The 70,517-nt window shown below is 42.4% G+C and overlaps 4 protein-coding genes across 8 annotated transcripts; 1 reads left to right on the top strand and 3 right to left on the bottom strand.

Annotated features, from left to right (window-relative positions):
* The first annotated feature begins 22,770 nt into the window (after window positions 1-22,770).
* On the top strand, window positions 22,771-26,672 carry LOC105043986 (probable WRKY transcription factor 14). The gene is made up of 3 exons (XM_010921745.4): window positions 22,771-23,476; window positions 24,257-24,397; window positions 25,355-26,672. The coding sequence occupies exons 1-3, from the start codon at window positions 22,917-22,919 to the stop codon at window positions 25,911-25,913; spliced, it is 1,260 nt and encodes a 419-aa protein (XP_010920047.2). The 5' UTR covers window positions 22,771-22,916; the 3' UTR covers window positions 25,914-26,672.
* Window positions 26,673-31,670: 4,998 nt separating this feature from the next.
* On the bottom strand, window positions 31,671-39,737 carry LOC105043987 (ruBisCO large subunit-binding protein subunit beta, chloroplastic). 5 transcript variants are annotated; one of them, XM_073255490.1, is made up of 16 exons: window positions 39,552-39,596; window positions 36,962-37,036; window positions 36,545-36,796; window positions 36,304-36,429; window positions 35,430-35,567; window positions 35,234-35,329; window positions 34,743-34,985; window positions 34,417-34,651; window positions 34,102-34,271; window positions 33,941-34,018; window positions 33,784-33,855; window positions 33,586-33,690; window positions 33,273-33,365; window positions 33,082-33,174; window positions 32,121-32,244; window positions 31,836-31,997 (listed from the first exon to the last, which is right to left on the bottom strand). In XM_073255490.1, the coding sequence occupies exons 3-16, from the start codon at window positions 36,791-36,793 to the stop codon at window positions 31,984-31,986; spliced, it is 1,836 nt and encodes a 611-aa protein (XP_073111591.1). In that variant the 5' UTR covers window positions 36,794-36,796; window positions 36,962-37,036; window positions 39,552-39,596; the 3' UTR covers window positions 31,836-31,983. The 5 variants fall into 5 exon arrangements, with proteins under 5 accessions (XP_073111590.1, XP_073111591.1, XP_010920050.2 ...); XM_073255489.1 differs by lacking the exon at window positions 36,962-37,036 and having other exon boundaries at window positions 31,671-31,997; window positions 39,552-39,737; XM_010921748.4 differs by lacking the exon at window positions 36,962-37,036 and having other exon boundaries at window positions 36,545-36,776; window positions 39,552-39,690.
* A 6,248-nt stretch (window positions 39,738-45,985) lies between these two features.
* LOC140857115 (ER lumen protein-retaining receptor-like) lies at window positions 45,986-52,892 on the bottom strand. The gene is made up of 6 exons (XM_073255486.1): window positions 52,690-52,892; window positions 51,882-52,147; window positions 50,119-50,234; window positions 48,710-48,783; window positions 46,348-46,411; window positions 45,986-46,263 (listed from the first exon to the last, which is right to left on the bottom strand). The coding sequence occupies exons 1-6, from the start codon at window positions 52,778-52,780 to the stop codon at window positions 46,227-46,229; spliced, it is 648 nt and encodes a 215-aa protein (XP_073111587.1). The 5' UTR covers window positions 52,781-52,892; the 3' UTR covers window positions 45,986-46,226.
* A 1,696-nt stretch (window positions 52,893-54,588) lies between these two features.
* On the bottom strand, window positions 54,589-60,194 carry LOC105043989 (uncharacterized). Its single transcript, XM_010921751.4, has 4 exons — window positions 59,810-60,194; window positions 59,293-59,390; window positions 59,093-59,177; window positions 54,589-55,024 (listed from the first exon to the last, which is right to left on the bottom strand). Exons 1-4 carry the CDS (start codon window positions 60,014-60,016, stop codon window positions 54,935-54,937), a joined length of 480 nt encoding a protein of 159 aa, XP_010920053.2. The 5' UTR covers window positions 60,017-60,194; the 3' UTR covers window positions 54,589-54,934.
* Window positions 60,195-70,517: the final 10,323 nt, after the last annotated feature.

The following is a 70,517-nucleotide window of genomic DNA, read 5'->3' as shown; positions in this document are numbered from 1 at the left end:
AGTTGTCCCCTCGAATCCTGCGCACGACGCCCCCGGATATTTTGGCATTAAATGTGCGCGTGCTGGAGTCTTTTCGAATCGGGGCGATACGAAGGGACCCTTCGAAATTTCCCGCCGGTACACTGGCCCAGGTACGGCGCATAATGGCTCTGCCGACCCGTCAGCCACTTTTAGCCGCCCGCCGGGGGAGTGGGACACGTGTCGGGTGCGGGCTGGCCTGGGGGGATTCGCGATCATTATGGCGCCGGATCCCAGGGTCTATTTAAACCCGTCCTTCCACCTTTAGGGGCCCTATTCCGTTCCAGAGTTCTATCAGTGTCTGCCTTCCCTTCGAGAGCCCTGTTTCAGTTGGTATCTTCTCGGGCCGTAGGCGCCCTTCCAATCGTCCCTGTCTTCGTCCCTCTGCATCCCTCAAGCGATCTAGGTTAGTTCCAGCACCTTCATCTTTCTTCCCGCCACTTAGGGACCTCTTCTTTGCCATTATTTTTTTTTGTATTCCTCCGAGTTAGTTTCCGTGACCTCTCGCCCCTAATCCTGTCCGTCTTCTTCGGGATCTTTAGAGCCCTCATTCGAAGTTATTCGAAATGTCGTCCGGCTCTTCTGCTCCTGCAGTTCCGGGAGTTTTTCCGCCTCAAACCCCAGGTCCCTTGCTCTGTAGACGAACCTGCGTCTGGGGCTGGGCTCCGCCGATTTTTTGCCCGGACCATTCCATGTTCCCTGACTCCGGAGGAACTCCTTCTGATAAGGGTTCAGTATGGAGTTCTTTCGGAGTACGATCTGGAGCTGCTGGCCCCTCTGATCGGGCTAGCACTCCCCGCCCGATCGTTTTTGCCTGTATCAGGAGGCGTTCCGTGCCAGACTCCGGCTTCCGCTTCCATCCTTTGTTGTCGCCCTCTTCCGCTTCTTAGACATCTCCTTGGCTTCTGTGGCCCCGAATTCTTTTAGGTTTTTGATAGGATTTCTCTCCCTTTGCCACGTAGTCGAGGTCCAACCGTCCCTCTCCCTGTTTAGGCACTTCTATACTTTCAAGCGCCATCCTTCGACGAAGGACTGGTGGTACTTCTCCCCCAGTTCGGCAAGAAGGGGTTGCTGAAAAGTGCCCCTTCTTCAATCCACAATTGGAAGAAAAATACCTCTTCGTCCACTGCCCGACCCTGAGGCTGGGCCTGCCCCCTTGGGGCTCTCTGAGGGATTCTGTCCGTCGGGCCCCAGCCTGGGGAGGATGACCTCCAGGCTGCCGGAAGCTCCTTGCCTATTCCGCTCTTCCCTTCCCAATCTTCTGAGGGAGCAATTTCTGTTCAACATTGGCCTGAGCCCCCAGATCCTGCGAGTATTTCATCTTTTCCTTTATCTTCTTTTTTCCTGCCTTTCTTCTTTTTCTTTCTCTTTTTTACCTCCTCTTCTTCTCTCTCTTTTTCTCCTCTCTTTCTTCTTTTCTTCTCTTTCTCTCTTCTTTTTTTTTCTTTTTTTTTTTTCGATTTCTGACTCCTGATTGATTGGTTTGCCTCTTTTCTTCTCTTTTATTTTATTATTATTTTTTTTTAAGGAATGGACGCCGAAGCAGCGCGGATGCTTGCCAGGGGCCTCAGGGCCCACAAAAGAAAGGGTGTCGCGACCTCCGGATCGACGAAGAGGGCCAGGGCGGAGGAGTCGAGCTTGGCCGCACCCACCCAGGCGGCTCCAGTGATCGACATTCCCTCAGATGCGAGGCAACGGCTCCCCGGACCTCCTCGAGGAGTCCGCCGACTGGGGCCCCTGTTTCGGGGGTCCGCTCCGCGGAGGCGCCCGTAGCCGAGAGGGGGAAGAGAAGGAAGTCGGTGGCCCGCAGGGTGAGTAGCCGTCGAACTGCTGCTGACGAGTCCCTCTGCTCCGAAGAGGGGCCGGAGAATCCCTTCAATGACAGGGACTTGATCAGGCGGTTGATCGACGGCTGCATTCTGCCCGACGTCGTCGAAAGGATCGACCGCACCGATCCTGAGCAGCGGGCCTGGGACTCTTTGGGGTCCTTCCTTGAGGTAAGCAAATCTTCATTTACCTGGCTATTCGGCCCTTGTTCTGATCCCCTAGCCGCCCTTGCAGATTGGGCACCAGCTCCTCGCCAATATCGAGGCATTGAACCGTGCGAGGAGGGACATCGTCCAGGTGGAGGAGCGCTGTCGGGCCGAGGTTGCTCGCCTCCAAGAAAAGACGGCCGAAGTAGTCGCCCTCCAAGAGGCCTGGAAAGAGAGAAACAAGCCCGGGAGGAGGAGAGGCAGACCTTGGAGGAGTCGGCGAGAAAGGCGGAGGCCGAGGCCGCCAACTTGGCTGAGCAGATTCCGGTCCTGGTCTCGGAGGCCAGAGTCCTTGCGGTAGAGGAATTCAAGACCTCCGCGGAGATGAGGGACCTGAACATCCAATTCGGCCAGGAGGCGTTCATCAAGGGGTTCGAGCTCTGCCAAGAGAAGGTGGCCAAAAATTTTCGGAGCTCGACCTCAGCTTCCTAGGCGAGGAGTCCGAAGACGAGGCCGGTCCCTCGCCAGCCACCACTGCTATCGCAGCCCCCTTGCCGGGGACGCCGAGTTCTCCAACCCCGCCCCTGAGGTCTGAGACCTCCGACCTTGTATTTTTATTTCATCGCAATTTTTCTTTTCCTTCTTTTTTTTTTATCTTCAAGAATTATCCAATCAATAAAGTTAATTTCTTGTCGCGGATGGCTTCTCCTCCCTCCCCTTCTTCTCTCTGCTTTTCTTCCTGCGATGAGTCGTGCTTTGACGCTTTTGCCTTCCGATGGCAGTGTCCTGCAGAAGCACTTCCCCTGCCCCTGGGGATCCCGCTGAAGTCGACGATCCAGCGGCTGAAGAAGGAAGTCCTTCACTTGACAAAGAAGTCAAAGAAGATGGAAGGCGAGCTTCGCAGATTGAGAGAAGGTCATTCTGAAGCCACCGCGGAGGCCACCCACTTTCGAAATCTCCACGTGAAGGGGATCATGGAGTATAGCCGGAGGAAGGCGATTTCGCGAAGGAGCTCGCGGAATGCAAGAAGAGCGCCAGCGACCGAATTTGGGCTCAGGCGCCAAGATTAGCGCCCTCAAGGTGGAACTGTCGGCCGCGATGGGGAAGATCGGCCAGCTGGGAGGAAGTTCATCCCGGCTCTTGGCTCGGGCCGACGGCGACCAACAGTGGTCGAAGAAGGTCTCCGACCTTCAGCGGCAGCTTCAGGACGCCGAGGTGAGCCACGACGTGCATCGGGCCAGCTGGCGCAGGCAGGTGGAGGAATATAAAGGGAGACTCAGGGCGGCGACCGACGAAGTCGCCCGTCTCCAAAGGCAGCTGGCTAACAGGGCTCAGCTTACTTCCCCGAGATTCTGATGAGCTCCAGTCCCTAAGAGGAACCGTCGAAGGGATTTCTGTCCCCTCGGGGAAAAGACAGCCGAGCTGCAACAACTGAAGATCCAACTGGCATACGAGCAGCGGGCCGTCGCGGACGCGAGGCGAATCCGAGGTCTTGAGGAAGAGGCATCGAGAGGCGGAGGCGAGAGCCAGCGACTTCGTCGGCGCTCCAGGATGCACTGCAGAGAAGGGGGAGCTAGAAGAAGAAATTGAGAATCTAAGCAGTCCTGGATGAGGGGTGGAGCAGATAACTCTAGGTCGGAGGGAGCAGAGCCTCCTTAGAGCTCTTTTCGTCCTTCTGTCTTTTCATGTATATACTTCCCTTTTTGTTGTTTTGTCCCGCTTTTGTCGTTTTGCTTTTCTTTCCTTGGCCTTCCGGGCTTTGTAGTGTGTATTTCGGAAATGGAATGAAAAGGGTGTTTTGTGTTACCTCGCCGCGCATTGTATTAAATTATCGTCCGTCGAACTTTTCTTGTCGTTCGACTTGTCTGATGTTGACGTCGTTGGGAGGCGCCCAGTCGTCGATGCGTTAGCTTGCCTTCCTCGTCGTACATGGCCGCAAGCTCGAGCTTGGCGGTCCGGACTCCGCATTACTTCGGGGACGTCGCTATCTTCTTGACCTGTGTCGGGAGTCTTCTTAGAGGCCGGGGTGTTTGGTAGGAACCCCCCATCTTTGTTGGGACGAGGTTCTTTAGGTCTTTGGTGCGGTTCGATCCTTCATCTGTTTTCATCGTAGTTCGTCACCCTTCCTTTTTAATTTTCCTCCTCTTCTCAGAGTGAGGGCCCTCCCCTCGCTTTTTACGGGGTTGCATAGGAGCGTGAGGTGCCGCTGAGGGGCTTTTTTCCTTCATCCGATCTTGTTGGGCAGCCGGGTTTCGTCATCACTAGGACGAGGTTCTCCTCCCGTTCCCGACATGGCCGTGGGGGCGCGTTAGGGCGCTGTAAGGCCTCTCCCCCCATCCGGTCTAAAAGAACCGGCCTTTGACTTTGCTCATGTCAGGACGAGGTCCTCCTCCTGTTCCTGACATGGCTGTGGGGGCACATTAGGGCGCTGTAAGGCCTCTCCCCCATCCGGTCTAAAAGAATCGGGCCTTTGACTTTGCTCATGTCAGGACGAGGTCCTCCTCCTGTTCCTGACATGGCTGTGGGGGCACATTAGGGCGCTGTAAGGCCTCTCCCCCCATCCGATCTAAAAGAACCGGGCCTTTGACTTTGCTCATGTCAGGACGAGGTCCTCCTCCTGTTCCTGACATGGCTGTGGGGGCACATTAGATGCTGTAAGCCTCTCCCCCCATCCGGTCTAAAAGAATCGGGCCTTTGACTTTGCTATGTCAGGACGAGGTCCTCCTCCTGTTCCTGACATGGCTGTGGGGGCACATTAGGGCACTGTAAGGCCTCTCCCCCCATCCGGTCTAAAAGAACCGGGCCTTTGACTTTGCTCACGTCAGGACGAGGTCTTCTCCTGTTCCTGACATGGCTGTGGGGCACATTAGGGCGCTGTAAGGCCTCTCTCTCCATTCCTAACATAACTTTGTTTTAGGCGTTTGAAGGGGTTATATCCAGTCGTGACAAATCCATGCCAAATGGGAAGAGCACATCAAGTAGAAAGGAATTTAGATTCAAGGTGAAATCGTAAGTGTACATTTACAGGTTTTTCGAGTTCCACGGTTGCGGGAGGTCTGCTCCTCCTTGAGGCCCTCCGGTGATGGAGTCGATGGTCCCGATGGGAGGCCGGTCCCCGGGTTGCTCCTCCCTTCTTGGTGGTTCAGGTTGCGGAAGGGTCCTTGGCCGATCTCCTCTACCCTCAGGCCTGCATCGGATGAACCTGTCGAGTCGACCTCGTCGGATGAGCTCCTCGATCTCGTCCCGGAGCTGGATGCATTCCTCCGTGTCGTGGCCGTGGTCGCGGTGGTAGAGACAGAACTTGTTGGGGTTGCGCTTCCGGGGTCGTGCGCATCCTCTCCGGCCTAGGGAGCTGCTCCCTGACCTCCATCAGTACCTGGGCTTTCGAGACGTTGAGTGGGGCGTAGCTACGAATCTCTCCGGTGGAGAACCCCGCGAACCCTGCGATCCGGACTTCTCTGCCTGCGCACCCAGGGTGGAGTATGGGCATGCTTGTGCCCAGGAGGGATCGAGAACGCGGCCGGGCTTCTCTTGGCCTTTTTTCGATTGCGGGCTTACTCGGGTCTCCCGCCTACCGCTCCCTCGCTGTCTCTTCATCCTTCATTTTGAAGGCTTCTTCCGCTCGGGCGTATCCTTCAGCCCGAGCCAACAAATCAGCAAAATCTCTGAGGTACTTCTTCTCCAGGGAGAACAAAAGGTCATTCTTCTGAAGGCCACCCTTCAGAGCGGCCATTGCGACTGATTGGTCCAAGTTCCGGACCTCCAGCACCGCGACGTTGAAACGATTGATGTAGGCCCGAATGGACTCCCCTTCCCTCTGCTTGATATTGATGAGGGACTCCGAACCCTTCCGGGGGCGTCGGCTGCTGACAAAATGGGCCACAAATTGGTGGCTCATTTGATCGAAGGAAAAGATGGTACCCGGTTTCAAAGCCGAGTACCAGTTCCTCGCCGCTCCCTTCAAGGTGGATGGGAAAGCCCGGCATAGAATGGCGTCGGAAGCATCGTGAAGCAGCATCATCGTCCGAAAGGCCTCCAGATGATCAACCGGGTCCGAAGTCCCGTCGTAGCTTTCGAACTGGGGGAGCTTGAAGTTTGGCGGGATCGGTTCCTGCATGATCATTTGAGAGAAGGGAGGGTCAGTACAAATATCCTCACCATAAGCGGGGGGAGCATGGCGGAGTTCTTCGATCCGTCGGTTCATCTCCTGGAGCCTTCGGTCCAGGAAATCCTCCCGACTTCAGTCTCGAGGGTCCTCTGGCAGAATGGGGGCAGGGATCTTTTAGGGGTGGAGTCGTGGTCCGATTGAGGGCTCTCCACCCTCAGGTTCGTTTTTCCAGGAAGGACGGGGCGGCGGCCCAGGTGGCCCGCCCTGCCGTCGGATTCTGGTGTTCCGGGGACACCCTTTCCAGGCGTACTGATGCCTGCGGCTGCTGCTGCTGCATAGCCTGCACAGCTTCTGTGAGGCCTCTGACCTGCTGCGCCAGCAGGTCAAACTGCTCCGCGCCGACCGCGCCGCGGAGGAGGAGGAGGAGGTTGAGAAACAGGAGGGGAGGCCGGAGCCTGAGATCTGGCCGCGGAGGCCGTGGACCGTCGCGTGGACGCCTTGCGGGGAGGCATCAAGTAAGGATCCCTGGGGGAAACAAGGAGTGGGTGCCGGAGGAGACGATCGGAGGCGGCTCCGTTGAGCGCTCCTTTAAGAACAAGGGTACTGCGAAGGTTCAAGCCCTTCCTCTAGCGCCAATCCTGTTGGTGCAAAAATCCGCTTGCGCGGAGAAGCTGGAGTCGAGGGAGTCGCGGTCGCCGTCGGGACCTGCAAAGGAAGTCTAAACCGGAGGTGGGGTTGCTCCGGCAAGACCCTCCGACGCTCAAGTCAGTTCTCTCCTCAACAAGAATGGAGTGCTCGAACGAAGAATTTAACAGAGTTTTTAGATAAAAATGAGAGCTTATGGAATAACGTATCTGGGATCCCCTTTTTATAGGCAGAGGGTTCAACAGACTGATAGCGACGTTCATAACCGTCTCTAGTGGGCCGCCCACCGTCAGGAGGAATTTGTTGCGAGGAGTAGTGGAGTAGACCCGTGGCCCTCACTGCAGCGCGCCACGTGGAGTCTGCCGCAGGGAGTGGAGCGGCGTCCGTTGTCGGACTTGCCAGCGGATGGAGGAATCGCGCAGTATCCGTTACAGAAGGTGGAGCAGGATCGTGGCCGTCATAGCGGTCTGTCAGGGAATGATGGAGCTGCGCGGAATCCATCGCAGGAAGTGGAGCAGGATCGTGGTGGTTGCTGTGTTGCGCCAGAAAGTGCGGATTCGTCGGCTGAAGTTCGGCAGCGGTCGGAGCTGGTGACGGAGCCTGGCTTCCGTAGGAGCCCGGGCGGAGTCCTCCTTGTGATCGAAATCGTGGGCGGAGCCCGGCTCCCGTAGGAGTCCGGACGGAGTCCGGACGGAGTCCTCTCGGAGTTGAAGCCGTGGGCGGAGCCCGGCTCCCGTAGGAGTCCGGGCGGAGTCCCCTGCAATTAAAGTCAGGTGCGAAGTCCGGCTCCCGTAGGAGTCCAGACGAAGCTTACCGGCAGTTGAAGTTGGCGATGGAGTCCGGCTCCCGTAGGAGTCCGGGCGGAGTCCTCCTTGCGGTTGAAGTTGTGGGCGGAGCCCGGCTCCCGTAGGAGTCCGGGCAGAGTCCCCTGCAATTAAAGTCAGGTGCGAAGTCCGGTTCCCGTAGGAGGCGGAGCTCGGCTCCCGTAGGAGTCCGGGCAGAGTCCCTGCAATTACAGTCAGGTGCGAAGTCCGGCTCCCGTAGGAGTCCGGACGGATCTTACCGGCAGTTGAAGTTGGCGACGGAGCCCGGCTCCCATAGGAGTTCGGGTGGAGTCCTCCTTGCGGTTGAAGTTGTGGGCCGAGCCCGGCTCCCATAGGAGTCCGGGCGGAGTCCCTTGCAATTAAAGTCAGGTGCGAAGTCCGGCTCCCGTAGGAGTCTGGACGGATCTTACCGGCTGTTGAAGTTGGCGACGGAGCCCGGCTCCCGTAGGAGTCCGGGCGGAGTCCTCCTTGCGGTTGAAGTTGTGGGTGGAACCCGGCTCCCGTAGGAGTCCGGGTGGAGTCCTCTCGGAGTTGAAGCCGTGGGCGGAGCCCGGCTCCCGTAGGAGTCCGGGCGGAGTCCCCTGCAATTAAAGTCAGGTGCGAAGTCCGGCTCCCGTAAGAGTCCGGACGGATCTTACCAGCAGTTGAAGTTGGCGACGGAGCCCGGCTCCCGTAGGAGTCCGGACGGAGTCCTCCTTGCGGTTGAAGTTGTGGGCGGAGCCCGGCTCCCGTAGGAGTCCGGGCGGAGTCCTCTCGGAGTTGAAGCCATGGGCGGAGCCCGGCTCCTGTAGGAGTCCGGGCGGAGTCTCCTGCAATTAAAGTCAGGTGCGAAGTCCGGCTCCCGTAGGAGTCCGGACGGATCTTACCGGCAGTTGAAGTTGGCGACGGAGCCCGGCTCCCGTAGGAGTCCGGGCGGAGTCCTCCTTGCGGTTGAAGTTGGGGCGGAGCCCGGCTCCCGTAGGAGTCCGGGCAGAGTCTTCTCGGAGTTGAAGCCGTGGGCGGAGCCCGGCTCCCATAGGAGTCCGGGCGGAGTCCCCTGCAATTAAAGTCAGGTGCGAAGTCCGGCTCCCGTAGGAGTCCGGACGGATCTTACCGGCAGTTGAAGTTGGCGACGGGGCCCGGCTCCCGTGGGAGTCCGGGCGGAGTCCTCTTTGCGGTTGAAGTTGTGGGCGGAGCCCGGCTCCCGTAGGAGTCCAGGCGGAGTCCTCTCAGAGTTGAAGCCGTGGGCGGAGCCCGGCTCCCGTAGGAGTCCGGGCGGAGTCCTCTCGGAGTTGAAGTCATGGGCGGAGCCCGGCTCCCGTAGGAGTCCGGGCGGAGTCCCCTGCAATTAATGTCAGGTGCGAAGTCCGGCTCCCGTAGGAGTCCGGACGGATCTTTCCGGCAGTTGAAGTTGGCGACGGAGCTCAGCTCCCGTAGGAGTCAAGGCGGAGTCCTCCTTGCGGTTGAAGTTGTGGGCGGAGCCCGGCTCCCGTAGGAGTCCGGGCGGAGTCCTCTCGGAGTTGAAGCCGTGGGCGGAGCCCGGCTCCCGTAGGAGTCCGGGCGGAGTCCCCTGCAATTAAAGTCAGGTGCGAAGTCCGGCTCCCGTAGGAGTCCAGACGGATCTTACCGGCAGTTGAAGTTGGCGATGGAGCCCGGCTCCCGTAGGAGTCCGGGTGGAGTCCTCCTTGCGGTTGAAGTTGGGGGCGGAGCTCGGCTCCCGTAGGAGTCCGGGCGGAGTCCTCTTGGAGTTGAAGCCGTGGGCGGAGCCCGGCTCCCGTAGGAGTCCGGGCGGAGTCCCCTGCAATTAAAGTCAGGTGCGAAGTCCGGCTCCCGTAGGAGTCCGGACGGATCTTACCGGCAGTTGAAGTTGGCGACGGAGCCCGGCTCCCGTAGGAGTCCGGGCGGAGTCCTCCTTGAGGTTGAAGTTGTGGGCGGAACCCGGCTCCCGTAGGAGTCCGGGCGGAGTCCTCTCGGAGTTGAAGCCATGGGCGGAGCCCGGCTCCTGTAGGAGTCCGGGCGGAGTCCCCTGCAATTAAAGTCAGGTGCGAAGTCCGGCTCCCGTAGGAATTCGGACGGATCTTACCGGCAGTTGAAGTTGGCGACGGAGTCTGGCTCCCGTAGGAGTCCGACCGGAGTCCTCCTTGCGGTTGAAGTTGGGGGCGGAGCCCGGCTCCCGTAGGAGTCCGGGCGGAGTCCTCTCGGAGTTGAAGCCGTGGGCGGAGCCCGGCTCCCGTAGGAGTCCGGACGGAGTCCCCTGTAATTAAAGTCAGGTGCAAAGTCCGGCTCCCGTAGGAGTCCGGACGGATCTTACCGGCAGTTGAAGTTGGCGACGGAGCTCGGCTCCCGTAGGAGTTCCGTCGGAGTCCTCCTTGCGGTTGAAGTTGTGGGCGGAGCCCGGCTCCCGTAGGAGTCCGGGCGGAGTCCCCTGCAATTAAAGTCAGGTGCGAAGTCCGGCTCCCGTAGGAGTCCGGACGGATCTTACCGGCAGTTGCAGTTGGCGACGGAATCCGGCTCCCGTAGGAGTCCGAGCGGAGTCCTCCTTGCAGTTGAAGTTGTGGGCGGAGCCCGGCTCCCGTAGGAGTCCGGATGGAGTCCACAAGGGTTAATCCTGCTGAGAACTTCGGCTGTGGGTATTTTATACCCAACAGATCAATTCACTATCTAGTTTGGACAGTTTAAAAATTTTAATTAATTCTATAGATAATTACAGCAATCAAACAATATGCAGAAGATTCAAAAAAAATTTCGGACAGTATTTTTCTTTAGTTCTCCTCGCATATCTTCAGTCATATGGGGAGACTAAGAAAAAGTACTGTTAAAATTTTTTTCGGTTCCTATTATATATTGTTTGATTACTGTAATTATCTATAGAATTAATACGATTTCTGAATGTGATAGAACCTATCTTTATCTATTAGTTGATGATAGGATGCATTTATTATATAAGTCATTTTATTAAAATAATTATTAATATTAAATATTTTGATTTTGATATTGTTATAGAATTTTTTGAGAAAATAGCCAGTGCTCGGGTTTGTCCACTATTGTATTATGATGGCATAATAAAAAAATAATGAAGATGACGTGCATTATAGTCAGCCTGTAAGTCGGATGGTTAGGCTATCTTCATCATTATCACGTCAAAAATTATTGGATCATCTATATAGTGATATTCCTATAGATAGAAAAAAATATGAAATCAAATTGAAGTGGAGATCTTCTAATTTATCGAAACAGTTAATGTAGAATAAATATATCTTAGTTCTAATTGATGATGATAAAAATATTCAAGAAATATTAATATTTTTTTTAAAATTTTTAAAATATCGATATATTGAATTATATATTAAAAAAAGATATACTCTCTATTGAAAATACTACTCAAATGATGGTATCGAGGTTTGGATACTTTAATAGGCTTTTAACCTAAGAGGGCAATACTCCTGGACCTTCTTCGTCTTTTGTAAGTCCAATGGTGTAAATCGTTGCCATGTAGAATAGCATGCTAATACTATTTGCCCTAGTTGTCCCATTATTTAAAATCCTATAGTGACTTCTCCTATGATGATTTCTTCTATGGTGACTTTTGCAATGGTGAAAGTAACAGTAAGTGCGGGATACGACACTCAAATGAAAGAAGATGATTAGGTCGGCACTGAAATAAATTTTGATAACCGAGATTTTGAGTCAGATGAGAATGAGGCTGAAGAAGAATGGCTTGATGAAGACAGTAACAATGATGAAGATAAAGATGGTGATGAAGATGATCAATCCAATATTATAGAAGAACTTAAATCTCATTTGCATGAAGATGATAATGTAGGAGAATTTGAATCTCATTTGTATAGCCTCCATAATTTTTTAGCAACTTAAATTTAGATCATAGTGGTGGTGTTAGTGCTGGTCGAAGATTGAACTCTGACTATCAGTTTTGAAACTCCTCGATGACTGAATTATCTATAGGTCTGATGTTTCAGAGTAAAGATTAGCTAAAAATAGTTATTGATCTTTATCACATTCGAAAGTATCATATATACAATATAGTTCAATCACATTCAAAGTTGTAGTCCATCCAATATGCATCATCAGATACTAAACAAGAATATAAATAGAGGCTTCATATTGCAATTTTAAAAAAGTATGGATATTTTTAGATCACAAAATATGAGGGTTCTCACACTTGTTTATTTACGAAATTGAGTCGAGACCACAAATATATCAGTGGAAGGATGATTGGTACACTAATCCGATATTTGGTTGAGAAAGATCTAAATATTAAAGTTGAAGCTATTGTGACAGCCGTTAATAAGTAATTTCATTACACAATATCATACAGAAAAGCATGATATAGAACACAGAAGGCATTTGTTGATATTTATGGAGAATGAGAGCTATTTTATACAAAATTACTCTATTATACGGCTGTACTCCAAAATGCAAACCCAGTACTATTGTTTCATGAGATTTCTTTCTAACTAAAAATTTTGATGTGCGGGTTTTAAATTATATTTTTTGGACTTTTCAACCATCCATCTAGGGTTGGAGGCACTACCGTCTTGTGATCAGTATTGATGGCATACACTTATATGGGAAGTTTAAAGATAAAATGCTAATTGTAATAGGAGTTGATGTAGAGAATAAGATTTATCCTTTAGCATATGCAATTGTGGATGAAAAGATGACTACTAGTTGGAGTTGATTTTTTTTTTCTAGCTTAGGACACATAGCACACAAGATAGAAATAAAATATATCTAATTTTTGACAGATATCCAAGTATATTAAATGTTATTGTAGATGAGTCTATTGGATGGAGTTCGGCACGTGCCTATCACCGATACTGCTTAAGATATATTTGCAGCAATTTCAATACTTACTTTGAAAATATACCATTCAAAAAAGCAGTACGGCAAGCAGGGAGCACTCATTTTATCTTATTACTGTCTTGCTTGAGAGATGGTGTCCAGAGACACATACGTTTTATCTTCCATTCGATGAGGTGACCATCATATTACAAGATGTTGGTGTCCTCATCGGATTATCAGTTGATGGTGAGAAGTTATGGGAGCTGGTCCCACTTTTATCATTCTAAAGTGGTAGGCTATGTACTACCAATTACTAGGATTTCAGTTCGAGACACAGTGCTTTGATCATTCATGATTGAGGATGGAGTGTCTGGATGATCATTATCGATATTTGCATATTGAAAATGATGCACTAGAGGAGATGGTGCGATAATATATCAGAGGCTACGTACTGCGATTACTAGAGGATATCTTTTTGCTTGATACTTCATCTAACAAAATAAAGTTGATGTTTTTAGCATTATTAGAGGATTTAGATTTAACTCGTATGCTTAGTTGGGGCAGTGCAGTATTTGTTTGTCTGTATAGAACTATGTGTCGGGGTTCTATGACAGACGAGTCAGAGATTGGTGGTTATCTTGTATTATTGCAGGTATATGATATATAAATTTTAATTTTTTATATTCTATTGTAGCTCTGATTGGGCATATCATATATAATTTTTTTGGAATAGACAGATTTGGACATGGAAGAGTGTTGAAAATTGTGTCCCAAAGTCAATCATCAGTCTATTAATGGTTGAGCTTATTATTGTAATTGTATATGAATTATTAAATTAATAAATATTATTTGATTTTTTATCACTGTGTACATCTTATTTTGAATTCCTGTTATGTGATGAAGTCCTTAGGGCTATTTGATTCGATATAAGAGGATATATCGTTTAGTCCTTAAACCTTAAGTTTACGACTAAATGATATACTATTATTAGGACAATAACTATATCAAGTATAGATCGATGTGTGCCATGTACATTGATGGTCCTCTTAACCAATGAGTGTGGAGACACAGGCATGGCATGCAAGTGAGATATAGGAGTACATCTCACTGAACGTGATCAACTGCTGAGCACTCTGCTGTCAAGAGTAGCTCATAAAGGATATGAATATAAGTGTCTCTCTGACCTGAGATCACCACGGTGATTTGTAAGTAACTCACCGTGCTTTGATGTCAGACTATTTGAATTTCTAATTCAGTGATGAAAGATTTCTAGGCACAGTCAAGTACTTGAGAAGTCGGTGTGTGAGTCAAGATAGAATTGATCCCTCCGAATAAGTAGGAGTTAATATATCAGTGTATTTTGATTCAATAAAATCTTGACCGGAGTAATCTATATGATAGATTTTTGAAAATTAAAATATAATTTGGATGACCATATCTAGGTTGATAGTTAAATCCAAGATCACCTTGAGCATTTGGATCAAAGAGATGAATTATACGGTAATCATATGTTAATAGGTTCTTGAATGATATTTCGCAATCTTTCGATCTATCCAGACATTCGGGATTATTACTGGATGGTCACTTTGATAGGTATAAAAAGATTGTTTCTATACTACTGGCTTAGGTTTGAACCTATAGGGTCACACTCAAAAAAATTTTCTAACTGATCATATGGCTGATCGATGATTAAGAATTGTTCTAGGATAAAACAGTCAATTCAATTGATGATTAATCCTGTGCAAAAGTTGTAATAAATTAATTTACTAATTATTGATGAATTGTAGGAGGATTGATTAGTAATTAGATTGCTAATTAGCTCAATTTGATTGAGTATTGAGATTTGGATAAAATCTAATTGAATTGGATTTAATTTGGTTTAATCCGATTATGTTATAAGATGATCTAATCACTAAGGATATTCGATTCCTGATTTGATCAGAATTTAAGCCCGATTAATTTTTGATTTGATTAAAATTTAATCGAGACTATTTACTACCTAATTATATTAGGTTTAGTGACTTAATTAAATCTAACCTAATTTGGTTGGATTAAAAATCTAATTGGATGAGAAAATAATTCGAATTCAAATTTTTTGTGCCTCCTTTCTCTGTGCCCTTTTATTCTTCATGCGAGAAAAATTTTTCTCATGCCTAGTATCTTTTTCACACCTACATCTGATTTCTTTTGAATTAGAAATTGATTGGTTTAAATTTAAATTCAAATGGGTTTAAATTTGAATTCAAATGGGTTTAAATTTGAATGAAAACCTAGAGTCCAAATTGAGTTAGACTCTTCTTTTCACGCCATCACCTTTCTTGATGCATAAAGTGCTTTTGTGTAAGATTTTTACACTATTTTGATATTGGTCGACTCCTCTCTGAGTTCACAAGATGCGGATAAAGTTTGATTTAAAATTTAATTCAAATTTGATTTGAATTGGTGATAAAGATCAACCAACGTTTGAAATTGAACTGAAACTACCTTTTCTTTATCCTTATCTTCCATAGGATGCCACCCTTAAGAAGGGATCAGTTTTGTGCGAGATTAGAAGTAATTTTTGGCATGAGAAATCTGAGAGTTGGGGCATGAAAAGTTGAGTGGGTTGGGCTTTCATGCATGAGAAACAGAGGAAGTGTTCTTCCTCTCGAGCGTGAGGTGTAGGGTCTAGGGTTTCAACTCTAGATTTTGTGAGAAGAAAAATATAAGAGTGAGTTTTGTTTAATTTTTCACACCACCACCTCCTTGTAAAACTTCATCTTCTGATCTAGAAGAATCTGAGAGATCCAAAGAAAGGAGCTTGGATCAGCCATCTAGAGCCTTCGATGCGAGCTAGCACTCCCACGAAGGAAGATCCGATCAGGATTTTGAGTGGATGATCTATAGAGGTCGGACGATCTATGCAGCTACTCGATATCAGCGAGAGCTTCATACCACACCTACCAGTAGCAGAGATCATCAATCCATAAAAAGGTGATGCGTTCTGAATTCAACCGATGTGATCTAAAGGTTAGATCAAATTCAAGACATCGATGTAATTGATATAGTTTTTTATTTTATATTAGATTTTATATATAAATTTTTTATATCATAGATCTTTAATTGATAGTTTAGATCTGATTCAAGGTATGTTTAGAAGATTAAAATTTTTAATTTTTAATTTTTTATCATAAATTTTAAAAATACGTACTTTGAACTATCTATTTTTCATTCAAAGAGGATGTCGACTATCAGTCCATTACAGAGGCAGTTGCTTGACATGCCATCAGAACAATACGATCCTGATGTTCTATTCAAATTAGATGCATCTTGGGGATATAGCTATGCAAATATTAATTCCATTACTTGAAGCTTAGTACTGTTTTTAATCCGATGAAATTCAATTAATGTGAACATACTGCCAAGCAGATGAAACGTTACATTCAATTTTACCATGTGTCGATAAAGGTGGCATGAGTTTATAGATATTAGCTGAATATATTGACTGATGCACATAGACAGATAATTTTAATTTATATATAAATATTATGTTATGGTATTCATAGTCTATTGAAAAATAAGCTTACCAATCTGATTTTATTTTTAACTCTATCAATTTTTGTGGAAGCCATATACAGATAAGATATTGTCCATATTACCCCAAATTTACATAGATGGACATGATATATGGACTGCTCGGATACCACTTATTTATTTTGATATGGTAGAGTGGTACCTTCTAGATCATATGCTATGGCAGTTTGATCGGATTCAGAGCATCTCAGAGCAGTTTGATACCATGCAATAACTTTATCATGTTGATCAATGAGAGAGAGCTCATATTGACTGACGTATCAGACATACAAAGTATATTACCATTTAGAATGCACAGCGAGATCATATAGTTCATGGTAATAACATATTAGAAGGCCATCCATATACTGAGAACTACATGACTTGATTTCTTAGCATTACAGTATTGGTCATCGGACAGTCTCGGTATACAGTTTCAGGATACGAGGATGAGAGTTTTACTGTGCGCATATTGGTAAGGCTACGAAAATTATACCTTATATCAATTTCATATTGAATTTTAATTCATTAAGTCTTCATTTTACTTCTAATCGTTAATGCAAAATATTTTATGTAGTTATGTTATATTTTTATTTTATGTTCTATAATATATTGCTAATTTTTTTTTGTTATCTAGTTTGATCGTTTGTCAGATCTTATATTGGATATTCGTCGTGCTCTATCTACGACTGATGAAGACGAGCGGATATGGATACTGCAGGTGATGGAGAGATCATATTTAGGGATATTAATGACGATTGGAACATTGTATGTGTCAAATATGAGATATACACTATCATCACATATTCCAGATATGCCATTACCATATATTCCGTAGATGTCATCGCCGCATGCTGTACATATGCCATCACTTTTTGATCCACAGATGCCAGGATCTTTATTTTCCTACATGCTCCAGATGACAGCATCGGATCCGAGTTGGCATCATGAGTCTTCATCTGAGTGGTCTGATTTTTTTATTCCAGGTCCATCATTGAATTCAGATGAGGAGGTTGAGGGGGTCACTAAGCTCGTAGATGCTTCGACGGTATTTATTATTCCTGGTATGCATGCCCATAAAACGTCCATTGATATAGGAAAGAGGCCATCACGGATGACACAGGAGTAGGAGCGAATGTTGAGAACTTTCGTGAGAAGGTCCAAGTGGCCACGAGCACCACGACACCCTTGTGGGATTTTATATTTTTTAAATTTATAGTACTGTAAAAATTTTTTTGTAGACTTTATATTTTTATTCTATCTTATATTATTAATTAATATTTTTATCAAAATTTTAGATATTTTACTTGTTTAATTTCAAGTGTTAGGATACTATATGGTTTGTGGATATGGATACAGATTTTCAGATGTGTCTTGAAAAGTTGAGAAAGAAAATGCCATGCTAAAAAAATTATCTAAATTAGTTTTAAAAATAATATCATGCACCAAAAAAATATAAATAATAATGAGAAACCATATCATGTACTAAAAAATTAGTTTAAAAAATATAATAAATTATTTCATGCACCAAAAAAATTAGTTAAGATAAAAAAAAACTATAAAAATGTCATTCAGAATGACGCTTTCAAAAGCGCCATTTCGAATGATGTTTCTAAGATAATTTTTTTTTATGGGATTCCATGTAGGCTGGGAAGGATGGTGACTAAATCAAAAAAACAACATTTGGAATGATATTTTTTCAGAAAAATACTATTTTAAATGATATTTTTTAACTTTTACATTATTTTGGTAAATAAATTAAAATCTACATCGAATGGGTAAAAAAATTTTAAAAAAATTAGTACGATAAAAGACTCAAAAAATTTTGCTACAATATATATATATATATATATATATATATATATATATATATATATATATATATATATACACACACACACTCTAACAAACTGATAATAATGAGCATTCTTGAAGCACTCAATCTTTTGATTGCAGCCTCACTAGAATATTATTACCTTCCGTTCTCAAGATTCTCTGCTTGATAAACAAATTTGCAGGCATTACTTTAAACGAGCATTTATAACAAATTACTTACAAGTAATATATAACGACTTTGTTACCCAAATCCAGTTCCTATACTCGCAATACAATATGAAGCAAGTTGATTTCCAGACCTCTTCGTTGCGCATCCCCAAAATTCAATTCATCAATATTAATCTACATCTAGCTCCAACAAAATCTTAAAATTAGAATTGCTTTAACTCCACCTATCTTCCTTTAGTCCATGGGTCAATTTCAATCTCTCCTAATCCCAAAGACCCTAGAGAAACTTATGGAGGTCCGTTGAAAAGTCCCTAACTACTTTGAAAGTGCTCGTTATGAGTAGGTACAAGCTGTTCTATCCCTTGTTAAAAAAATTACACTAACATTAAAAAAACACACTCCAATTGTGGCTAAGGGTACTCTCAACCCTCACCGAGTTGACTCATTTGGAGCTGTGAATTAGATCCTCAAAACTTAAAATGGTGCAAGAGCTTGTGGACAATGGAATAATGTAGTCAAATTTGCATTGACTATTGTAGACTTAAGTGGCGATTCCTCACTTTGTTGCACTCTCTCCCTATTATTCTAATTGTATTGGCTTGTATTATGAACTATGAAATACAAAACCAGCCCATTCCTGATGGTCAGATTTGGTTCAGTTTGAAACGTTGACATTTGAAGTAGAACCAAGCAATTTTATCTGCCTTTTACCATAGTCCTATTCAAAATTATTATCTTTTTCATTATCAACATTGTATTTTTCTTGTTGTCACCTTATGGATTGAACCAGAAATTATGTAGGAAAGCCAGAGTAAGCAGTACACATCGGTCAGATAAGCTGGTTCTGAAACCACCATTGACGACTTATCAATTTAGATGCTTGTGGTCTACTATCTCAATCTATTAGGAGATTGATTGAATATATCTTTGATAAAAAAAATTAGTCATAATTTTGGGTGTATTTAGTTCGCAACCAGAATCAGAATCAGAATTGATTAGAATAGGAATCGAAATGGCCATATTCCCAGTATGTTTGGTTCATGATTAGAATTAGAATCAGAATCAAAATAGAATTTGAATACTAGGAGAGATTAGGAATTGAGTTTTGGTGGATTAAGACATTCCTATTTCTCCTTAGAATCAGTATGAAAATGAAAACGTTCGAACCAAACTGTTGGAATAGAAGTCATTTTTTCTCATTTTTATACTAGAGTCCAACTTCCCTCAACCAAATATGCCTCATCTATTTGGTGGTGTCATAGTCATCAGTTGTTTACATATTATCTATGAGCAGCCATAGATTTTTATTTTAGCAAACGTCGACTCAGACATCATCTAAAAAACTCATCAAGCAAACAATTTTTGACCTAATGAGTTTCCGTAAACCTTACTTCATTCTCTGAAAAAGATAATGGAATAGAAGATAGGTGATGAAATTTTATATGCCAAACATTTCCTTCACGATGAATACAGGTTTATAATATTGCGTGTGAAAGCAACCTTCGTTCTACTCTGAACCTTTATCATGGCATTTCAAATGACCAAGATGCCCTCCCAAATCCAGGACAATACCATGAGGTTTTGAAGTGTTTGGTAAAATGGGACATGCAGTTGGAACTAAAAAAATCTATGCAAAATTTTAAATTTCCGTAATTCTCATTGTTTGATGGTGGAGAGGTCACGGAGTATAAGATCCAAAAACCGATTAAAAGAAAGCAAATCTGTTGCCTAGATCATGACAAAAAAATATGTGCCTATCATGGAGCCCTAGATTGCTTAAATGGATAGAGCTAGCATAGGTAATTGATTTTGATTGTTGCAAACTCCATTACATCATCAGCATTGTAAGATAACAACTTTGATTCTATCTTGCTATTAATAATTGGTTTGCACTTCGATCAGAAGTTTTTACTGCTTATAATAATGATAACCGCTACTGTTTCAAAGAAGACTAGCTGAAGCCATTAGTTCATGATTTGCCCTTTTAGCGTTGCATCATGGAAGTAACTTTAACTAAATGGTGAAGTTAATGCTATCAATTCCATGCTAGTGGGAGTTTAATCAATTGTTAGGGCAATTATACTTTCCGAAAATCAAAGAGCCTTTGATGCAGTAACTTGCATGAAATGAGTGATTTGAATTTGGTTGGAATGTTTGACATCTTAAATCATGAAAGCTAGGATTATGAATTATAGTTTAACAAGCTAATTTGTGAAAACAACTTTTTGAAAGTAGAAGCAAATGAAAAATGCATAAATGAAATAATCTATCAACTAAAAAAGGATTAGCTTGACATCCCAAATACTAGAGGAAAAAGGAAGGCAACATACCCAGACAAATTTCATTGGAGAATACTTAGATCTGAAATGAGATCAAGAAAAAGATGCTACACATCAAGGACTAGCAAAGACCTTATGATATTGAGGGGACTTGTATAGAAGCAAAGTAGGAAGTTATTTCTCCCTAGATCAATGTAGAAGCCGCTATAATAAAAGTTATTTCTCCACTGCCTCTCTTCTCCGATTTGTCCTTTGTTGCATAGCCACTTTCAAATCATACGACATTGAATTTGATAATATCAATTACCCTTTTCCAATATTTACTAAATAGTCTTTACGATCGCGCAGCATCCTAACACCTAAAAGTTCATTATTACTATCTTTATTAGTGTTATCCAAGATACAATTTGTAGTATCCTTCTCTTCTTATAAGACTTTTAATTAACCTTAAAAAAATCTAGATATCAATAATCTTGTTGCATTTATCTTCTCTCTTGCAAGTAAGGGTAGTAAGAATTATGCCCACTTTTGCATCGACTCAAGGAATTATGCCCACTTGCTTCTCTCTTTCCTAGCAAAATTAACATTGCAATTTCAAATTTAGAAACTAACCTTTTTTCTAGAAAAAATTCCCCCTCTCCGTTTAATAAAGATGAGAGCTATTTGTTCTTGAAAGACTTATAGTTATTTCTACAAAAAAAAAAAAAAAGACTAATAGTTATTTCTTGTCCAACCAAGCTAGGTTATGATTAAAAAAGAAAAAACCACTATATATCTAGTTGTAGAACAAAAATTTGATGTTTTGCTTACTACTTTAGTTAAATTCTTGCCCTGACTAGTTTTAGAATTACATGCATGTAGGTGAAAAGCAATCGGCCGCCTATATATATATATATGCGCTTTATGGTCTCACACCATGGGTTTGCATACTAATGGAAATTGTATGGCATGTTTATGTACCTATGCAATATATTCTACAATTTTTTTGGAGTTTTGAATAAAAATATATTCTCATGCAATAATATTTTGTAGATATTACATGTCTCATAACGTAACCAATATTGTGAACTTAATATTTAACATTAACTATGAAATAAGTGCTTCAGTATACTGCAAATCATGATATTTTTATAATTTTGCACGATTGTGACCATAACATTCTGTACGTGCTTTTTTGGGATAAATACTCTCCCCAGAAAGAAAGAGAGTGTCTAATTAATAACTGAGGAAACACTTCCTACAGCTCCTCCCACATAAATGATGCTGTGGCCTGTTATGTGGCTAAGAAAAAGTTGATTTTCCACGTGGCATTAGGAGTTTGGTAATCAATACCAATCATGAGAAAAGTGATTGATTGTTAAGTTGCCAGGGCCCAGGCAACTTTCCATGCGTATATAATGCATTACAATACTCCCAATACAAAAGAGCACCAGCATCAGAATATAGCTTGGTTTCTATGTTTTAAAAATTCAAAAATGAAACATCCCAATTTGAGAAATCTAAATCTACTATATCTGGTAAAAAATTTAATTACAGAATTTTCTCCCCCTTTTTTTTTTCATTTGTTTCTGGACTGTAGCCTAATTTCCATGTTTAAATTCAAAAATAAACAAACAACTTCCACAATTTGTGGAATCTGAATCTACTATATGTGTTAGAATTTTTGTGATGCAATTTTTGTCTCATTTGTCTCATGTTTCCTTTATCGCTCAGATCTTTATTGCAATCAAACAACTCCTTGCAGCCTCTCAATTCTTTTTTTTTTTTTTTTTTTTTATAAAAAAGAGAACGAATATGACTTTGAAAGTATTAGAATCTCAAAGAAGCCGTAAAGTGTTTCTTCTCATCATGATATTTTGTGGTCACATGTCCATGTCCATAGCCTTCGACATGCTAAAAGACCACAAGGAGATCTTTGGGTAACACGAAAGATGAGGAGTACATGAATCAAGATTCGAGGCTCATACCGGCCTTCACTCCCCTTCTAAACACCTCCCTCCCCCCTCCCCCCCCCACCCAACACCCACCAAAAAAAAAAAAAAAAAAAAAAAGGAAGAGAAGAGTAAATAACTGGAGTACCAAAGCCGAGAAATGCGGCTGCTTGCCGCCTCTTCTCTTTCCATGCACACACTTGGAAAAGTCTCAAATAACCAAAGAAACCCATCAAAGGGGAAAATAAAACAAAAGCAAGAGGCTAAACCCACCGCCAAAGAATAATCAATCCCCAATAGTTGTATAGATTTGGACCCTTCCCTATCCACCACCAGCCACCCCACATATTCCATGATAAAACCACCCCAAACTCCATATATCACACCTCTCCCGCTTCTCCCTCCCCCTCTTGCTTTTTTTTTTTTTTTTCCTGTACTTCTGTGTTAATAATCTACTCTTCCCTTCGCTTTCTCTACCTTTCTCCTTGTTGCGTATGGAGAAGCCTCTACCATGAAAAAGTCAGCGTCTTTGTGTATATAATATAAGGTCATCTCTCTCTCTCTCTTTCTCTCTCTCCCCCCCTCCCCTCTTTGTCCTCTTAGAAACTACTCTTTTTGCTTCATTTAAGAACATCCTTGAGTTATAGCCTTGCCTCACATCTCTCTCTTTCTCTCTCCCCCCTTCTCCCTTCTGGTGCTTATCTTGATGCATGTGTCTAGTGCTTCTTTGGTGCAACACCCATCAGACCTACAGAATCCAGGCTTAGATTTCCAGACTTGTTCGAGTTATCGGAGAAGTCATGTGTGACTTCTTCTGGCAAAGGATGGAGAACGACCAGGGCGACCTCGCTGACATCGTCCGGGCGGGCGGGCGCGGCGGTCCGTCGAGCACCGAGCTCCCGATCGCCGACTGGCAGCAGCTCCTTTCGGAGCCCATGACCTTCCCACCATCAACCCAGGGCCCGACCAGCGACTTCGGCGACCCCTTCGCCAACCTCCGAGACCCGCTGCTCGACCAATTGGTCGGCTCCGAGGTCTTCGACGACCCAAGCACGAGATCGGGCCCGGTCAACATGAGCTCTGAGGGTGGCGATGCCGGCGGCGGTAATGGTCTCGTAAAACAGAAGAAGAAGATGCTGATGGGTGAGGAGATGACGAGACCTTGTAACATCTTCTCCAGGGTTCTTCAGATCTCGCCAGGCACCAGCAAGACTACTCCGCTCTCACCGAGGGCGATCAGGCCTTCTCCGATAGTAACCGGTGAGATGGTGAAGATGGTTGCTGGCTCGGTGGGCTGCCAAGTGGATCCCACTGCTGGGGTGCAGATCTCCTCCCCTCGAACTACTGGGATCAAGAGAAGGTACGGATCGTTCATTCTTAAACACTTTGATGAAAGAAATCTGAAATTTTTCCTGTTCTTGTTTTTAAGAAATCCAGCCAGGAAATTTCTTTTTTTTTTTTTTTTTTAAGTCAAAGGTCATGGTTTGTTTGATTATTTTGCTTTTCTTTTTCCTTTTTTTTTTCCCTTCCTTCCTTCCAGGGGATCCTAAGAAAATAATGTTGGAAGTGGGATTTGATCATGATAGGAAAAGACTTACCTTATCTAAATTGAAGTTAGAGTCTAGGGGGGGGAGTCTGGACATTTTGGTGGAAAAAAGCTATGGGAAGTGGGATTTGATGGGAATGATGTAAAAGAAGTTATCTTGTGCGAATTGACAATAGAACTCGATGGAAATCCAAGGATTTGGGTCATAAAAGATGGGGCTTTTCTCTTTCATGATACCAACCGTAGACTTGGTTTTCAAGTGGTCACAAGGCATAGCTAAAAAGAGCACGCAAACACGCAGACACAAACAGATGCCTATAGACTAGTTCATGTGTCGTCATGAGTTCGAGCACATGTTTGCCATTCATTCTTGCTATCTGAAACTTTTGCTGCCAAACCCACCGAAAGGATCAGCCGCTTCCATCCCTATCTTGATGCCCTCTTTTTCTCCTACAGAATTTATGAACAGCTTAAAGTTAATATACGCAATAACTACTGGAAAGTTATTTCTTTCTTTCTTCATTAATTTTTTTTCATCCTTCTGTTAGAATTTAGACCAAGAAAATTAACTAGTCTTCTCCTTAAACTTTGTAGAAAAAGCCAGGCAAAGAAAGTTGTCTGCATTCCAGCACCAGCAGCAGCAAACAGCAGACCTAGTGGAGAGGTTGTTCCTTCTGATCTATGGGCTTGGAGGAAATATGGTCAGAAACCCATCAAGGGCTCCCCTTATCCAAGGTAATTCTTCCCATCATCACATGATCGAATCGAGATTCTCTTTCACTGGAAGGTCTTATATTTTTCTCCTTCCATCCTCTTAGTTTCTGGTCGAAGCACATGAGTTGCTAATGTACAAGTCAAAGGATAAGAATATAATAAGGCTGTGATGATTAGCGAGGAAATTTAAACTAGTATTTCTCTCTCCATTCTTATGGTGAAAATACTATTTCTCTCTCCCTTCTTCTGCTCTTTCCCTTCATCAAGGGTGGATGTCGTAGCTTCGAGCATCATATTGCATTCTCTAATCATCCTTGCATATGGGAAAAGCATGTGAAGAGAAAAGGGATCATGTGTAGAAGAAAGAACTCTAATCATCTTCTCATATCGGAAAACCGTGTGAAGGGAAAAGGGGTCATGTGTAGAAGAAAGAGAGCATTTTTTTTCAAATCCATCTCGTGTTACTGTCTCTCTTAAATTAAAGTTCATTTGACTAATTCAAATCACGATTTTGAAAACACATGTATGCCAGTTGGAGCGACATTAATTTTAAAATTACGATCACACCTAATACATTTTGTATCTTAAACAAGGACTTCATGACTTGCTTGTTGTATAAGTTCAACTTTCGAAATAAACATTGTTAAATTATAACCATATATCAAGGTCTTGTTTGATCTCGTTCCTTAAAATTTTTCTTTATTACTCGTACATTATTTTTTCAATGAATTAAAGCAACAGAGACTTTGCATTACAACTAATGATTTTCTATATAACCATCAAATGGACGAGTGGATCGTTGTTAGTCACGGAAGCTGCTCATTCTACTGACAGACATTGTTACCATTACCTGCTAGCATACATCAGGTTTAATTATTTGAAAACTTCTTATTTCTTTTAACCTTTTTTCTTCCCCATAATTTGGATGGTGCATTCATGATTTGGACACTGGATGGCTGATGAGTTCAATGCATTCAGGGGCTACTACCGATGTAGCAGTTCGAAAGGATGCTCGGCAAGGAAGCAAGTCGAGCGAAGCCGAACCGATCCCAACATGTTGGTGATCACCTATACATCGGAGCACAACCACCCCTGGCCGACTCAAAGGAATGCACTCGCCGGATCCACAAGATCCCAACCTTCAAAGAGTAGCTCTTCATCCTCAAAGAACTCCCCTCACAACCAAAAACCGCACAGTACAGGCCTTAAAGAAGAGTCCAAGGAGACAACAAGCTCGAGCGCTCCTGCGATAAAAGAAGAAATGAGTGAATTGGAGAAGGCCATAGATCCAGTCGAAGATAATGAATTCGATCAAGTGTTCCAGCAGAGCTACAACCCCATCATCCCAGACTCGGATCAGCCCGATGACTTCTTCGCAGATTTGGCAGAGCTGGAGCCCGACCCAATGAGCCTCATCTTCTCCAAAGGATTCATGGAAACCAAGCCGGATGAGGAGAGAGGAGAGAGAGCTTCGGATCCGTTCAGCATGTTTGATTGGCCTGGGAACTCATTTGGAGAAGCTAGGAAAGGTTTATAACAAGATCTTGGCACAACAAAACACCTTATAAGAAAGACAACCCTTTGTTTATTTTATGGAGGTGCAGTTTTGTCCCAAGGTCTGGGTATAAACCTTTTTTAAGTATTAAGTTTGAAACTTGATGTCGGGGTAAGGGTCTCTTTCTGTTATCTTTCCTTTTTCTTGTTATTTAACAGATCGGTTTATAGATTAGGGGAAAAAGAAGGGGGTTGTAGGTGAATTGGGAGCAGGCTATGGTAGACCCACATCCTTGGAATATTGGAGGATGGGACAGAAAGCTGAGGAACAGAAGCTTTCTACAGTTAGAACAAGTACACGTCTTAGATGTGACTGAAAAAGCCTTCACGAGGAAGTTGAGATAGTGTCGATATGGGGTGTGAGCTTTTCTTTTCGCTTCATCTTTCCCTCTCTCTTCTTTCCAAGTGCGGAACATAATTCAATCCTAGTGAAGATTTCAAATAAAGGAAGGAGCATGGCTTGACTTGCTTTGCCATGCCATAAAGAAGGTGGCCAAAAGACTTGGAATTAAGAAAGAGAGATGAGCATGAAAATCTTGATTTTTCTTCTAATAATAATATCTTGCATGTGCTACGAGCAGATGAGCTTGGAGCTGGGACTTTGGAAGAAAATGAGATTAGGGCAGCTCTTTTGTTCCTCAGCTTTCTATTTCCCATCCCTTTGATTTTTCAGCATTGGAGTTCTGCTTTCAGTGTATTAAGTATTAAATATTGTTATGAAAACAATACTTTCACACCCTAATTCAATCTTGATTGCTTCCTTAAGCGTGGTCTCTTCTCTATTGATATGGATATATAATTTATGTTATACAATATTAATGTAAGGATGCATGCGGGCATCGATTTAATTCCATATCAGCTATCCATCGGAGAGATTGTGGGTGCTTATATAAAATCAATGAATCCAAATAATATCTTCCGATTATTCTTTTTTGATAAAAATTTGGATCGATTGTTATGAATGTTATCCTAGTAAATTCAGCATATGGCATTTGTGGACTATAAGACACTGTATGAGCTCATTTGGACTTATGATTAGATTTGAATGGATTTGGATCTTAGCCATATAAAGATACAATGCCTTAAACAAAGGAGTTATATGAGGATCCATACAGGCATGTATTTAATTCTACATCAACTATGCACAAGATAGACCTTAAATAGTTATATAGAATTAAAGAACTAAATAATATCTTTTTGCTAGCTAGTCTTTTCAGATGTAGTCCTCGATTGTTATAATTAATTAGGTGTGCATGTCTATGCTGCAATCTATCAATTTCTATGCAAACACCTACCCATCTAATTCCAAATACACCTATAGATATCTTGGGGTACTCGTGTGACTCGTAAAACATGCATGCTGAGTTGGCATAAACTAAGCTTGTATGTACCTCTTCCTTTTTTTTTTTTCCATTTTACAAAGCTTTTTTTTTGGGGGTGGGGGGGGGGGGGGGGGGTTTGGGAGGGAGAGAGGGAGGCTAACAATTTATTTGAAACAAGCAAAGCGGAACCCATATATTTTGCCATCATAATGAATCATGCATTCCTCTGAGTTTAACTTAGTTGGAAACTAGCATGCCAATCATTTGTTGAGTAACTCAAAATGGTATGTATTTGGTGATTCGGTCTTAAGATTTCTTATTCAGCATCCGATATAGGGAGAATTCTCCATCAATATTTCCCTACTTAATATCCATTACACTGCACATTCTTGTTTGTTGACATTTATACACTGATTAAACTTTAGAAATCTATATATATGTCATGAATTTGGGTACCAGTGTTTAAAATTTGCCATGTGCAATTTAGGGTCAATATGATAATTTTGCCAAAGTAATTATCTATGTTATTTTGCATGTCCCAGAGCCACATATGATGTTATTTACAAGAGTGAAATTAAAGGAGAGAAAATAGATGGTTAATTCAGACCCCAAGTATGTATGTCCCTTGATGTGTGCAAACACATGCATGCACGCATGTGGACCCAACAAAAATGTGTGCCTGATAGCATACATGTATCAGACGGCTAGTGGTTTGTTCATTCATGTAACGCAATGTCTAGTTTCCTATGACTAGACCAGGACTTATTTTCTCTCTCATTCTTTTCATTTTTCTCTCTATCCAGATTCATTAATCATATCTATTAAGTTAGTTTGATAATTTAAAGAAGTGAACTCAATAAGGAAACATACCAAGAAAGCTGCACACTTAAACAATAATATTCACGCAAATTGGTTGGTGATTAAAAACCGCTCATTGTAGTTGAAAAAATGTGAGGTGATGAGATAACATTCTTTGTTATCAAATGGGCCGCTTTTATCCGACCTTTAGGTTCCACCCTAGTCCTTTTCTGAAGATCTTTTTGCCATTTGGAACAATAATGGATGGGAAGAACTTTTTGTTACATGATGGTGGGAAATGAGTCTTGCACCTACTCAATGCATGGACACCTTTCGTTGAATGGTTGAGCTTTGAGCAGGTGGTGACTTTGTTCTGTATAACATGTCACCAAGAAATCATGAGCGAAGATCGAGTCAATATGAACTTTTCTAATAATCCTTGTACAAGTTTGTATTGCAGTCCTTACAAGTCCAGGTTTTGTTCTCTTCCAGTACCTGTCAGTCTTTGTAAATAATACTAGAACAGAAATGTTAAAACTATCTAGATGCTTGAATTGGAATACCCAGTAAACTCTGAGGCTCACAATGGATACGAACTTTTCTGCCAATTTGTTGCTAGCTAGTAAAGCAAAAATAACCAGCTTCTGATTTGTTTCTTAAATACTGTATGCGAGAAAATGTCTGAACCCTAGAATTCCTGGTTTGCTGTAGAGAGGGAATTCCTCCATCAGACATTCAAGGCTCCCCCACTTCGGTGATTTGCTCCACTCCATCATTCAAGTCACTTCCATTTGAAACCAAGGGTCCAGAGTTCTTTGGACTTCCTGTTTTGATTGATGGGAAGTATGAGCCATCATGAGCAATGTGAACGATATAATATGTTATGGGAGCAACTGTAGCCATTACTTGGCTAGGATACGAGAGGATGTGGAGCTTGATTTGCTACCATGCAAAAGAAAAAAAAAGGACCCATGACTTCTAAATCAGTAGAAGCCCTTGGTGGAAAGACCACATGATTCTTATATCTCCAATCATTAATCTTATGATACTTAGCTTGACAGCTGTGTACAAGGAATATAAAAAGCTCTACTGTAATTTATTATAAACCATGGTAGGCTTTTTGATTGGTCCTTCTCTCTCTATTTGATCATTCCACATCTACCATGAGAGCAATTAAGCCCGTCAAATCGCTATGGGATGATGGCTTTAAGAAGGGTTCTGGTATCTTTGCTGAAGTCCAAGAAAAAGGTTTAAACTAATCATATGTCCAGAATACAATGGAAATTGTGTTAAAGAAAGCAATCTCACTTGATGATAGCTGTTGATGTGATGGGATTTGTTGATAGCTTTTGTCCTTCTCTTAAAAAAAAATATTTTTTGTAGATAGCCATTGTCCTTCTCTCAAATAAAATTATTTTAAAGAAAGCCAATTAAAAGGACAGCACAGAGAAGCTGCGAGGATTGATGGCCCTCGATAGCGTATAACAGTTTGGAAGGGATCACTTGATTCCTTTTGGATCCTAACATATTATTTCTTTTTTAAACTCGGACGAGACATATCAAACTAATATAAACACGTCCCACACAGCCAGAAAGCCTCGAGCAAGATCCTCCCAAAGCACAGTTTATGAACACATCCTATATAATTAGAAAATAAAATATCACAAAAATAGAAGAAGTCTTGAGCAAGATCCTTCCAAAGCACGCTTTCTGGATCATCTGTTACAAAGGATGTCATCTAGTTTTTTGCACCGTCTACTTATCGTACGCATGAGTAGCTCCATGAATGTCAAATCTAGTTTTTTTTTCGTCTCAAACTCTTTTCAACGTGCAAAAGATATCACACAAGGAATAATATACGAGCCCTCGAACTCCATAACAATTGGTTTTAATCCACAATCATCATCTCCCAGAAGAGTTTGTATCGAGAGATGGCAAACAAATCTCTCCCATGATATACTGCAGAGCTCGAGTGTTGGAGCACAAATGCTTCATTCAGGATGAGATGCATCAGGAGGAATGCAGGACACGTGATGTCAGCAGTCCCCAGGTTCACTGATGTAATTGGTCCCTCCCCCTCCATCTGATTCACGTACAAGTGGAGCCCATCATGCACCATTTAGGGGGCGCGTACGTGATGCCATCTGCCTTTACGCATCCACCTGTAGCTACTCCAAATATGCCTCGAAACAACTCCAGCTAATTCCCTCGACTGTTCCCCGATTTTGCCCTATTGGATCGATGAAGTAGCCCGTAAGTTGGTCCAATAACCCAACACGGCCCATCAAACTATAAGAGGACCAATAAGCCCACACGGCCCATCAAACCATGCGGTAGCTTGTGCCTTGTGCTTATGGTATGCAAGTCAAACACGGGACCTTGAAACCAAAGAAGCAAACACCGGAACTAGACGGTGAACTTCTTCTCTTGGAGTTGCTTCTGGTGAGGATTACGGATCCATTTGCCGTCCAAGTTGAATTGTAACAGGGTTACATGTATCTAATGCGTAATTTAAGTTTTTTTTCTTGGTGTACATGATTTCCAATCAAGGTATTTGTCTATCTTGCGAGTTGGAGCAAAAAGTTCTCAATGAATCCAAAAAGGAGTTGGAAACAAATGGAACAAGGTACACCATCAACCAAACCGAAAAGACGTTGCAATAAAGACCAGAGCGAAAAATATTGGACAGCCAACGCAAGCCAACCCCTTTATTCCACCAGCCACCGGTCTACGGTCACACCCCAGTCTTGGGTTGTGGTCTTGGTGGTCGGCTATTCAAATAATTCCGTAGGGATCGAAGACCACACCTCCATTGGTCATTTAGCACTTAACCTATGTCATAAGGCTTTTAAATTAAAGGATTACAGACACCCTAAACAGCGCTAATTGTTAACTTTTCCATCGGACTAGAATTTCTAGCTGTTGGCCATCTAATATCACAAACTCGGAGAAAGCAGTAGCATCTAGTACTGGCAAATCGGAGCACCCGTCCGAAAAGAGCCGAACCATCCCAAATTTGAGAATTTTGACAAAGGTTGGTGGCCACCATCGCCCACTTCTTTTCACCTGTCACTGCAGAGACCTGCTTTACCTATAACAAATCGTTAGCTTAAATCATCGCTTCAGATTAAGCATCCCATCATGCACCTTTTGCTGATCACTTTCCCTACTAAATAATAAGCAGCATACAATCCTACTTAGGTCATGAACCCCATCAGGCTCCAGCATCTCCAGACTTCTTGACCCATATTCCATCAAAAAGGTCAGGAAAGCCCTTGTAGTTTCTACATCCCCAAGGAACAGGTTGAGGAAAACCCATCTCGGCTCACACTTTGAAACAAGGACAATTCTACAGAGCGTGCAAAGCTAACTAAAGCATCAAAGACATGCACCAGTTATTTTGCATGTCTTTTGAAACAAATTTTTGTTTAGAAAAGCTAAATTTGGTTCCTCAAAGACAGTACAAAATACTGCAATCAGCTTAACGACATTTACATGCTGCTCCAAGAATTTTTTAATGCTAATCTGATCTCATTGAGCTCTTATTCATGTGCAAAACAATGCCCTGACCAGACATACGAAAACGAAAGTAAAATTAAAACAAAGGATTCAAAGAATCATACAGCAACTGAAGTAAAATTAGTTCATCAGGTTACTGAAAACTCTGCATTTCACGAACAGACCTCAAGTTGTTTTCTGTATTCATTTTTGCCTTGAGTCTGTTTTCAGTCTCTCTTCCCCTATCCTTTGCAGGTTGACACAAGTCAACCAATCTCCCCCGAGAATCTCATGTAACCTCTCCATCCACATTAATAATGGTAACGCCTCCCATTTTCATTTAGAAAAAAAAAAAGACATACAAAAACCAAAAACCAACATGACAGTTACTGCCTAGGCACAGGTTTTCCTTTCCCCTGGTATCCGACGGCTCTGTTAGTAGCCATACCCTGATTGGAAACCAAAATCAAGACCGTTAGTGTGCTTTTCTAATAACAAATTAACTTTCTACCAAAAATAACAAATTAACTGGGATAATGGAGAGAATGATTAGAATTCAGAAAAGGTAGAACCTGAATTGTCCATCAGATTCCCTGCAGGTGCTGGCTCTGGTTCTTTGATGTCAACCACCACAACATCTGAAGTAAGGAATGTTCTTGCAACTGAAGCTGCATGCTCCAAGCAGCACCTCACGACCTGATTTTATCAAAAAGAAAGGTGAGATTAACATTTTAGTTCTTGCTAGATGGATTTCAGAATAAGGCAATCTATCAGCCGGTTTTTGCAAGACAGGAGAAACTAAACTTCATATTCAAAACATCTGACATTCTGCTACAACTAGAGTCATCCATCACTTGTCTGAGCCAAAGAATTGATTGAAGCTCGAAGATGCTTCAGGCTAGTGGAGCCGCTATATTTGATAGCAGGAAACTCAAAAAGGCATAAGAGATACGACCGTAGCTAACAACAGAATTATAGCACACATCTAAAGTAAATGAGGCCTGATAATAAAGTATCTGCATGGAGATGCTATAGCAGAAAATCTTTATAAACAAATTAAAAGGACAGAGAATAATTAAGATTTATATCAAGCTCCATTGCATCCAAATGTAGTGTTATCTGCAAATAAGTTGTATTATATTGTTAATGCAAATAGTTTGTAAAACAGTTGAAAACAACTAAAGGTTCAATCAACCATGAAAGTTCTACAAAATATGCCTCCTAACTTCATGCACAATTTAGTCAAATTGATTAAGACTAAACCAAGGAAAAGAAGAAGAATACTGTTCTAGGAAAAACAAACCACTAACAAGAGTACCCAAGAAGGCAGTTAACCAAAGCATCCAAGATTCGAGGCTTATTGCCACAATTAGATACCCTTGGGAAACATATTGCCACAGATACAATTCTATTGTTTTGCCTATAATGCCAGTTACATGACAATTTCATGAAAAATAGATCGCTAAGGTCGATATTGAGCAACAACATGGAAGTCACAAAAAAAATAGCATGACCAAAGGAGCAAGAGTCAACCTTAGTTGGGTCAATAATTCCAACAGCCATCAAATCTTCATAATTTCCAGTTGCAGCATTATATCCATATTTGAAATTGTCACTTGAAAGAACCTAAAACAATGAACGATAGTCAAGAACCCCAAACACAAAGCAGCAGCAAAATAATTGTCACAACAGCAGTTCAGAAGTTTCAGGTAAGAATTTAATACCTTCTCAATGACAACACTTCCATTTACTCCAGCATTCTTTGCAATCAATTTTAACGGGTAACTCAGAGCCCTTTTTACTATATCAGCTCCAACCTGTAATACATTCAAACCAACATGAGGTGGACATTCAGGACATAATGACAAGTTGCTGTATAACAGCCCAGTTTTGTGCACTTCATGTTGCCACCAATATCACCTCATTTCCTCTTTCTTTTCCACATGTGAGGAAAAAAAGAAGTGATGATGGATGGTCTCAAAGTCAAGCTTGGGGGTGGGTTGGGGGGGGGGTGGTGTTGTTGTATTGGATATGGACCTTTTGTTCATCATTTTCGAGAGTATCCTTGATGGCATCAACCTTTGCTGCAAGCCTCAAAAGGGTACAACCACCACCAACAACTATACCTTCCTCAACAGCTGCCTGTGCATGAATGCAAAAAATCAATAAAATATTTCACAAAGCCATTACTGTACCATGGGCCTGAAACACGTCTCAGTGCCTAGTAGAACATACCTTGGTAGCATTGAGAGCATCTTCAACCCTTAACTTCTTCTCTTTAAGTTCTGTCTCTGTTTGTGCACCAACCTGCTCACATTTGAGAACACAAGTACTCATATGTCACACTGACTGATTATCAGCATATAAACGAAATATGTCCAAAATCAAATACCTGAATGACAGCAACTCCACCTGAGAGCTTTGCAATCCTCTCGTTTAATTTTTCCTTTTCATATTCTTGCTCAGCAGCCTGAGAAAAGATATTCATGTTATTTAGGCCATCTAATAGGTTTCAAATTAACAAACAATTTAGCCTGAGAATAGAAATCAAACCTCAATCAGATTACGGATTTGTGCAACCCGTTTGGTTACTTCTTCTTGAGTGCTACCATCACCAACTATGGTGGTTGAATCTTTGGTTAGCACAACTTTTGCAGCAGTGCCCAAAACCACCTTGTCAGCTTTATCCAGGGAAAGCCCTACCTCATCTCTGATTACAGTTGCTGTGCACAATAATAGCTAGTCAGGATCTCTAATAAAATGGAGAAAATTATTGATGCAACGTGCAGTGTAGATTTAACAGCATCACTAAATTATAATTCCACTATAGATTTATAATCCCTTTTTTTGGGAGAAAAAAGGACCAACCTCCAGTAAGGATGGCGATGTCATCAAGATATTGACTTTTGCGTTCTCCGAATCCAGGGGCTTTAAGCGCCGCAATCTTCAGTGCACCTCTGAGCTTATTTACAACAAGAGTAGCAAGAGCTTCCTGCTCAATGTCTTCAGCTATTATCAAGATGGGAAATCCCCCTCTAATTGCATCTTCCAAAACATTGATAAGATCTCTTGCATTTGTAATTTTTTTGTCTACAAGAAGCAACTGAAAAGGCAAAGGTCATAAATTAAGATATTAGTATCAACAAGCAAAGAGATAAACTACGATGCATAACTATATCAAACTAACTACAAACCTTGCAGTTCTCATATTCAACTGACATTTTCTCGCTATCTGTGACAAAGTATGGAGAGAGGTAACCACGATCAAATTGCATTCCTTCTACAACATAGAGGCTATTCTCGGCACTTTTCCCCTCTTCGAGTGTCACCACCCCTTTCCTACCAACCTTGCTCATAGCATCAGCTATCATGTTTCCAATCTCATAGTTGTTTCCCGCACTTACGGCAGCAACATCGGCTAGTTCACTGTCCTCAACCTGCAATAATGAAATATATGTATGCACCGGTGCAATTATGTGCACTATAATTGTAACACAACAGAAATTAAGAACAAAAGCATTCCACTCAGCTCATTCAGTCGCATGGAAACAGTTGGAAGACTTAAAACAACTATTAGGCTAAGTATAACATTATTTAATTGGAAATGCAATCAAAGTGCTGGAAGCAACATTAGAATCAAACATGTCATATTTGAAAATTTTCCCTTCAAGCACCTTGCACATACCTCTTTTGACATCAACTTGAGTTCTGCAACTAGAGCTTTGGATGTCTTCTCAATACCTCGGGTTATCTGAACAGGGTTTGCACCTGCTGCAACCACCTGCATAAATCACAGGGATTTAGCAGGTAATAATGCAATACCTGTCCAAGATCCACTCATGAAAACGAGGTTAGCAGATGGACTGGAATATGTTACAAACCTTAACACCTTCAGCAATCAAACCTTGAGCAAGAACAACAGAAGTAGTTGTCCCATCTCCAGCTAAGTCATTGGTCTTTGCAGCAGCCTGCCTTACCAACTTAGCACCAATGTTTTCCACAGGATCCTCTAGTTCAACCTAAACACACCACGAATTATGCGTAAGTGCATTTCTTAACCAATGATCAGCAAAGAAACATCATCTTAATTCAGTTTAGGCATTTAAAACATCATCCCATGTATAGGTATTCAAATCAGGAGCTTTAGAAAGTGATATACAAAGTTTCATTAATATACTAAATATCCAAGCAAAAGATTTGAGGAGACAATTCAGAAATCAGAGACAAAAGTTGCAGCAGTGCATGATGAATTAGAAAGCATCAGTTACAAGGAATTGAGAACTAATAGAAACTCAATCAAGCTCAACAAAAACGCTGCAAAACAGAAGGGGTTCTCCCCCACAATCTGCACTCATATTTACTTAATAAAGAAAACACGAAAAGGAGAAACAAATGACAGTTACTATGGACATTCTTCTAACAAAATCATATCCACAAGCATTAACATGCACATCAATCTGAAATGCTTCTAAATATGGCTATCTGGAAAAAAAAAAAAAAGGGAACAGAGAACACAATGGACAAACAAATCATTGACTCTCCAGTCTTCTTAAGTACAACATAATGCCCCTGTTTACTCCCAATTCAATAAAATATATGGCCAAAATTGTGCTTAATGATAGTGTGTGAATCCCCAGAATTTTCTCATGACCGATTAGAAGTTATTCACATATCTTTGATTAACTGTGCCATCAGAATATTACAAGTTAAAATCCTTAAATAGTAAGTCAAATAAAACCTTATCATATATAGTACCTCTTTGGCCACAGTGACACCATCATTGACAATTTTTGGAGACCCATATTTGCTCTCCAGAACAACATTCCTGCCCTTTGGGCCAAGAGTGACCCCCACGAGGTCAGCAAGCTTATTAACTCCAGTCTGATACAAGTAAGTGAATTAAGTATACATGAATGACATGTCAGTGGAGTGGAAAAAGAAAGCATTATCACAAGTAAAACCTTGTAATATTTTTGTTTTTAAAAAAAGAGCTTACTTGGAGTTTCTTAATGGCCGATCCATCCTTGTTAAAGTACAATTCCTTGGCCATTGCCCTGATCCTACAGTTACATCTTTTTTGTAGATGCAAGTTATGCCACCTGCCACTTAGAGAACTCGAAGATATGGAAGCAAGAGAAGAGAAAGAGAATTTCTGAGCAGAAACTGCGAGCTTCCTATCCGTGACAAAACCACCGGGAGCAGCCACATAGCCAATTGTAGACATGGTGCTGAAAGTAGAAGCCATTTCCTGTTTGACAGAGTACAAAGGCATACCAATTGTCCCAAAACTTTAACCATGTAATTACAGAAGGGGCTCAGATATGAAATAGGAAAATGATTTAGACAGGCAAAACATCAAACAACAATGCCACAATGACAATGAGGAAAATAAAAAGAAAAGGATAAAAAATACCTTTATAAACCCAGAAAGAAGATAATCAGAGAATCTCAAATGTCTGGATGACGCAAGGTATAATACCAAGGGTAACTAGCAAGGAAAATGGAATAAAGCATTGTTACCTTAGCACTATCAGGTATTTAGTTTTAGATCTATAAAATTTTGGGCACACAGGGACACCCCATGATACTTTCATGTAACTTCTTAAGCCATCATAGCACCAAACTATAATGGGATCACCTTTTAATAGCACCAAACAGTGCACGTAGTAACTCTGGTAAATCAAGTGGGGGGCAGATAGTTCACCTGAATATGCATCGCATGAATGCATCCTTATGCACATGGACACACACAATGTGGTTTTGAAGGTTACCATGCTAGGCTCCTCTAGACAAATTGACAACTAATGATTGAAGCATCACACATTCAGCTAGCACTTGGAAAACAACAAACACTTCTACTGTTCTTGATTTTTGGCACAAATAGTTTAGTTTATCGGTATGGGATGCCTGATTCCAAGAGCAATGAGAACATACTTGTGTAAGACAAAATAAATTTTCAGGGATGTGCAATAATTTCAACTACCTTGACATCCTGGAACTATGGCTGAATTTGGATTTTAAAATCATGCTCAGGCATTCTTGTATAGAAAAATGGGACTGACTAACTACCACCTACATGTTGAAAGACCATATTTTGATTTGTGTTGATTAGAACATATGATGATATTTCAAGCTAACTGTAGAGGTAATTGAGAATATTAAGATTGATGTATTGTAAAATTAGGAACGGAATGAGAAAAAAAAATAAGTATTTTAGAGGAATTACAGGAATTGTATCAGTTAAAGACAAAGTGATCCAGAATCTGTCTAGATGAGATCTATGTACATCAAACATTTGAGATGCCTCCAATAAGGATGGGCACTAACTTCTTTGAAGGGTGTATGAAGCGGAACCACAATAGTATGAAAGGAAGTTGTGACACGATAGGCTTACAAAAACATCAGAGATAGCCTAAACAGAAATACTTGCCAAAAGAGGATCATTGAAACCAAGCCCAAATAGTCGGGATACCGCCTGATGGTAATGGTTGTGGTTATAACACATGGATCATTCTTTTTGATTCAACTGAAAGATATTCCACTATTTAATCAAACTATTTTATGCATACCAAAATCAAAATCAAACGATTGTATGCAAACCAAAGACATCCATCTATAACTTCTATGAAATAGAAGGCTCAGAGGCAATGAGAAAATTTGAACTAAGAGGAAACAGTGGCGTCCATAATTAACTGGTATCACCATTGTTTTGAACATTTCAGGATGCATAACAGCTGACTATAGCTCTACTACAAATAATCCTAGCAAGGAGAATGCTTGCACAGATTCGTGTCATTCAAGAATTTCCAACCAATGTATTCCAAATGCTGGTACAAATACCAATGTATTCAAATATAATATAAATAATTATAATAGAATGCTCTCATAAGTATTCTATTAAACAATTACACAGACTAGCTTCCCTTTTTTACACCTCCAGGCTATTAAAACAATACATGAAGAAGCAATCATTTTAAAATTAGCTTTTTCTATATTTTAAAAAAATGTTTTTCATTATGATTCCAAGCTACATAAGCCAGAAGAATCAATACCTTTTTTCAAACTAACAATTGCTATCCTTCCACTCAACAAATTCACATCAAAATTTTATTTTTAATAAAAAGAAGTTTAACCACAGCAGCTTGTTCATGTTGCTGCAGTAAAATTCAGTACCTAAAGCATAGCTGTCAAACGCCAGCTGCTACACCAAAGCTGCAGCAATCTTATTTTAAAAGCCCCTATCTTTCTTGCTCTGGTTTGTGAAATTTACATCATTGTCCAGCTTTCAAACCAATCCAATGAAAATCGATATAATTCACAAGATATGCATATCACACATATAAATCAGAATAACATCGTCACCTTCCGTATATCTCAAAAATTCAAAGCTTAACCTGAATTTTCCCTTTTATGAGGCACTGTAGCATAAAATCATATGCTCTGATTCCAGAAGCCAATACAAAATCTTCACAGTGTATCCAAGATACGGTCTTTTCTAGTCTACCCTAATTAGTGACAGAACGGAACAAAGAAAAGCATAATGCTAAAGCTCTTCCACCATTGTAGAGCTCTAGCAATAATCTTATTCTAAATTCTGTTACTTTTTTCGAATCTTTTTAAGTGCCGTCCGGTTGATATATTAACTCTCTTAAGAACCAAACCCCCAAACACATAGATAGCTCGCAATAGTTGCATAAAAAAGATCCACAAACACCCCCGCAAATCCCAACAATATCTACCTTCATTGCATCTATCTTCAAGAATCCAAAGATTCTAATAGATTTCCCATGATTATATGCTACTGCAACATAAATGCTTGACTTTGGAGCTAGAAGCCAACCCAATAGGTTCACGGGATGTCCAAAATCCGACCTTTTACAATTTTTTCTCAGAAGAAACGAAACAGCAAAAGAGCAAATGCATCTCAAACCCAAACTCACAATCCCCGTCCCAAGAAGAACTCAAATAGGAGGAAATGCGGTAGCAGAGAAGGAAAATGGTACCTGAGATGAGGTCTGGAGAGCTAGGGCTAGGGGTTAGTGGGATTCTTGGTGCATAAGTCTCGCCTACTAAGACGCCGAGTGGGGAGGGAGGGGGAACGAGATGAGGATTTATAAAAATGGAGAGGGTTTCGGGCTGGCCCTCGGAAAGGTTCTCGGGACGATCTCGGCCGTTGGATTTGGACCGCGCCCGTTTCCAGTGGCCCTTTTGGAACAATCTGGAAGGCCGGGAAGGAAGTCGTGCTCCTTTACTTTCGTTCCATGCCTTCGCGAATCTCGAGGCAGGGCTTTGCATGATTCGCATACGCCAGCTTTTTTTTCCTTTTTTTTTTTTTGCTCTTTCTCTTTGAGTGGTGGACCACTCGTATCCTCGCTGGCAGGAAGGTATTGGAGCTTCTATGATTGGTGGTCAAATCATTACGTGCTTACCAAAAAGCATGGGTGACCTACGAGCACACGTGGATGATCCGATCTCGTAGGTTGCCAATTCATCACTCTCTAACATGAGCGCACTTGCACTCGGTGCTCGGGCTCTTTTTTTAAATAATATAAAAAAAAATTATTTATAAAAATAATTTAAAATTTAATTTTTTTATCAAAATAATACAAAAGAGAAAAACGTTATTTTGAATAGCATTTTTTTTTCTTCCACGTCAGTCTTTTTTTCCACCATGGCATCGTCTCCAAAAAAAAAAAAATGAAACGCCATTTAAAATGGTGTTTTTAAAAACGTCATTTTGAATGGCGTTTTTCAAAATGGTGTTTTCATTTTTTCTCATCAAAAAAAAAATCAGAAAAAAATGAAAAAAAATAATTTTTAAATTTTTAAATTAATAAATAAATTAAAATTTTAATTTTGATTGAAATTTAAAATATAAAGATTTGAATTTGTAATTCAAATAAAAAAAATAATTTTAGATATTTTTTTTTAATTTTTTTTTAAAAAAATGTCTAAAAAAATCTTAAGAAATTTAAAAATAAAAAATATCATAGAAAATGAAAAAAAGAGAAAGAAATATGAAAGAAATAAAAATTTTAAATTTAATTGAAAAACATCATTTCATTTCAAATGCTTGTCAAAAAAATTTAAAAAAAAAATAAAAAATAAAAAGTACCATTAAAAAATAATTTTTTTAAAAAAATCAAAAAAAATAAGAATTATAATTTAAATTTAAAAAAAATAAAATTTTAAAGATTAATTGAAATAAAAATATTATTTCAAATTACTTTCTCAAATTAAAATTAATTTATTTAAAAAGAATTCGAAAAAAATTGAAAAATAGCCTAAAAAAATTTCATAAAAACAGAAAGAAACGTAAAAAAATAGAAAAATTATATAATTATAAATGTGACTTAAAAAAATTTAATTTGAATTAAATTTTGATAAAAAAATAAATGCATAAAAAAGTGAAAAAATGAGGAAAAATGTGAAAAAAAATTTTATAAATTGAACTTTAAAAAAAATATATTTTTTTAAATTATTATAAAAAATTATCTCAAGAAAAGAAAAAAATATTGTAAAAAAATAAAAAATACCCTAAAAAAGAAAGAAAGGAAAAAAATAGAATTGAAAAAAAATAAGAATTATAATTCTAATTGAAAAACAAAATTTTTAATTTTTAATTTTAAAAAATAAAAATTATAATTATAATTGAAATAAAAAATATCATTTTAAATAATTAAATTAATTTAAATATAATTATTTAAAAAATATTTTAAGTAAAGAAAAAGAATACGTAATAGAATGCTAAAAAGATAAAAATGGAAGAAAACTGAAATTATAATTTCAAATGATAAAAATTTTAAAATAAATTAAAAAAATATCATAAAAAAATAATAAAATAAAAATTATAAAATAAAAATTATAATTATAAATTAAAAAAGAAATTTAATTTAAATTTAAATTAAAAATTATCATTTAAATTATTATCTTCATTATTTAATTAAATTTATTTATTAAAAGATCACAAATAACTAATTAAAGAAATAAAAAAAATTAAAAAAATCAAAAAAAAAAAGATCCCAAACCCCTTTTTCCCCCCTTCTCCCTTCTCCCTCTTCTCCTTCTCCCTTCTCCCTTCTCCATCTTCTCCGGCGTCTCTCTGGCAGCACGGCGGCACGACGGCGAGCTCTCGGCGGCGGTGAGCTCTTCTCACCTCTCTCTCCCTCTTCCTCTCTCTCTCCCTCTTTCCCTCTCTCTCTTTTCCCATTTCTCTCATGCTGGTGGCGGGCCGCGCGTCCTGACGGCGGGCCGCGCGTCTCGGCGGCGGGCCGCGCGTCCCGACGGCGGGCCTCGGCCCCCTCCTTTCCCTCTTCATCTCTCTCTCTTCCTCTCTCTCCCTTTTCCTTGGTCGCCGGCCACAGACGGCCGGCGGCGGGCCGCGCGCCCCAGCAGCGGGCCCCGGCCCCGTCCTCTCCCTCTTCCTCTCTCTCTCCCTTCTCCTTGGCCGCCGGCCACAGACGGCCGGCGGCGGGCCCCGCATCCCGACGGTGGGCCCCGGCTCCCTCCTCTCTCTCTTCCTCTCTCGCTCTCTTCCTCTCTCTCTCCCTTCTCCTTGGCCGCCGGCCACAGACGGCCGGCGGCGGGCCGCGGGCCCCGGTGGCGGGCCCCGCATCCCGACGGTGGGCCCCGGCCCCGGTGGCGGGCCCCGCATCCCGACGGTGGGCCCCGGCCCCCTCCTCTCTCTCTTCCTCTCTCTCTCTCTCTTCCTCTCTCTCCCTTCTCCTTGGCCGTCGGCCACAGACGGCCGGCGGCGGGCCGCACATCCAGGTGGCGGGCCCCGCGTCCCGACGGTGGGCCCCGGCTCCCTCCTCTCTCTTCCTCTCTCTCTCCCTTCTCCTTGGCTGCCGGCCACAGACTGCCGGCGGCGGGCCGCGCGCCCTAGCGGCGGGCCCCGCATCCCGGCAGTGGGCCCCGGCCCCCTCCTCTCTCTCTTCCTCTCTCTCTCCCTTCTCCTTGGCCGCCGGCCACAGACGGCCGGCGGCAGGCCGCGCGTCCCGACGGCGAGCCCTGCATCCCGGAGGTGGGCCCCGACTCCCTTCTCTCTCTCTCCCTTCTCCTTGGCCGCCAGCCACAGACGGCCGGCGGCGGGCCGCGCGCCCCGGCGGCGGGCCCCTCGCCCCGGCGGTGGGCCCCGGCCCTCTCCTCTCTCTCTTCCTCTCTCACTCTCTCTCTCTTCCTCTCTCTCTCCCTTCTCCTTGGCCTCCGACCACAGACGGCCGGCGGCGGGCCGCACGTCCAGGCGGCAGGCCGCACATCCCGATGGCGGGCCCCGCATCCCGGTGGTGGGCCCTGGCTCCCTCTTCTCTCTCTTCCTCTCTTTCTCCCTTCTCCTTGGCCGCTGGCCACAGACGGCCGGCGGCGGGCCGCGCGCCCTGGCGGCGGGCCCCGCATCCCGACGGTGGGCCCCGACCCCCTCCTCTCTCTCTCTTCCTCTCTCTCTCCCTTCTCCTTGGCCGCCGGCCACAGACGGTCGGCAGCGGGCCTCGCGCCCCGGCGGCGGGCCCCGCATCCCGGTGGTGGGCCCCGGTCGCCTCCTCTCCCTCTTCCTCTCTCTCTCCCTTTTCCTTGGCCGCTGGCCACAGACGGTCGGCGGCGAGCCGTGCGCCCCGACGGCGGGCCCCGCGTGGCGATGGGATACGGCAGGTCTGATGCAATGGGCCGCGATGATGGTGGGGCCCACGGGCTCCGGCCGTCACTCTTTTTTTTTATCTCATTAATTTTTTTTATTTTTATTTCATTAGATTCAGATGTATTTCAAATTTTTAAATATGTTGCATTTCATGAAAACGTAGACCCGTCAATTGACCAATGTAGAATATTCTACGTTATCCGTATAAAAATATATATTTAATATATATTTTATACGGATATCGTAAAATATATACATTGGTCAATTAATTGTCCAGTTTGGACAGTTTGGGAATTGCATTTAATTCTATAGATTATTACATTATTCGAATGATATGCGGAGGGTTCGAGAGAAATTTCGGACAGTATTTTTTTTTAGTTCTCCTCACACATTTTGAGTCGTGTGGGGAGAACTAAAAGAAAATGCTGCCGAAATTTCTTTCGGTCCTTTTTATGTATCGTTTGATTAATGTAATTAATCTATAGAATTAATGTAATTCCCGAATGGGATAGGATCTATCTATTTTTAAAAACGTCATTTTAAATGGCGTTTTATTTTATTTTATTTTTTTTGAGACGATGCCATCGTGGAAAAAAAGGCTGACGTGGATGGAGAAAAAACACCATTCAAAATGGCGTTTCCCCTTTTGCATTACTTTGATAAAAAAATTAAAATTTAAATTATTTTTATAAATAAAATTTTTTTTTATATTATTTTGGAAAAGAGCTCCTCGATGCTTCCTGTTTATTTTTTGCTGACGTGCCAGCTACATATTCAAGCACCATAATGTATTAAGCTAGTTTCTGAAATTTACACCAATCCCCTTCTGTTACTTGCGAAACATTTCAGCTTTAGAAACTAAGCAAAAAATGCAAGTAGAATTCCAAATTCTATACATTAGTCACAATTTAACGGTTAAAATTTTTAACGCTAAGGACTCATGGCCCCTCTCCTGCTCCTCTACAGTTGGGCTGCATGGTTGGGCCACAGTTCAGCCAATGTTGCATTGGATTTAATATCACGGCTAGCATAAAGTAGTCAAAAGTTTTGGATCATATAACTTCTGTACCCGTTGGAATTTTGAATGTTAGAAGTAGTCTAAATAAAAAAGAAAATACTAAAAATCACCTACCATGGTCAATTCACCCAGTGAATGTGACAATTGATGGATGGCTGAAAATGGGATGGTGCCAGAGCAACATCACTAATCCTATCCAACATCAGCCTGGTTAAATGTATGGTGAACTGATGAGCGGACTAGAGCAATACTCGAAAGATTCGATTTGTATCTTTCGTGCAAAAGAATGATTCATTTTTTTCCTGATGTCAACCATTGAATCACATAATGATCACTTTAAGATTTGACAAGCAGATTAAAAAAAAAAAATTAAGATACTTTAAGATCTGTGCAAGATATGATCTAATAATTTATATCAGGAATGAAGATCAATCATCCTGCCGCACACAACCTGAACCCATACTCAAATATGATGAAGAAAATACATAAGATCAATCCCTAACTACTATATTATATACTCGACTCTATCACCTAAGTCTCTTCCAAATCCAAAACCTACATGGCGTATATTATTGGACGCTCGACTTAGGGTGTCAGTACTCTTGGTTCCTCTCTATGCTTGTCAGAGCAATTTAATGCCAGCTGAGACAAACGCCAATTCAGACCCGGATTAGAAGGAGCATCCCAAGCATGGTTGGTGGAATCACCAAGAATGTAATAGCAGCCTTCTGAATGGGGATAGAAAAGGTGGTGATTTTTTTGAGGAGATGGCATGGGCAGGCCCATCGAATTCAATGACATCATCAATGATGACGAATATGGGCTCGACTCCCGCTTATTAGTACACAAACCCGATAATTCACCAAGTAAACCAATTGGCACACTCGTAAAAGGTTGCAGCTTAGGATACTAATTGCTATTGCATTGGGTTATCATACGTATTACCTGGCATAGATTGTAAAAGATGTATAATAGTGAATAAAGATTTTTTTTTGAAGTCGAGAGTGCATAAAGATCACAGGAATAAAAGCACACTAAAGACTGAGTATTAGCTGAACCTTCCACGCCTCACATTGCAAAAAGTTCAGAATTAAACTAAGTTGACACACAACACGAGATATCCCGGCCCGATTCAAGCCAATGCCCCCAATCATTTGCATCTCTTTGTTCCCCCGTATTCTTCTTCTTTTCTAAATTACTCTCAGGTGCGAACCGCATGGACTGGATGAGAAATTGAGCATAACAATTGAATGAAATGAATCAGCAAAATTTCCAGTTTCCTCACCTTGCACTTCAGGATGAAAAAGATGACATTTAAAAACATCATACATCACCTTGATAGCTGCTAACAAGGTAGAGACTTCTTTCTGCAGAAGCTTTCACAAACCAGAAAAGAACTAAACGAGGAAAATTCCTTCCCAACCCATTCAAGGCCAAGAATGCACCAATTACTCCAGGTAAATTGCATTCTAAATAACAAACAGCATAATTTATAGCAGCTAGTCATTACAACAAACTACAAGTAATAGCAAGGTTGGAGATCCTGGTAACAAGCTGAAGCTATAAGAAATATTCAACCTTTCTTATAACAACACTTCATAGCTAAGTTACACGATAATTGAGTTCCTGATGGAATTGTTTCCCAAGGAAATGAAACATTATAATGTTATAAAATGACAGATATGCCTCACTGGGACAGTGATTCGTCTCTTTTTCCTTTTTTTTTTTAATATTACTAATTCCCATATGTTTTTCAGCTACAGCAATCATTTCCATCAGCAACTCTGTTTGGTACCAACCACGACGAGGAACCAGTACCCTTGTAATGGGCATGCCACATTTAACCCCAAAGTGGAAGGAAATAAACAATAATGTTTCTTAACAAAAAGGATGATACTTAATATATTATTGCAATATGATCAATAGTCACTTCTGGTCAAAAATATGTAAACCAAGATACGTTAATTTTCAGGGGTATAGATATCTTCAAAAGTACCCTCCCAGACTGTTAGCGATGGAAGCAACCGATCAAGCAGGAAGCTTCAACTTTTCGCGGTTCTTCCAGCTGCAACACAGATAATGAGAGAACACTGTCAGAGAACATATTACAGCATTTGTCTTAAGCGTCATGAAGAAGACCAATAGATACCTCTTGATGTAGTAATAAAAGAAATCGGCGTAGATCGCTGTTTGAAGAAGGCCCGACAACCAAGCTGGCACCATAGCAAAAATTGTTTCCATCAACATTTGTAACAAAGTTGATAAACTTCTTCGACTTTTCAGTAACAGGTTGAGTTCTATCTAGTTTCTACTGCAGAATATGTAGATGACATGTAATATATCGAGCATGAATTATTAGTTCATTTCTTTTAAAAAATGCAAAATGTCATCATGATCATATTGGAAAAAGATATAGAAAATATTGATTATAGAACAAAAATATGAAAATCAAGAAAGGCAGAGATGGGATGTCATCTACCTACTCTACATGTTGCAGTCCAAAATTGGACAGGCATGCCTGCCTTGATGGACATTACTGCAACTCCACCCACATGCATTCCATGAGCCAAGTCTTTATTGAATACTGAATTAAACCATACATCAAACCAATATTGCCTTTAAGTGTCTTCGAGTTTGGGCATATTTAAGAACTGGAGCTTTTGGCAACTTGATTTTGTGTCCAAATGGCAAAGAATTAGGGCCATATCTGGTAACAAAAGACTCACACTAAGTCACGTCAGTTGACTGTACATGAGACAGATACTCTTTAAGACAAACCTATGAAGTCGCTAGACAGATGTTAAAACAGATGTATATATGGGGAAATGTTGAAGTGAATGAGTGGTCAAAGGGTTGCAAGAACATTGGTGAGATTGACGGCATTGACAATTGAGGTTCCATTACTGGAACAATGACTCGGATTTGTTGGTTATCTGTACTAAAAATGGAATTTTGGGATTGAGCATGGTGAGAAACATGAGAAGCAATACTCATTTTGTTACCTTTTTTTTTTTAATCCCCCATGCTCAACAGGTGTTTGCAAAGCAAAAAGTTATCTCACACTTGTCTACTGGACGCTCGTGTGTGCTGATGTCTCTAACAAGAGGTTTCAGTTTTCTATTTTTTCCCCCCTTTTTTTTTTCTTTTTGTAAATTTGGTTGGAACTGAAAGCTTGTTACAGTGTAGATACTCATGGTCCACTAGGCCATTTAAACAATAGATCATGTGGGGTTGCATTTATAAGGTTGTCAATTGATAGACTCTTTGCTAGTGTTTGGTGATCCAAATGGGATCACCACAGTCATCTAAGATCACTAAGTATCCGAATCCTATAGTGATCTAATCATCAATGATCTAAGATCACTGTATTTGGTAGGCCATAGTCCAGTGAGTAAAGATCCCTGCATATGCACAACTAACATATTTGGTATTCCATAAAATTCCAATATCATAGATTATATAATACCAAAACTATCTATAATATATTCCATAAAAATATATTTATTGATCATATATAACATATTATAAATAAAATATTAACATATTTATTTAAATATATTAATAATTAATAGATTCTATATTTATTAGTCTTATAAATTATCAATCCTATAAAAACATATTAATTGCTATTATACAAGTAATACTTTTATTTATACTCATAATATATTATTTATTAATACAAATATTTATTTTGATTGGAAAATAAGGAAAATAGAAGTAATATATTAAATACTTTTATGATATAAATATAAGGTATAATAAGATATTTTTACTCTAATTTAAATTATCATTGAAATATGATTAATAATAATGTAATATGTATATCATAAATATAATATATAATATGCAATATAATATAATATCAAATATATAATATTGATATAATATATTAATTGTATATTGATATACCGATTTTTTTGCTAGACTGAGGGTATTTTTATCCTTATATTTCAGCCCAAGATCACTTGCCCGGGATTAATTCTGGATTTCTGACCTCAAGGACAAGTATCCCATCACTAGATTGGAGGGTGATTTGATATCACTGTCATGTAGGATTATCACAGTAGAACCAAACATGATGATCTCATTATTTCCACTCACATCTTGATCTGAGATGGATCACCCCATACTAAATGGCCTCTTTCAGAATAAGTGATAAATCAACTGTGTTAGAAAGTGATGGAATACATGGTAAGCATATAAAAAGAACAGTCATCTTTACTAGTTTAGAGTGAGCTCTTAATGCTCTTGCTCTTGTGATCTGTGCACTTTATGGTTGCAATCTTGACAAGTTTATCAACAATTCACCTTAGATTATTGAATATACTACTCTCCGGGATAGAACCTCTTCCAAGAACTACTTAGTACAATGTTCACCAATATAATATTATTAGAATTCATCAAGAGATGGGACTTGTTATAATTAACAAGATATAACGGAATATATAGAACCAAATTCAATTTGTAGGATACAAGAAGCAACGATAACATAATTGAGACTCAATACTTACGAATCCAACGAACTTCGTGGTTCTCTGTGAAGAAACGATAAATCCAGTTCAGCAAATAAAATGCCCTATAAGCCCTACAACATAAGTAATATAAAAGAGATAAATGAAGGGTTATATAATATATCTAGAAAACAATACGGCTGCTTAATATACAAGTCAAATTTAGTCAATTAAAAAAGAAAAAAAAAATAGTAGAAAAATAAAGAACAAGATGAGGTAAAGAAAAGAGCACAGCAGGACAAGTCCTAATCCGCAACATGTCTGACCTAAGAAGTATAAATTGTAACAAACCAAAAATAAGCAGTGTAAATGTGTAATACGGTCAGTCAGGTAGGACGCAAGCCTCGAGCTATAAAGCATTAAGCCTTGTAGATTTTCTTGAAAGCTCACAACCTAAATCAAATCATGTTAAAGTAGCAAGGTTGAACTTAGTCATGAATTCATCAAGAATCATCCACAAAAACAAAACATGCACTTCTTGGTTGGTGTATAAGAAGAAACATAATCAAAGTTTATGTCGACACTTTAGTCCAATAAATCAATAGCATGTAGGGGGAAAAAACAAGGATCCTTCCTATTCCCTTCCACTGGTTGCAGAAATTATAAAACCTCAGCATCATTCATCTCAACAAAATATGTAACTTATGTTGCAGGTTATGCCTAATATAAGCCTCCAAATGTGATAAAAGTGAAATACTATTTATGGACTGAACAATCAGCCTTACGACATTTTGGGAGACCCACAACTTTAGGCATAATGCAATGTGATCCCTGAATAAGCTTTGTTTAAACTTTGCCTTCTTAAAGTTTCAGCTAGATGTAGTGATGTCGCAAGGAAATCCACAAACTAGCATGCTGACAAATCCTACCATGGTATGGATGGACAAGCAGGGTGGAGTATTCAAAAGATAATTTGTTGGTATACCAACACATAAGAAAGAATCTACATCAGAATCGCAGGAAAAATGAAATGACTAGGCAATGATGTGGAAATTACTTCATAAATATAGGACAGATTACCTACTAAATGTTAAAATAATAATATTATGTGAAAATACCTTTAAAAAAAAAAGATAGTTGTCATGAAGAAAATGATGGGAAAAGTTGATTTTATTTCTTTATACAGCAAAACTTGATCTTTTTTCTAAATATACTTATAGTTCTAGAATTTAACTTGTATGGAAGAGTCCATGAGTCCTAATTTCATATTTTTGCCTATTCATTTGACAACAAAGGATCCCTCATGTCAATGCTTATGCAACATTGACAATTATGGATGATAAACTAGAATACTGAAAAAGATCATCTTTTATACATAAAATGGGTACATGAAAACTAGTATATAGCTTAAGAATATTCCTTGGGAAAGCAGAAAAAGCTAAGTAGTACAAATATTACATGCAACATACCCAAGTAGGAAAACGTAATTTCCTGTCAAGTTATCTATGTTTCTTGACCTTTGTAGCAAAACCAACTGTGGCAGAATCACAACAGCTTCAAGATAAAGTGAAAATGTCCATAAAACCTGTCAGGCTTGTGTGTCATAAAAAAATCCAATGGAGAAAGGATAAAGAATAATATGGTTATAGACTAAATGTAATTTACTGCATGAAATGAAATAAACTAATACCAACTTTTTAACAGATGCAAAAAAGAAAAAAAAAATTAAAACTATACTAAATAATAATGAAAGTTTTAACATTAAAAAAGTAGTAATGTAGGAAATCATCTATAGCCCTCATCTGTAAATGTTCAGCTATGTGAAACTGATAAGGGAAATAATTTTGATTTGAATTTTCTTGATGAACATGGTTTAAGTACAGGTTGGTTAAACTATCAGGCACATTATAGTTTGAGATTACTTGATCACCTAATATAATTCTGTCAGTGTTCATCGTACTCTTACAAGACTAACTTTCTTAATGTATACTTCAGGATCTATACGAACAGTAATATGAATCAATACAGTTTAAGAATATAGAATAACTCTCAACCTGACGTCAACACTCAATGAATGGATTCTGAAAATCCTTGTTACAAAAATTGAGCAAGGGGGCACATGCAATGAAACCTGGATACTAGTTTTATGCAAAATATCATATTGCCAATGCAATATAAGCTCATGCAAGAGCAATCCTCAAATATTGCCATGCAAGGTTTACTAATTGGGAATCAAGTTCCTCTTTGAATAACAAATGACAAGCTGAAGGATCTCAACATTTATACACAATAGTTAGTATGTATATATGTATGTATGTACATACATAGACCTAAATATTATACATATATGAATAAAATCAGAAGAGAGGCTTCACAAAGACCTTTCAATTTTTTTGATCTAGAGAACATCTGAGAAAGAAAGGGCAAAAAAGAATGCAAAGAACCATAGCTTTTGATTACTTATGTAAGTCTTGATGGCTTTTGTTAAGTAGCTTGAGCTTCTTCCTATGACTATTTGTCAATTAAGTGTTAATACTTCATCCTTCCCATCCAAGCTTAGGAATGATACTAGCTGTGTTAAATTATGTACTGCAGCCCCTATCTATAAAACAAAGATGATGTTACTGATATGTCATAGAATACTATTTAATGTTAATAATGGATAGACATAAAATTCCATATGGCACTCTGAAAAGGCAACATCGGAGATATTTGCTAACCAAGTGTGTTAACCGCATAGGCTCCTAATAGAAGAAACTAATAAAGCCTAAGAAGGGGGAAAAGAAGCTGTGCAGCAAGGAACCATGGAAATCATCTGATAGGATGCTGGTCAAGAAGGAATAGTTGGAGCATCCCAGTTTTGCAACCCAACCTTTTTTTAAAGATGATAATAATTCTTGGACTGGAATAAGTTGGAAAGAAAGTGCATAGTTAACTCTCAAAAGTTTGGCATGCTCTGAAGTTTTCTTATGCACATAGTAATTCAATCCAAACATCATGAAAGTGCCTGCTATGCACCTTTAATACAATATGATAAAACACAAAAACAATGATGTGAAAAAGGAACTGTCTGGTGGGATATAGGGTTAGCCAACAAGAAATGAAAAATATACATGAGATTCATAAAGTACCAAAAACCAGCAACAGCAACAGTTATTACTCAAATAGACAAGTTACCACGAAACTATGAAAGCCCAGAAAGACTTAGGTAGCTCCCATGAGAAGGCATTACCTCAATGACCGTGAACGCATGATTTATCAAAAGAGCCAGCACAAAGCATGGGAGAATAACGAAAAAATGTCGGAAAGTATCCTCATCCTTGTTATAGGTCTGCTTGACCACCTTGTGATATCTCATGTACCAAACAATGCCGATTGAAGTGCCCAGAAAAACAATTTTCATTATTGAGTTGTAAAAGGAATAGTACTTCGTAAATAAGTCCACATAGCGCGTCATGAAAACAATGACATATAACTCCTGGGTTTTTAGAGATATGCCTGAAACGGAGGAATTAGAATAATTAGAAATCAACCGACTTCACCAAGCTAAAGTAAGAATTATTTACATAACTGAGGACACATTGGATATTCACATAGCAAGAGAGAATGCAATGCAACATATTACAAGAACGACAGATGAAACACTTGCATTCCAACTCATTCATTGTGTCACGGCATGATGTACGTTTGTGCGACAAAAAAAAATTCTATATGATCGAGCAAGAATCAAAATAAAATCTGCCGCGCTACTGTAATTATAGAAATAAATAAATCAAATCCAGAAGATCGACTTCTTTGTCCAGATAAACGCGCTGAAATTATTGTTGTCATTTTCTTGCTTTACAACCGAGGGAGTATTGAACGATTCTGCAAGCATGCATCGCATCGTTCATATTTACGTCACTAACATGTTTTTCCAGGTATTATAGCATTGCTCTACATTCTTTTGTGCCATTAGACACCAACATATAAATGATTCGTTTGAAAGAAATTGGAAGGACAAAGAAAAGAAAGAGAAAGAGAGAGAAACCCTAAAGTACCAGCGCAGGATTTCATGGTGCGGATCTTATGGAGGAGCAGTATGATGCTCAAGAGATGGGTCATGTCCCCCGCCAACCTGAACGCGTTCATCTTCCTTCCCTGCTTTGCGCTCTCTCTCTCTCTCGCTCTCTCTGGGTCTCTGGGTAGACTTCCACTCTCCTATTCTCTCGAGTACCGGACTTTGGACCCTTTCGTTTTATTTTCCCTTTCTACCGCACGGAATAAAACCGAAGCCATTTAATTGGGAGGTGTTACTTGTTGAGAGGTTAAAAGAGAGTACACAATGACCCCGCTCCTATCTCAATTTTTCACGGATCAGAGGTGTTTGATGATGAATTAATAGAACTATTGCTACTCTCAAAAATATTTTTACGGTGATGGAAAGACTTGCCGTGTTGACGGCTCTGTAAAACCTTATTGGTTCGAAGAGGCATCCTCCAGCTGGAAGTCATCGCTTGCGATGTTTGTGGTTTGGAAGAGGATTTAGACCATGTATTGATCGTCTCTTTTGCAGCCACATCAACTTGGAACAGCTTGGAAGCATCTTGGGGAGTGTTAGTCCACTGATTTCAATTTCAACTCTGTTGATTCTTTACTGCATGTTATGTTTCATTTGAGATCTTTTCACAGTCAATCCATGGTCTCTTATTGTGGTTGGCTCTCATGGAAATCATGGGACAATAGGCCTTTACAAGGCTCACATACCACCACAAGGCAGTTGGCTACTTTGGCAATCAATTTGAATTTGGCACTGGGATATCTGCAACTCCAATAGCTCATCTTAATTATTTGACAAGGAGGTTCATTGCGCACCTGTATCCCCTCCCCTTGGTTTAGTTAAAGTTAATCTTGATGACTCTTTTCCACAAGAACAGATTGGTGATGGTTTCCTAACTAGAAATCATCTTGGTCGAGTCTTATTGGCTGGCCCCCGAGTTTTTCTGCTGCTTCAATTCCATTATCTGAGCTTTAGGCTGCATGGTAAGGTTTGTTATCAACTATTGAAGGATTACATTGCAATAAGATCATAAGATCATCCTGGAAAAGGACCCTGCTATTGTCATTCACGGGCAGCCCATTTCATCTGTTGCTTCAAGATATAAGTCAAGCCATATCACAACTACAACATTTTGAGATAAATCATGTATTCAGAGAAGCCAACAGCAGCATGGACTGGCTTGCTAGAAGACATAAACATGGCCTCATCGAGCACTCAATTTTTCCTCCAAATTTTGCTCGCTTGATTCAATATGATGCTCTAGGTTGTACCGAATTCCAGTCATGTAGTAGCTTCTTTTGCAGTCTCCGATCTCCTAATTGAAAACTAAAAATAAAAATAAAAATCGGAGACTCCATGCTTGCCATGATGTTTTCCACCTCGGCCAAGATCTTATTATCTCCGGATGCGCACAGCTCTCCAATGCAATTTCTGTTAAATCTTTATGTCACTTTAGTCGTTAGAATTTTCCAATCTCTCCTAATTATAACTTTGAAAAGAGCACTTCTTAACATAAAACTGATGACATTTTGAGGTGAAACACGAGCAGCAAAGCTACCTCATTACCAATGCCAATCGATAATCCGATTGCCACACAAGGTGGAGCTCCCAAGCCATGTCAAACAAGACTGATAGCATGCAGTCTCATCTTATGTGTGAATGTGTGCGCGTAGGTGTGTGTTAGAGGAAATTCTCCCCCAAATTAGAGGAAATTTTCCTTCCATGGACATACAACGCTGCTCAGGCCAGATGCATGACATGTCTTGGATGAAAGCTGGAATGAAAGGAAGTGATAGAACAGTCTAGCATTCAGCAGTTAACAAGCTATATAAAAAGTGATAGAGCATACAGCATACTTAAAAGGAGTATCAAATGGCACCAAGTGAGAGAGCAATACGAATGAAGCTTTATAGAAATTTTATTGCTCTATAAAGTGATCCTGTGAACTCAGTGTATCAATAACATCAATCGATTCAATAAGCAACAAATATAGTCCTGATTTAGGAATTTTGCATATAAATCCCTTGTAAAAGATAAGAAAGTGCTGCAATGAGTTTCCTTATCATGGCATTCGTGACCTGAAGTAGCCATGATATGACACCAGTATCAGCTAAAACAACATAGTTTCTTCGAGAAGGTACATCATGAAAATTTTGAGGGTCTACAAGTATCGAAGTCTGAAGAGAAAAAAAAATTCATGCCACACTGACTTTGGGAAACATTAGGAAAAAATTCCCCCTCAAGCTCTAGCCACAAAAGTTCAACTTCTTAATCACTTTGGCATAAGCTGCATGTACAACCTCCGGCTTTCTGAGTCTTCTCTTTGCCTTCTTGGACTGCAGCAACCAAGATATCAATTTTAGCACAAATGCAATATTGCCAATTCAAGGTTAAAAAGAATTCCTGCTTTGAAAGAATTGATAACAAAACAGGACAACTATTAACACCAGAATCTTCCCTCGAGGAGAGTAGGAAGATATAAAAGAGGGACAGGACAGAGGTCCTGCCTCTTGCTAACACAAAACACACCAAGGATTTGCAACTTCATCAACATCAACCCAGGACGATGAACCATAAGTATAAGAACAAAAAGGATGAATGTACAGTAGGTTTGTTTTGAGTTGACCAAACTTAGGGGACTCCATTCCCTTGTTTAGTTGTCTTTATCCTTTTTTTCTACTATAAAGTCTCCCTCCATACCATTTGGCATGAGAAAAAGTTTGTAGCTCCCTTTAACTATTTCTAACTTGCGAATGCCTTCATAGCTTGCCTAAAAGAACAAAAAAATAAGCAAAAGAACACAAAAACAAGCAAGGAGAGGACTCACACAACCACACAGCACCTTTACTGAGGACCTTGGACTCAAATGACAATTGTTCTCATGGATATTTAGAATAATAATGAATAGAACAACGACAGTTGTTCTCACATAGCCGGATGTAACTAGAATGATATGACTCACTTGCAGGGTATCATGTCTGGAAAAATTATAACTAAACAAAAGTTTGCACTAAACACACCCCATATAAATATAAGCAACTTTTAAAACAGGCATTTTGCATGTCCTAAAAAGTTCAGAAAGGAAATTTGTGCACGGTTGTAAAAAAAGAGTGATATAAATTTCACTCTGCAAAATATAGATGCAAATTGGACAGATCCATTTTCTTGTTCCTTTTTCCTCCCTTCTGGCTTGGAACAGGAGCTTACTGAGACTTAAATGCAAATCCACCAATAACTTGATACCTCTATCATATTGTATGTCTACCATAGGAAAGCAAACTACTTGGAAGGATCACCAATCCCATATGTCTCCACTTCATGCATGTTTTGATACACAGGCACACATATAAAAGCAAGAAATTGATCTCTAGATCATCTTCACTCTTGTCAAGTCTATGGGCTCTCCCATCTTCAATAAATATTGCTCTTCTCTCCCTTCAGGAAGCAGAAACAAGACTGTTGGACCAGCAAAAGGTAATAATACATATATCAAAGTACAAAAAAGATTAGAAAAATTATTCAACCCAGTATCATACTCATAAAAACCACTTGTATGGTTCTATTCAGCATTAGTATTCCCTAGGGAAAATTTTGAAAGCTGAGCAATTGATCAAAACCATAAAATTAGTTTAAAATTAAACATAAACCATATTCCATTATTAAGGGGAACAATATGATTTGACTTTACCACATTCAACACCAAGTTACAAAATTAGACACTCATATTTTATAAAGAAGAAATAATATAGACCATATCTGACTTACAAAGTGGATTATTTGTTTTCTAGAATTACCAAGCATTTTTTTAAATAAGATTCAAAAATCAACTTCTTGGTCTGATCATTGAGAGGAGGGATTCATGCAGATATTTTATCACAGCTTGCTAATTGGAAACTCAAGGTGTGGTTGACAACTTAGATGAGCATAAACACGTGGCATATGCATTCTCTTCAATTGTTAAGAAACAGGTGATAGCTCAAGGTGAATTAATTATAATATATGATTATTCGAGTTATATGAGTTATGACATCCACAGTGGATTACTGGTAAAAATACCCTATAATCAGCTTGTATGATATCACTGTTTGCTAATTGAAAGGAAGGTCATTTAGATGTGAGTGAGCATGTAAAGATGCCATAGATTTCTAATGGATTGTTTAGAGGAAATAGCTCCATAACACTCAAAAAGTAAAATGTTCGAGATGCATGGAAGATAATCAAGGAAATCTCAAGATTATCCAACATGGGTTATTCATAGCATATTAGTACTGAATTTTACTTCACTACTGAAAGGTCGCTGCTGAGCTGGTTGTCATTGTTTTTAACTTTCTATAGTGAAGCTGCATTGCTCCTTGTATTCTTAGATTTTGGGACTTTTGCATTGAGAACCTATTGGTTTAGGAGAAAAATGCTATGTTCTCTCCTAATTGAGGCCTAATAGATATAATTCTACTAGTTCTATTTAACATGTTCTTATTTAATACAAATTTGATCTGATGAATGGCCAAGTACTATGGATTAATTTTGGTTCACCATACTTCTGGGAGTTTCAGATTCTAGCGTGAATGGAAACTGTATGTGGGCTCCCCATTAGTTCCATGATGGACAAAAAACAGTAAAGCTAACTAAGGTACACGTCAAATTCTGAGCAGATACCAGTAAACACTCATACAACTCCTTGTTTACAGTAGAAAAACTGTGGCATTAAATTTTTATTAAGAAAACTGAGAGGCATTCAGTTTGAAAGTCTCACGTGTCCCAAGGAACTAATGTTAGGGTTTCTTCGTAACCGATCTCATTCATGTCTCTCTCCATCAGATTAAAAAAAGTGACCTTGGGGTGGCCCTTTTTTTTCTCTCTCTTTTTTTTTTTTCCAGCAAAAGCTATTTAAGCAGTCGGTTCCTTATGATTTAGAAAAGAAAATCATAAGTCTTCAGTGACATGTGGTTGTAACTATAGGATGTATTCATGTTGGTTCAAAACAACACAGTAGTATTAAGATAACATTAAATAGATACAGATTCATTGAGACAGCCACCTGAAGTCCTGATCTTAACTTCCTTTTTCTTTCACCAACAAATACAAACAAGGCATCACAGAACTACACATGCGCACAGAGTGTGCATATGGACATGCATGTGTATGAATGAGAGTGAGGGGGCATGGCTTGTGGTTAAATAGGCTTCAAGCTCAGTTCTTTCCCATGACAAAAGCAATAGTGGAAGAGTCAAGTCAGACCAATAGCTATAGCAGCTCAGAACAGATTGATGGTAAGTTAATGATCCCATGATTTTACAATGCAGAAATGTTTGCCTCAGCATGCATTCTATTTTTTTGATTAAAGAAGGAATTTGACAGCTCCAAAACAATCAATTCAAGAGATATTCACATTTATCAACAGATTAATAAAAATCAATGTAAATGGAACAACCTTCAAATTGATGATTTTCTTCTTGTAAGAAGTAAAATAGTTGAATCACCATTTTTACAATAACAAAATTAAAAGCCACCCAACCTTAAGACCAGACTTCTTCCTTTGGTAGATGGAGACCCAAAACATATGCCTCTGAATGACCCTTAATAATAGTTTCACAATACAAAAAGGTCACAGGAAAGACCGCCTCCCCAAAACTACTTCTAGTTCCTTAATATGAGAAAGTTTTATCATAGTAAAACCAAAACTGGTCTTAATTCAATCAAAAAATCTGCTTGAAGTCAGACTTAAAGGTTAAATTAGGTAAACTGTTCCAACAGATCATAGAATACTAGCAAAAGCCTTTATTAACAAATAACAAGTCCAATCATTTTGTCAACTAATCAAAGCCCAAACTCTCATGTATCCAACAAGCCAAAACACATCTTGTAAAATTTGTAGCCAATCAAATCAACTTTATAAATTAATAATTGAGACACCCTGAATAGATGTCTAAAAAGACAACAATATGTGAGAAGGACATCTACGACAGCAATAAAGGACAAAGAAAAGCCTATATTTATGGTTTGGGTTACAAAGCATCCAGATGCCCGAGACATCAGTTTTGGTTGATCTGAATTCCCATGTAATTCTCTTTCATGCACATGTTATGTATTAGAATCATACTATTGTACTGTACGAATCATAGAAGTAAAAGATTTTATTTAGGAGAAACCATATGACAACAAGCTACCTCTTTTAGTACAAAAAGGCCAAATATCTGGGTGAATTCATCTTATGCATGAGCAAGATCTAATATTACAATACTACAACAACACCCATAATATTTATGGATATCATAATTCTAATAAAATGATCCACCTCAGATCTTTCAGCTATGTTGCAAACGTTCCTGCTACTAAATTACAACTATATTCAATGCACAACCAGAGCAGATGCATCTATTGCTAAAAAGGGAAAAAAAGGCTACCTTCAAATGTGCATTATGCCGCTTTCCTGCCCTCCACCGCCGGATCTTTCCATCATTCATGGTCCTAAATCTGAACTTAAAAGATCTAAACACCCCCACCCCCCACCAAATACCAAATAAAAAGGGAGGAAATATTAGATGACCAGAGAAAAGAGAAATCAATTAAACCCCGAAAAAACAGAAAGGAAAAGCAAACCTACGAGAAAGCTTTAAGCTTGTATTTCTTCACTTTGGAAGTAGCTGGCGTAGTTGGAGCTCTTGATCTCTCCTTTGCTGCATAATGCCGGGCTTGCATCGCCTGAAACCATGTTAAAACACAAACAAAACCTACAGAACTCATAACACCGTCAATAAAAAATCATCAAAATATTTCATACACCTTTTCTTTTGAGAATAAAAGAGGACTAACCGGTCCATTCAGATGCAGGGATAAAAAACTTATAGTGGATACGACTCATTGCCGTAACAAATCAGGAAATTAGTCAAAAATCACAAACTTTCTTGACAAAATCAGCAGATAGTGTTCTCTTCGAGTTAGAAAAAAGATTCAACAAATGTAATTTTACAGAAAAGAAATACTAGCATAATCAATCAAAAAACAATCTAGAAAACAAAAATTTTGTAATTATAATCAGGACAAACCAGTCTCCTCGATTTGAAAAGAAAAAATAAGACCAATCTTTAGTAAAGAAAAACCCACTAAAATATCGCGCTTACCCCAAGAAGTGGAGAGGGAGGAAAAAACCCTAAACCTAGAAGCTGGGGGCGGAGTGTCCCAGGAGATGGGTCACTGGAAAGGGGCTTGAGGATCGGCGTATTTGCTGGAAATGCCACCGGTTCGAGACGTCGGGGAAGGATGGGACGGAGGGCAGAACAGGAAGAGGATAGGAAGTGGCGGCCGAGCTTGCTGCACCATCGCTGCATCGCTCCTCCCCTCTTCGTTCAGGATGAAAAGAATTCCGTCGAGACAAATTTTGAAGTTCCGTAGGAGTATTTTGGGAAGGAAATCAGCCGGCGTGGGGGGCAATGTGGGACAGCGGGAACGTTAGGGCAGGGAAAGAAGATTGTGGGGACATTTTGGGCAACCTGGTCAGCCTCTTTCTTTCAGGCATTAGTGACTTGAGCTGGGTTCATCAATGTGCCCCAAGGGACCTAGTGGTAAAATAGGGGTGGGTCGGATGAGGTCCAAAGCCAGAAATGAGGCTGCGTTTGGTACGTTACCAAACAGTGATAATTTAATTTATTTAATAATTTAAATTATCTATTATCTGAATAAATTATCAATATTATAAAAATTATTATTTTTAAATTAATTTTTTATTTTTTCTCCCTTTCTCCTTCCCTCGTGTGGCACGCCCCAATCCCCCCTCCCCCTTACCCCCTGTCTATCGTGCCTCCGACATCGCACCCTGACCCCCCGACTGCTTGTGCTGCTCTGGCCACCGCACCCCGACCTTCTGGTAGCCTGTCACACTACCACCCCTCCCCAACCCTCAGCTGTCCGTGCTGCTCTGGCCGCCCATCGTGTTGCCACCCCTCCCCGACCCTGCGGACGCCCGCACTGTCCTGGCCACCGCCCTCCGACCGCACTACCTTGGCCAACCCTCCCTAGCCCCTCGACCGCCCGCACTGCCCTGACCACCGCCCCCGCCCCTCGGTCACTCATCGCGCTCTGTCTTTGGTGAGGGCCACGAAGGCGGCAGGGGCCATCGGAGGAGAAGTTGGGGGGTTGGGGGGAGGCATGAGTGGCGCCGCACTGGGAGGGAGAGAGGAGAGGAGGGTAGTTTTGTTAAAAAAATTTATTACAAGATTACCTCATGGGAGGTAATCTGGATAGCCATATCTTTCTTTAGTAATCCAGATTATCTCATATGAAGTAATCTGGATGACTAACTCAAAAAGCATACCAAACGTGATAATCTGATGGGATTTTTTTAAATTATCAGTAATTTGGATAGATTGTCAGCTACCTATCATAACCTAAGAGATTTAGATGATCCTAGATCTGGTGTATAGGGCTTTTTATTGGGGCTTCGTACCTTAATAACTGGTCTGATTTGATTGAGCCGAGTCTAAATTATATACATTAGCCTCGTCAAACTTTTGTTATATATGTGTATGTCACTTGGACAAAGGGCCTAATTCAAGACCGTACAGCCATGCAGTAAGTGCCCCAGGATAGAATGTTGACCGACTAACTTATACGCTAATGAACAAGTGAAGAATTTTGAGAAAATTTTACATGAAAAAAATATGCATCAAAATTTTTTAATCTTGGGTGAAGTGAAATAGAGAAAAATGGTGAGTATTGCAAGGGCAAAATAATATTTTGAAGAAATTTATTATTTTTATCTACTTAAATATTTAGTTAGAAAGGATTATGATCTGAAATCGAAATGGAATTGAGTGATTTCTATTCAAACTGCTTAGTTGGAAGGGCTTTTATTTTGATTTCGATTCGTGGATGAAATAGAAATGATTTAATCTATCTAAAACTAAATTCTTATTCTTCGGTTTCTATTAAAGATATAAATTTTTATTCTGATTTCGATCATAAATCAAAAAAATTAGACTATTTTGATTTAAATATCATATTTTATAATTCATCTTTATCTAAAATATAGTTTAATTTGCTATCACAGGAGGAAAAAAAAAAAAAAAAACTATCCCAGGGAACAACGTACCAATTCAATTAAACATGGACGACATGTTTGTCAACGGGGGCCATGAATGGATGCAAGTGTATCGGCAGCGCCCTTTGCTTTCACCAAAGATTTAAAAACAATTTTGTTCGATGAAACAAAGCAACTTTGCATTTAAAATCTAAGGGTCTTTTGGGTACTGCCATCATTTTCTGTTTACGTTTTCAAATGCCCAAGAATAAAAATAGACTGGATTGGATCCGTCTAGGTTGAAACCATTAAAATGGTTGTTTCCCAAGGTATTGGAAGCAGGGATTTATTGCTTTTGGAAATCAGTGAAACAAAAGGAAGGATTGGCGAAGTCAGGTACCAGAGGATGTCTTTGATGCTAATCTCTATGTGATTTCACTGATTTGGAAAGAACAACAGCTTAAAAAAAATGTGTAGAGTTGGTGCCGGAAAGTTTATACATGTTGGTATCGTTTCTATTTACTATTTTTCATTTTAAAAATATAAACATGAAAAAATTGAAACAAAAAGAAAAATATTTGGTGCCCTGACATGTATTCTCTATTTTATAAATTATTTCTACTATTTATAGAAAGAATATAAATAAGAAGCTTTTAATTTTATTATTTTGAAAATAAGAAACCATATCTTTTATCACCGTCACTTATTATTGTCATTGCTGTCGTCACTGTTATTACCATTATCCTCTTCATCACTGTTGGTGCAAAAATCCGCTTGCGCCGGAGAAGCTGGAGTCGCGGTCGCCACCGGGACCTACAAAGGAAGTCTAAATCGGAGGTGGGATTGCTCCGGCAAGACCCTCCAACGCTCAAGTCAGTTCTTTGTCTCAACAAGAATGGAGTGCTCGAACGAACAATTTAGCAGAGTTTTGAGGTAAAAAATGAGAGCTTATAGAATAACGTATCTGGGGTCTCCTTTTTATAGACAGAGGGCTCAACAGACTGATAGCGACGTTCATAACCGTCTCGTAGTGGGCCGCCCACCGTCAGGAGGAATTTGTTGCGAGGAGTAGTGGAGTAGACCCGTGGCCCTCACCGCAGCGCGCCACGTGGAGTCTGCTGCAGGGAGTGGAGCGGCGTCCGTTGTCGCGACTTGCCAGCGGACGGAAGGATTGCGCAGTATCCGTTACAGACGGTGGAGCAGGATCGTGGGCATCATAGCGGTCTGCCCGGGAATAATGGAGCTGCGCGGGATCCGTCGCAGAAAGTGGAGCAGAGTCGTGGCCGTCATAGCGGTCTGTCAGGGAATAATGGAGCTGCGCGGAATCCGTCGTAGGAAGTGGAGCAGGATCGTGGTGGTTGCTGCGTTGCGCCAGAAAGTGCAGACTCGTCGGCTGAAGTTCGGCAGTGGTCGGAGCTGGTGACGGAGCCTGGCTCCCGTAGGAGCCCGGGCGGAGCCCTCCTTGAGGTCGGAGTCGTGGGCGAAGCCCGGCTCCCGTAGGAGTCCAGGCGGAGCCCTCCTTGAGGTCGGAGTTGTGGGCGGAGCTCGGTTCCCGTAGGAGTCCGGGCGGAGTCCCCTGCAATCAAAGTCAGGTGCGAAGTCCGGCTCCCGTAGGAGTCCGGACGGAGCTTACCGGCAGTTGAAGTTGGCGACGGAGCCCGGCTCCCGTAGGAGTCCGGGCGGAGTCCTCTCGGAGTTGAAGTCGTGGGCGGAGCCCGGCTCCCGTAGGAGTCCGGGCGAAGTCCTCTCGGAGTTGAAGTCAGGTGCGAAGTCCGGCTCCCGTAGGAGTCCGGACGGAGCTTACCGGCAGTTGAAGTTGGTGGCGGAGCCCGGCTCCCGTAGGAGTCCGGGCGGAGTCCTCCTTGAGGTCGGAGTCATGGACGGAGCCCGGCTCCCGTAGGAGTCCGGGCGGAGTCCTCTCGGAGTTGAAGTCGTGGGCGGAGCCCGGCTCCCGTAGGAGTCCGGGCGGAGTCCCCTGCAATCAAAGTCAGGTGCGAAGTCCGGCTCCCGTAGGAGTCCGGACGGAGCTTACCGATAGTTGAAGTTGGCGGCGGAGCCCAGCTCCCGTAGGAGTCCGGACGGAGTCCTCCTTGAGGTCGGAGTCATGGGCGGAGCCCGGCTCCCGTAGGAGTCCGGACGGAGTCCTCTCGGAGTTGAAGTCGTGGGCAGAGCCCGGCTCCCGTAGGAGTCCGGGCGGAGTCCTCTCGGAGTTGAAGTCGTGGGCCGAGCCCGGCTCCCGTAGGAGTCCGGGCGGAGTCCCCTGCAATCAAAGTCAGGTGCGAAGTCCGGCTCCCGTAGGAGTCCGGACGGAGCTTACCGGCAGTTGAAGTTGGCAGCGGAGTCCGGCTCCCGTAGGAGTCCGGGCGGAGTCCTCCTTGAGGTCGGAGTCGTGGGCGGAGCTCGGCTCCCGTAGGAGTCCGGGCGGAGTCCTCTCGGAGTCGAAGTCGTGGGCGGAGCCCGGCTCCCGTAGGAGTCCGGGCGGAGTCCTCTCGGAGTTAAAGTCATGGGCGGAGCCCGGCTCCCGTAGGAGTCCGGACGGAGTCCCCTGCAATCAAAGTCAGGTACGAAGTCCGGCTCTCGTAGGAGTCCGGACGGAGCTTACCGGCAGTTGAAGTTGGCGGCGGAGCCCGGCTCCCGTAGGAGTCTGGGCGGAGTTCTCTTTGAGAACTTCGGCTGTGGGTATTTTATACCCAACACCGGTCTCCCTACTTCCGAGTTTGAATTTCGAATGAAGGAAGTACAGAGAGACTGGCATAGCCGAAGTCGTCCCCTCGAATCCTGCGCACGACCGCCCCCAGATATTTTGGCATTAAATGTGCGCGTGCTGGAGTCTTTTCGATTCGGGGCGATACGAAGGGACTCTTTGAAATTCCCGCCGGTACACTGGCCCAGGTACGGCGCCATAATGGCCCTGCCGATCCGTCAGCCGCTTTTAGCCGCCCGCCGGAGGAGTGGGACACGTGTCGGGCGCGGGCTGGCCTGGGGAGATTCGCGATCATCATGGCACCGGATCCGAGGGTCTATTTAAACCCGTCCTTCCACCTTTATGGGCCCTATTCCTGTTCTAGAGTTCTAACAGTGTCTGCCTTCCCTTCGAGAGCCCTGTTTCAGTTGGTATCTTCTCGAGCCGTAGGCGCCCTTCAAGTCATCCCTGTCTTCGTCCCTCTGATCCCTCAGAGCGATCTAGGTTAGTTCCAGCACCTTCATCTTTCTTCCCGTCGCTTAGGGACCTCTTTTTTGCCATTATTTTTTGTGTTCCTCCCAGTTAGTTTCCTGTGACCTCTCGCCCCTCATTCTGTCCGTCTTCATCGGGATCTTTAGAGCCCCCATTCGAAGCTACTCGAAATGTCGTCCGGCTCTTCCGCTCCCTGCAGTTCCGGGAGTTCTTCCGCCTCAAACCCCCAGGTCCCTTGCTCCGTAGACGAACCTGCGTCTGGGGCTGGGCTCCGCCCGATTTTTGCACCGGGCGCCATTCCATGTTCCCTGACTCCGGAGGAACTCCTTCTGGTAAGGGTTCAGTATGGAGTCCCTCCGGAGTACGACCTGGAGTTGCCTAGCCCTTCTGACCGAGCTAGCACTCCTCCACCTGGTCATTTTTGCCTGTACCAGGAGGCGTTCCGTGCCGGACTCCGACTTCCGCTTCCATCCTTTGTTGTCGCCCTCTTCCGCTTCTTAGACATCTCCTTGGCTTCTGTGGCCCCGAATTCTTTTAGGTTTTTGATAGGATTTCTCTCCCTTTGCCACGTAGTCGAGGTCCAACCGTCCCTCTCCCTGTTTAGGCACTTCTATACTTTCAAGCGCCATCCTTCGGTGAAGGACTGGTGGTACTTCTCCCCCCATTTTGGCAAGAAGGGGTTGCTGAAAGGTGCCCCTTCTTCAATCTACAATTGGAAGGAAAAATACCTCTTCGTCCACTGCCCGACCCTGAGGCTGGGCCTGCCCCCTTGGGGCTCTCTGAGGGATTCTGTCCGTCGGGCCCCCAGCCTGGGGGAGGATGACCTCCAGGCGGCCCGGAAGCTTCTTGCCTATTCCGCTCCTTCCCTTCCCAATCTTTTGAGGGAGCAATTTCTGTTCAACATCGGCCTGAGCCCCCAGGATCCTGCGAGTATTTCATCCTTTCCTTTATCTTCTTTTTTCCTGCCTTTCTTCTTTTTCTTTCTCTCTTTTTTTTTTTTGCGATTTCTGACTCTTGATTGATCGGTTTGCTTCTTTTTTTCTTCTTCTTTTTTTTTTTTCAAGGAATGGATGCCGAAGCAGCGCAGATGCTCGTCAGGGGCCTCAGGGCCCACAAAAGGAAGGGAGTCGCGACCTCCGGATCGACGAAGAGGGCCAGGGCGGAGGAGTCGAGCTTGGCCGCACCCGCCTAGGAGACTCCAGCGATTGACATTCCCTCGGATGCCGAGGCAACGGCTCCCCGAGCCTCCTCGAGGAGTCCGCCGACTGGGGCCCCTATTTCGGGGGTCCGTTCCACGGAGGCGCCCGCAGTCGAGAGGGGGAAGAGAAGAAAGTCGGTGGTCCGCAGGGCGGGTAGCCGTCGAACTGCTGCTGACGAGTCCCTCTGCTCCGAAGAGGGGCCGGAGAATCCCTTCAATGACAGGGACCTGATCAGGCGGTTGATCGACGGCTGCATTCTGCCCGACGTCGTCGAGAGGATCGACCACACCGATCCTGAGCAGTGGGCCTGGAACTCTTTGGGGTCCTTCCTTGAGGTAAGTGAATCTTCATTTACCTGGCTATTAGGCCTTTGTTCTGATCCCCTAGCCGCCCTTGCAGATTGGGCACCAGCTCCTCGCCAATATCGAGGCGATGAACCGTGCGAGGAGGGACATCCTCCAGGTGGAGGAGCGCTGCCGGACCGAGGTTGCTCGCCTCCAAGCAAAGACGGCCGAAGTAGTCGCCCTCCAAGAGGCCCTGGAAAGAGAGAAACAAGCCAGGGAGGAGAAGAGGCAGACCTTGGAGGAGTCGGCAAGAAAGGCGGAGGCTGAGGTCGCCAACTTGGCTGAGCAGATTTCGGTCCTGGTCTCGGAGGCCAGAGCCCTTGCGGTAGAGGAATTCAAGGCTTCCGCGGAGATGAGAGATCTGAATGTCCAATTCGGCCAGGAGGCGTTCATCAAGGGGTTCGAGCTCTGCCAAGAGAAGGTGGCCAGAAAATTTTCGGAGCTCGACCTCAGCTTCCTAGGCGAGGAGTCCGAAGACGAGACCGGTCCCTCGCCAGCCGCCACTGCTATCGCAGCCCCCTTGCCGGGGACGCCAAGCTCTCCAACCCCCGCCTCTGAGGTCTGAGACCTCCGACCTTGTATTTTTATTTCATCATCATTTTTCTTTTCCCTCTTTTTTTTTTCTTGTCTTCAAGAATTATCCAATCAATAAAGTTGAACTTCTTGTCGCGGATGGCTTCTCCTCCCTCCCTTTCTTCTCTCTGCTTTTCTTCCTGTGATGAGTCGTGCTCTGACGCTTTTGCCTTCCGATGGCAGTGTCCTGTAGAAGCACTTCCCCTGCCCCTAGGGATCCCGCTGAGGTCGACGATCCAGCGGCTGAAGAAGGAAGTCCTTCACTTGACAAAGAAGTCAAAGAAGATGGAAGGCGAGCTTCGCAGATTGAGAGAAGGTCATTCTGAAGCCACCGCGGAGGCCACCCACTTTCGAAATCTCCACGTGAAGGGGATCATGGAATATAGCCGGAGGAAGGCGGATTTCGCGAAGGAGCTCGAGGAATGCAAGAAGAGCGCCAGCGACCGAATTTGAGCTCAGGCCGCCAAGATTAGCGCCCTCAAAGTGGAACTGTCGGCTGCGATGAGGAAGATCGGCCAGCTGGGAGAAAGTTCATCCCGATTCTTGACCCGGGCCGACGGCGACCAACAGTGGTCGAAGAAGGTCTCCGACCTTCAGCGGCAGCTTCAGGACGCCGAGGTGAGCCACGACGTGCATCGGGCCAGCTAGCGCAGGCAGGTGGAGGAATATAAAGGGAGACTCAGGGCGGCGACCGACGAAGTCGCCCGTCTCCAGAGGCAGCTGGCCAACAGGGCTCAGCTTACTTCCGCCCGGGATTCTGATGAGCTCCAGTCCCTAAGAGGAACCGTCGAAGAGATTTCTGTCGCCCTCGGGGAAAAGACAGTCGAGCTGCAACAACTGAAGATCCAGCTGGCATACGAGCAGCGGGCCATCGCGGATGCGGAGGCGGAATCCGAGGTCTTGAGGAAGAGGCGTCGAGAGACGGAGGCCGAGAGCCAGCGACTTCGTCGGGTGCTCCAGGATGCGCTGCAGAAAAGGGGGGAGCTAGAAGAAGAGATTGAGAATCTAAGGCAGTACTGGATAAGGGGTGGAGCAGATAACTCTAGGTCGGAGGGAGCAGAGCCTCCTTAGAGCTCTTTTCGTCCTTCCGTCTTTTCATATATATACTTTTCTTTTTGTTGTTTTGTCCCGCTTTTGCCATTTTGCTTTTCTTTCCTTGGCCTTCCGGGCTTTGTAGTGTGTATTTCGGAAATGGAATGAAAAGGGTGTTTTATGTTACCTCGTCCGCGCATTGTATTAAATTATCGTCTGCCGGACTTTTCTTGTCGTTCGACTTGTCTGATGTTGACGTCGTTGGGAGGCGCCCAGTCGTCGATGCGTTAGCTTGTCTCCCTCGTCGTACATGGCCGCAAGCCCGAGCTTGGCGGTCCGGACTTCGCATTACTTCGGGGACGTCGCTGTCTTCTTGACCTGTGTCGGGAGTCTTCTTAGAGGCCGGGGGTGTTTGGTAGGAATCCCCATCTTTGCTGGGACGAGGTTCTTTAGGTCTTTGGTGCGGTTCGTCCTTCATCTATTTCCGTCGTAGTTCGTCACCCTTCCTTTTTGATTTTCCTCCTCTTCTCAGAGCGAGGGCCCTCCCCTCACTTTTTGCGGGGTTGCATAGGAGCGTGGAGGTGTCGCTGAGGGACTTTTTTCCTTCATCCGATCTTGTCGGGCGGTCGGGTTTCGTCACCATCAGGAGGACGAGATTCTCCTCCTGTTCTCGCGGGGGCGCGCAAGGGCCATTGCCAGGGCGGACAGAGTCTTCCTTGCTGCAGAAGTCACGGACGGAGCCCGGCTCCTGTAGGAGTCTGGGCGGAGTCTCCCTTGCTGCAGAAGTCACGGGAGGAGCCCGGCTCCCGTAGGAGTCCGGGCGGAGTCTCCCTTGCTGCAGAAGTCACGGACGGAGCCCGGCTCCCATAGGAGTCCGGGTGGAGTCTCCCTTGTTGCAGAAGTCACAGGCGGAGCCCGGCTCCCGTAGGAGTCCGGGCTGAGTCTCCCTTGCTGCAGAAGTCACGGGCGGAGCCCGGCTCCCGTAGGAGTCCGGGCGGAGTCTCCCTTGCTGCAGAAGTCACGGACGGAGCCCGGCTCCCGTAGGAGTCCGGGCGGAGTCTCCCTTGCTGCAGAAGTCACGGGCGGAGCCCGGCTCCCGTAAGAGTCTGGGCCTTCGACCTTGCTCAAGTCAGGGCGAGGTTCTCCTCCCATTTCCGACATGGCCGTGGGGGCGCGTTAGGGTGCTGTAAGGCCTCTCCCCCATCCGATCTAAAAGAACCGGACCTTTGACTTTGCTCATGTCAGAACGAGGTCCTCCTCCTGTTCCTGACATGGCTGTGGGGGCATATTAGGGTGCTGCAAGGCCTCTCCCCCCATCCGATCTAAAAGAATCGAGCCTTTGACTTTGCTCATGTCAGGACGAGGTCCTCCTCCTGTTCCTGACATGGCTGTGGGGGCACATTAGGGCGTTGCAAGGCCTCTCCCCCCATCCGGTCTAAAAGAACCGGGCTTTTGACTTTGCTCATGTCAGGACGAGGTCCTCCTCCTGTTTCTGACATGGCTGTGGGGGCACATTAGGGCGCTGTAAGGCCTCTCCCCCCATCCGATCTAAAAGAACCGGGCCTTTGACTTTGCTCATGTCAGGACGAGGTCCTCCTTCTGTTCCTGACATGGCTGTGGGGGCACATTAGGGCGCTGTAAGGCCTCTTCCCCCATCCGGTCTAAAAGAACCGGGCCTTTGACTTTGCTCATGTCAGGACGAGGTTCTCCCCCCGTTCCTAACATGGCTTTGTTTTAGACGTTTGAAGGGGTTATATCCAGTCGTGACAAATCCATGCCAAATGGGAAGAGCACGTCAAGTAGAAAGGAATTTAGATTCAAGGTGAAATCGTAGGTGATACATTTACAGGTTTTCCGAGTTCCACAGTTGCGGGGGGTCTGCTCCTCCTTGAGGCCCTCCGGTGATGGAGTCGATGGTCCCGATGGGAGGCTGATCCTCGGGTTGCTCCTCCCTTCTTGGTGGTTCAGGTTGCGGAAGGGCCCTTGGCCGATCTCCTCTACCCTCAGGCCGGCGTCGGATGAACCTGTCGAGTCGACCTCGTCGGATGAGCTCCTCGATCTCGTCCCGGAGCTGGATGCATTCCTCCATGTCGTGGCCGTGGTCGCGGTGGTAGAGACAGAACTTGTTGGGGTTGCACTTTCTGGGGTGCGTGCGCATCCTCTCTGGTCTAGGGAGCTGCTCCCTGACCTTCATCAGTACCTGGGCTTTCGAGACGTTGAGGGGGGCGTAGTTGCGGAATCTCCCCGGTGGGAAACCCCGTCGAACCCCACAATCCGGACTTCTCTGCCTGCGCACCCGGGGTGGAGTATGGGCACGCTTGTGCCCAGGAGGGGATCGAGAACGCGACCGGACTTCTCTTGGCCTTTTTTCGATTGCGGGCTTACTCGAGTCTCCCACCTGCCGCTCCCTCGCTGTCTCTTCATCCTTCATTTTGAAGGCTTCTTCCGCTCGGGCGTACCCTTCAGCCCGAGCCAGCAAATCAGCAAAAT

This window comes from Elaeis guineensis, chromosome 4, assembly GCF_000442705.2.
Source record: "Elaeis guineensis isolate ETL-2024a chromosome 4, EG11, whole genome shotgun sequence".
NCBI classification, from domain to species: domain Eukaryota; kingdom Viridiplantae; phylum Streptophyta; class Magnoliopsida; order Arecales; family Arecaceae; genus Elaeis; species Elaeis guineensis.
This window is presented reverse-complemented; position numbering and strand designations above follow the sequence as displayed.

Excerpts from the sequence above, each read along its gene's own strand:
- LOC105043986 (XM_010921745.4), top strand. The coding sequence starts at position 22,917 with ATGTGTGACTTCTTCTGGCAAAGGATGGAGAACGACCAGGGCGACCTC. Across the intron at positions 23,477-24,256 it reads ACTACTGGGATCAAGAGAAG|AAAAAGCCAGGCAAAGAAAG; the intron begins GTACGGATCGTT and ends TAAACTTTGTAG. Across the intron at positions 24,398-25,354 it reads AAGGGCTCCCCTTATCCAAG|GGGCTACTACCGATGTAGCA; the intron begins GTAATTCTTCCC and ends CAATGCATTCAG.
- LOC105043989 (XM_010921751.4), bottom strand. The coding sequence starts at position 60,016 with ATGCAGCGATGGTGCAGCAAGCTCGGCCGCCACTTCCTATCCTCTTCC. Across the intron at positions 59,178-59,292 it reads TACAAGCTTAAAGCTTTCTC|ATCTTTTAAGTTCAGATTTA; the intron begins GTAGGTTTGCTT and ends GGGGGTGTTTAG. Across the intron at positions 55,025-59,092 it reads GGCATAATGCACATTTGAAG|TCCAAGAAGGCAAAGAGAAG; the intron begins GTAGCCTTTTTT and ends TGGTTGCTGCAG.
- LOC105043987 (XM_029264209.2), bottom strand. The coding sequence starts at position 36,820 with ATGCCTTTGTACTCTGTCAAACAGGAAATGGCTTCTACTTTCAGCACC. Across the intron at positions 35,330-35,429 it reads TGATTGCTGAAGGTGTTAAG|GTGGTTGCAGCAGGTGCAAA; the intron begins GTTTGTAACATA and ends TGATTTATGCAG. Across the intron at positions 34,652-34,742 it reads TTGAATATGAGAACTGCAAG|TTGCTTCTTGTAGACAAAAA; the intron begins GTTTGTAGTTAG and ends TTGCCTTTTCAG.
- LOC140857115 (XM_073255486.1), bottom strand. The coding sequence starts at position 52,780 with ATGAACGCGTTCAGGTTGGCGGGGGACATGACCCATCTCTTGAGCATC. Across the intron at positions 52,148-52,689 it reads CACCATGAAATCCTGCGCTG|GCATATCTCTAAAAACCCAG; the intron begins GTACTTTAGGGT and ends CCTCCGTTTCAG. Across the intron at positions 46,412-48,709 it reads CCACGAAGTTCGTTGGATTC|CTTGGTTGTCGGGCCTTCTT; the intron begins GTAAGTATTGAG and ends CTATGGTGCCAG.